Source organism: Ornithorhynchus anatinus, chromosome X2 (genome assembly GCF_004115215.2).
Source record: "Ornithorhynchus anatinus isolate Pmale09 chromosome X2, mOrnAna1.pri.v4, whole genome shotgun sequence".
Lineage (NCBI taxonomy): Eukaryota > Metazoa > Chordata > Mammalia > Monotremata > Ornithorhynchidae > Ornithorhynchus > Ornithorhynchus anatinus.
In genome coordinates this window covers 1067161-1126877 of record NC_041750.1, presented here as the reverse complement: position 1 = coordinate 1126877, position 59717 = coordinate 1067161, and the positions used below count along the sequence as shown (strand labels likewise).

At 51.8% G+C, this 59717-nt stretch overlaps 3 protein-coding genes and 3 long non-coding RNA genes across 7 annotated transcripts in view; 2 read left to right on the top strand and 4 right to left on the bottom strand.

Annotated features, from left to right (window-relative positions):
* Positions 1–266, top strand: part of LOC103168722 (defensin-A3) — a 5467-nt gene extending 5201 nt beyond the window's left edge. For both annotated transcript variants that reach the window (XM_029053113.1, XM_007663378.3), the window contains one exon: positions 42–266. In XM_029053113.1, the coding sequence (XP_028908946.1) occupies positions 42–48 (7 nt within the window). In that variant the 3' untranslated portion in view covers positions 49–266. The remainder of the gene's footprint in view (positions 1–41) is intronic.
* A 15444-nt stretch (positions 267–15710) lies between these two features.
* LOC103168723 lies at positions 15711–18260 on the top strand. Its single transcript, XR_485512.3, has 2 exons — positions 15711–15853; positions 18007–18260. It is a non-coding gene; the product is annotated as an uncharacterized LOC103168723 (long non-coding RNA).
* An 8434-nt stretch (positions 18261–26694) lies between these two features.
* LOC103168724 lies at positions 26695–27997 on the bottom strand. Its single transcript, XR_485513.3, has 2 exons — positions 27860–27997; positions 26695–26928 (listed from the first exon to the last, which is right to left on the bottom strand). It is a non-coding gene; the product is annotated as an uncharacterized LOC103168724 (long non-coding RNA).
* A 2249-nt stretch (positions 27998–30246) lies between these two features.
* On the bottom strand, positions 30247–31554 carry LOC103168725. The gene is made up of 2 exons (XR_485514.3): positions 31344–31554; positions 30247–30508 (listed from the first exon to the last, which is right to left on the bottom strand). It is a non-coding gene; the product is annotated as an uncharacterized LOC103168725 (long non-coding RNA).
* Positions 31555–40851: 9297 nt separating this feature from the next.
* LOC114807414 (beta-defensin 103A-like) lies at positions 40852–43388 on the bottom strand. Its single transcript, XM_029053244.2, has 2 exons — positions 43249–43388; positions 40852–41307 (listed from the first exon to the last, which is right to left on the bottom strand). The coding sequence occupies exons 1-2, from the start codon at positions 43304–43306 to the stop codon at positions 41162–41164; spliced, it is 204 nt and encodes a 67-aa protein (XP_028909077.1). The 5' UTR covers positions 43307–43388; the 3' UTR covers positions 40852–41161.
* Positions 43389–49313: 5925 nt separating this feature from the next.
* On the bottom strand, positions 49314–51662 carry LOC103166461 (defensin-B4). The gene is made up of 2 exons (XM_007659098.3): positions 51584–51662; positions 49314–49799 (listed from the first exon to the last, which is right to left on the bottom strand). The coding sequence occupies exons 1-2, from the start codon at positions 51639–51641 to the stop codon at positions 49555–49557; spliced, it is 303 nt and encodes a 100-aa protein (XP_007657288.1). The 5' UTR covers positions 51642–51662; the 3' UTR covers positions 49314–49554.
* Between the last annotated feature and the right edge of the window lie 8055 nt (positions 51663–59717).

Genomic DNA, 59717 nt, shown 5'->3' with positions numbered 1-59717 from the left:
GCAAACTTGAGAATCAGAACATCTGTCTCTTCTTTCCACAGACCCTGAACAGCAAAGGATCATCACTTGCTCCTGCAGGACATTTTGCTTCCTTGGGGAGCGAATCTCTGGGAGATGCTATCAATCAGTCTTCATCTACAGGCTTTGCTGCAGAGGCTAATGAGACGTCTCTCTCACAGTTCCCATCCCGCGGGGATGCTTGTTACTGCTTTCTGTCCTCAACCTCCTCAACTGTGTCTCTGACCCAAATATAGTCCTGCATCAGATTTGTGTGTGCGTGTGTCTCCATCCTGGGCCCCTCCTGACCCCAGGAGTTTCCCGTGGGACCTGGGGGGGAAAATGGGGTGGATTGAGGTCAGGTGGTCCAAACCCTACTGTGACTCGCCCTGCATTTCCAAAGTTGGAGTTTGACACCGGTGATGACCTAGCCAGACAGGGTCCATTCCGGGACTCCACTAGGCACTCTGAACTGGCAGTGGTGTGTTTCCATGTTTACAACCCCTCCGAACCACCACCAGTTCATACCCAAAGGATGCACCAGCCAGACATGGTGACAGTGCCGAGCATGGCAGAGCTGGGTTCCCATTGTAACCTCTCAATACCAGCAGAGCTGTGTTTCCACAATAATTGCTCTGAACTGGTGAACCTATGTCTCTATAGTGACATCTCTAATCGCACAGTGCCATGTTTCCGTGGTAACCGCTCCGAGTGGGCATTGTCACGACCCCCAGCCCCTATATCCCTTCCCCAAGCTACACCGTATTTTCCCCATGCGGGGCATCAACAGCTCAGCAGAAAGATTGGTCTGATCAGATGTCTAGAGGTCATAAGTCCACAAGATCATAGGATCCCAGAGGTGGGAGGAAAGGTGGGGGACAATCAGGACACTCATTCCAGACCCCCAACAGGGCTCCAGACAAATCCCTAGACCCTCCCTGGGCTTTCCCCCACTGCACAAGCTGCCTCCCCGTTCTGCTCGAAGCTGTATCGTCTCCTGCCCCAGGTTCCTGCAGGGGACAGGAAGAAAGTTTTCAGCTCTGTCCATCATTTTGGCAGCCTTCCCGGTACCCTGCACAGGTGGAAATTTGCAGGGGGCCTCAGAAAGCTCCTGTTTTCTTTCCCATCCAGAAAGTTGGGCTGGCCCCAGGGTACCGTTCAGACTAGTGTAGTAGACACCACAATATTTACTGAATGGGAGATTGTATTAAGCTCTAAGGAAGTGCAAAAGAATTTTTTATCACAGTGGCATCTGTTAAACGCTCACTATGGGCCAAGTACTGTACTAAGCACTGGGGAAGATTCATGATAACCAAGTAAGATACAGTCCCTGTCATATTTGGGGTTCACAGGCTAAGGGGAAGGCAAGCAAAGAAGCCTAGCAGCATAACCCTGTGGAAGGAGCACAAGCTTGGGAGCCAGAGGATCCGGGTTCTAATCCCAGTTCTGTCACTTGCCTGCTGTGTGGTCTTGGGCGTGTCAGTTAGTTTCTCTGGGACTCAGTTTCCTTAACAGTAAAAGAGGAATTCTTTACCCATTCTCCCTCCTACTTAGGCTGTGAGTCCCCGGTGGGACAGGGACTGTGTCCAACTTTATTAAGCTGTATCCATCCCGATGCTTAGAACGGTCCTTGACACATAGTAAACACTTAACCAATACCTCAGTTAGGAAGGCTAGAAAAGAAGAACGGAAGCCCAAGGTGCATCCCCTGCTCTCAAGGGGTAGAAAATGAACCAGAGAGGTTATTCAGAGCCAGTTCTGCTATCAGTCCATTAGTCCAAGTGGAAAGTTTTATTAAATTCTCAGAAACCCCTTTCCAGATTGTAATTAAGATCTGGATCACCTTTCTCCCAGAGGGTTTAGTGAAATGCTGGATGAGGCCCTGCTATCTCGGAATTGTAAGTGGCAGCAGATGGAGAATAGTAATGCCATCTTCATTTCCTGCACAGGTCGCGGGGAGACGGACCAACACATTAACACTGGACAAGGACGGGAGCTGGTCACAGGCTCTGGATTGGGAAAGCAGTGGCGGTGACAGGAACCAGTGGAGTTGGGACATAACTCCCCAGGGGACATACCTGGGGATGGGAAATAACCGTCCCGGGCCCGGCACCAAACCCAGGACGACGGCAGAATTGGGACATAACTGTAGCTAGCTTGCTTCTGGAGAAAGAACTGGAAATCTGGGTTTCAAGGGTTTGGGGCTCCTTGAAACTACATTTCCCCAAAGCCCCTGGAGTCACAACCAGTGTCACCTTCTCATTCTGTGAGGGGAAAGTTGGGAGAATTATCTGTCTCCTTGCTGGGCCTTCCCAGAAAGACCAGACTGTATGCGTGAGAATCTGTGTGGGAAGCTGCCTGAGTCACTGTCAGTCTGAGCAAGATGGCCAGTCCTTCCATCAGTCAATCCATTAGTAATCCTCTGATGGTATTTACTGAGCACCTACTCGGGGCAGAGCGGGGGAGGGTGCAATTTAGGAGAAGGCAGGATAAGTTCCCTGCCCTCTTAGGGCTTACCCTTGAGCTGGCAGCTACAAGTCATTCACAAACATTATGGCTGATAGGAGCAGACATGGGGAAGGATCAATGGATGAACAACGTCATGTAAGTTAATGGAGGTCAGCTGGGTAACACGGGCAGAAGTGGATGGATGGGTGTGATGTGGAAAGGGGGAGTTGGACACCCCCCAAATTGAGATAGATAAAGAGGACAGCAGCACCTTCGGTGCTACAGTACAAGATAACCAAGAGCAAAGTGGGAAAACCGCTACTGGTGGGGGCTAGCTCTATCCCCCCCATTCCCAGAGCACCCAGCTTCCCCGTGCCTCCACCAGGACCCCAAGATCCCCGCCCACCAGCCACTACTCAGACCCCCTCTTCACTCTCCTCTTCCCGGCCACCCACCCCCAGGCCCAGCCCTTGGAGGACAGGGAGAAGGGACCTCAGGAGGTATCTGTGGCAACAGTCAAGGACCCAGAAACCTCTGTGGCGGACGCCGAATCCACAGTTGGCAATGCCGTAGGTAGGGGGCGGGAGGACCACGAGGTCTGAGAGCCGGCACCCACGGTCTGGAGATGAGCCGTCTCTGACCGCTGGGGCTGAAGGCCGGACAGAGAGCAAGGGAACCAGTCTGCCTGGGGTCAGGGACTGAGAGCAGATTCACGGGGTGAAGTCCTAAGAGATTACTGGGCCCAGAGTGATTTTCCTTTTCAGTTTTCCGCATGACTGGAACATTTGACCTCCTTGAACTGCCCCACCCCCAACCGTGACATCCCCTCTCCATCCATCGCCTTGAGTCACAACCCCCATAGCTTCCCCCGGGAATCTGACCCCTACAAAAGGGATGTGGTCATGGCATACTCTGTGGGACAGGGACTGTCCAACCTGCTTAATTTGTATCTACCCCAGCACTCAGAGCAGTGCTTGACACATTGTAAGCACATAACAAATACCATTTTTTAAAAACGGCATAGACAGCCACTCTCTTGGCCAGTGTGAACACCAGAATTTATGGTCTTCTCTTTCCACAGGCCTTGAATCTTGATCCAAGATATTCTTCCATCGTATCCTTCTGTGCCAACCCAGCGAATCTGTCCTGACCTTCTGCTGAGGATATGCTGCTGCCGTCGCCAGCCCCATCATCAACGGTATTTATTGAGCACTTGGGAAAGTACAGTACAACACGGTTGGTAGACATGTTCCCTGTACACAATAAGCTTACACTCGAGAGAAATGTGGAATGTTCCAACCCTAGTAGATGGAACTTGGAAGGAAGGTTTGAGAATCAGGGGAAAAAACATGGGCCTGGGAATCAGAGGACCTAGGTTCTAATCCTGACTCTGCTGTGTGATCTTGGGCAAGTCACTTCACTTCTCTGGGCTTCAGTTACTTTAGCTGTAAAATGGTGATTAAGACAGTGAGCCCTTTGTGGGACAGGGACTGTGTCCAAACTGATTATCTTTTATCTTACGTCTACCCCAGGGCTTAATATAGTTCCTTGAACATAGTAAGCGCTTAAGAAATACCATTGAAAAAAAAAAACTGATGAAGCCGATGCCGAACATGGAAAGATGGTCTATTCTGCTTCCTGTCTTTGATATCACCCAAATGTGTCTCTGCCCTAAATAAAATCCTGCATCAGATGTGTGTGTGTGTGTGTTTGTGCGTGTGACTGTGGTTTTGTTCCATCCTAGGGCACTCCCAACACCAGGGGTTTCCCATGGGGCCAAGATGTAAAGTGAGACAATGAGGTCCAGGAGCCCTAACCATATAACAATAATAATAATAATAGTATTTGTTAAGTGCTTACTATTTGCCAGGCACTACCAAGTGCTGGATCTGGCTCGACTGTCATCTAGAAGGTCAAAGTTTGACCCAGATGATGCCCCAGCCAGCTGCAGTCCAACCCTTGTCTTCTAGGTAACACTCTGACCTGGCTGTACCATGTCTCCTTGGTAACCTCCTGGAACTGACAGTTTACTCTCTGGAGATGCCCCAGCAAGAATTGGTCCATTCCTTGCCTCCATGGTAACGCTTTGAACCAGGTGTGTCCCCACACCAACCTCTCCAGACTGGCAGCAGATCCCAGCTCCACCAATTGTCTGCCGTGTGACCCTAGGCAAGTCTGTGCCTCTGTTACCTCATCTATAAAATGGAAATTATTACAGTGAGCCTCATGTGGGACACAGACTATGTCCAACCTGATTAGTTTATATCTTCCCCAGAATTTAGTGCCTGGCACATAGTAAGACCTTAACAAATATAAAAAAACAAGCCTACAACAAACTACTCGGGCCGAGTACTACAAACATAAAAAAGCCCCCCAAATTAAAATAAAACCTGTTCTTTGTGTAATCTCAGGGTGTTGCCGGCCTATTATAATGGGGGGTTGGAATGGCGGGGGAGGTTCTATGCCCAGCAGTTTGTCAAATCAGAAGAGGAGAAGAGGGATGTCTGATGGACTCCAGTTCTTGGCCAGGCTGCTTCTTGGACCTCACTGGGCTTCCGCAGTGTCCCAAGGAACTCTTCTGCAACTTCCAGTGTTTGGGATTTGGGGTCTTCACAGGAGGTCAGCAGTTCAATTTCTCCTAATTTGGCAATGCACAGGGCCTGTTTCCGGCCCCCCTCTCCTCAGAGGAGGTCAGCAGTCCATCTTCTCCTCTTCTGGCACTGCAGAGGACCAACTCCAGCCCCCCACCCTCTTCACAGGAGGTCAGCAGTCCATCTTCTCCTCTTCTAGCATTGCAGAGAGCCAGCTCCAGGCAGCGCTCTCCTCATATGACCCACTGTCTGACTGGTGGGGCCCAGAAAAATGGAGGAGGAAAACTTCCCCCAGGAGTGTGGTAGATGGGGAAGCCTCAGAATTGTGGTTTTTTGGGGGGTGGGCAGAGAAGAGGGGGCCGGTGTCCGGCCAGTGCAGCAGTCAGGAGCCTTGGGGCCTGGACAAGGGATGAGGAAACCATTAGCGGATGCAGGGACGAAAGATGTTGCCCCACGGGAAACATCTGGGGGGGGCGGAAAGGATAACCGTCTAGGCTGGATACCTGCCTGGTTCCACAGCAGCGTTAGGACATAACCGCTGAATTTTTTTTTTTTTAATGAGCTGTTACTATGTGCCAGGCATTGTTCCGAGCAGTCGGGCAGATATAAATTAATAAGGTTGGACACATTCCCATTCCTTCAAAGGGATCTCATTCCCCATTTTACAGGTGAGGAAACTGAGGCACAGAGAATTGAAGGGCCTTACCCAAGGTCACATGGCAGGCAAGTGGTGGAGCTGGTATTAGAACCCAGGTCCTCTGACCCCCAGTCCAAATCAGAATCAGGAAAAGCCCGGGGAATTCCAAACTTAAAATTGGCCCCAATTATTTGATTAACGATGATACTTACTAAGCACTTACTATGTGCCCAAGTACTGTACCCAGCACTGGGGCGGCCCCAGGAAAATTGGATTGGACACAATCCCTCACCCAGAGGGGATTCAGAGCCTTAAAAGGGAGGGAAAGCAGGTATTTAATCCTCATTTCACAAATGAGGAAACTGAGGTCCATAGAGGCTAAGTGACTTAACCAAGGTCACAAAGCAGGCCAGTAGCAAATTCAGGACTGACTTCCAGTCCTAATGAGCCAGTGTCCAGGAAGATGGGGGAACAGAGGGCCAGGAGTAGAGGAGAGCCGTTCAGGAAGTTTGAAGCCTTTACCAAGAATGAGATTAATCAATTGTGCTTCTTTTAAACAGTAATTATTAAATGCTAGAGTCGCTGTAATGATAATAGTAATAATGATATTTGTTAAGCACTTATTATGTGCTAGGCACTGTTCTAAGTGCTGGGATAGATGCAAGATGATTAGATTGGACACAGTCTCAAATAAGGCTCAGAGTCTTAATCTCCATTTTACAGAAGAAGGAACTGAGGCACAGAGGAGTTAAGTAACTTGCCCAGGGTCACACAGCAGAAATGTGGAGGAGCAAAATTAAAACTCAGGTCCCCCAACTCCCAGGCCTGTTTTTTCCCTGTAGGCCATGCTTTTTCATTTGAGAGCCAGCAGCTGGGTAAAGGGGGGAAAGGTTTCAGCCCTGCATAAGATTAGAGGAGGTTTAAGGCTGCTTCACTGGTTGCCTAGCAACACCTCCATCACCTGAAGATCCAGTTGGATCCCAGCGGTTTAGCTCCTCTGTCTCAGAATCCTTTGCTGCCTGCGAACCTTGTCTGCACTGAGCCTTGAGCGCAGAACTCTGCTTCCCTTTGCCCTCCCACGACATGGCGAAGGTCACGCACCCACCAATCAGAGAGAATAAAGCCGGGCCTTCACCCGGAGCCTGCTCGGGCTTAATAATACCAATAGTTGTGATATTTTTTAAGTGCTTACTATGTACCAAGCACTGTTCTAAGCACTGGAGTAGATACAGGGTAATCAGGTTGTCCCATGTGGGGCTCACAGTCTTAATCTCCATTTTACAGATGAGATAACTGAGGCCCAGAGAAGTTGTGACTTGCCCAAAGTCACACAGCTGACAAGTGGTGGAGGCGGAATTAGAACCCACGACCTCTGACTCCCAAGCCCGCGCTCTTGCCGCTAAGCCACACTCCTTCTCTAGCTTGCCAGAACCAGTCTTTCTAGTCTGTCTGCACCTTCTCCAGTTTTTGTCAGATGGTTGGGGCAGGGCCGGGTGGGAGTCACGTGCTGTCCCTGCCCCAGCCGGAAGCCAGGGCACGTGGCAAGTGACCCCAGGGCTAGGGGAGGAGGAGAGGCATGTCGCTGACCCGAGCAATCAATCTGTGAAATTTATTGAGTGCTTACTGTGTGCAGGACAATGTATTAAGCATTTGGGAGAGTACAATATGACAGAGTTGGTAGACATTGCTGTGCCCGCAAGGAATTTATAATCTAGGGGGGAGGCAGACATTAAGTTATATTATGGATATGGACAGAAGGGTCCAATATGGATATGGAAGTAAGTCACTTGACTTCTCTGTGCCTCACTTCCCTCATCGGCAAAATGGGGATTATGACTGTGAGCCCCATCTGGGACAGATGGCTAGTATGTATCTACCCTAGCACTTTAATGCAGCGGCGCCTGGCATATAGAGCACTTAGCAAATACCATAAAAAAATCCAAATGCATAGGCAAAGATCAGGGGGTAAAGGGGAAATGAGGGCTTAGTTGGAGAAGGCCTCTTGGAGGAGGTGTGACTTTAACAAGGCTTTGAAGGAGGGGAGAGATCGGCTGTGGGATATGAAGGGGAGGGAGTTCCAAGCCAGTGTCAGTCCTTGGGAGAGGAGTAGGGAACAGGATAGATGAGATCGAGGTACAATGAGGTACATCGATCAGTGGTATTTATTGAGCACTTAACGCTTCCAGAGCACTGTACTTAAGCCTCAGGAGAGTACAGTATAACAGATTTGGTAGACACATTTCCCGCTCACAGGGAGCAGAGAGGTCAGTGGAGTTCATTCATTCCTTCTTTCAGTCATATTTATTGACCGCTTACTATGTGTAGAGCACTGTACTAAACACCTGGGAGAGTATACTATAACAATAAACAGATACATTCCCTTCCCAGAAAGAGTTCACAGTCTAGAGGTAAGGAGTGAGGAAGCGGCACAGCCTGAGGCAGAATTTATTCAATCTGTGGAGGTAAAAGTCAATCAACCGAACAACCCCTGGTATTTTTGTGACTGGAGCCCTGGTCTTCCCGCTCTGAAGGCACGGTGCCCTGACGGCCAGGCCCTGGGCCACTCCACCGTGTGCAGCCCTGGCACCTGCAATCGTACAGCTGGACTGGAGAAGAACTGCCCATTGTCTCACCATTTCTGGAGACAAAAGCTCATTGTCTTGGCCCCTACGAAGGTAGGAGAGGATGGTCAGTGAGATGCAAACTGAAGGGGCATTCTACAAGATGAGCGAGTCCTGGTTGGAGCCCCCACCCAACCTTAATTGAAGAGGGGGCAGTTCCACCCTCCAAAGCCCCAAAGCCCTCCAGGTTCCGCTAGGGCTGGACACCAGTTTGGACGGGTGGCTTTCGGTTTGGGATGTGAGCTTAGCCCCAAGCACAATCCCTGTGTCCCCAGGCCAGAGAAGGAATCTCCCCCGGCCATGGCTCCCCTGCCCAGGGGAGTGGGCTTTACCAGGCCGACCATCCCCGGGGCCCAGTGGAATAGACTCTCCCGGGCCCTGGAGACTGCACTGGATGACCCAGAGTGAGAAGTAGATGGATAGGCAGCCCGTCCCCTCTGCCACTGACTGGATGGGTGACCTCATCTGGCCCTGTGGCGAGGTCAGTGCAACCAGAACACGGCTGCCCGACCCCCGGGTGGACGAGACTGACTATAAAGCCAAGGCCTCCACACATCCAGCCAACACCGAGCCTCCCCTGTCTCCACGGGGTCCCGGAACTCTGGCCCGCCCAGCCTGCCTAATGAAGCCTGCCAACCTTCTCCTCCTTGCTGCCTCCTGACTTACCTGGAGGGCTCCGGGTAATGGGCCGGAGGTTCAAAGCCCCCAGGGGCATCAGAGCCTGGGAGTGTTGGAAGAAGGTATAGATATAGATAGTACCAGTCTTAGTACAGTGCTTTGCACACAGTAAGCCCTCAATCAATAGCACTGATTGTTTGACTGATTGATTCTGGAAGTGGCATGGCACAGAGGGTAGAGCATGGGCCTGGGAGTCTGCAGGCCATGAGTTCTAATCTAGGCTCCACCACTTGTCTGCGGTGTGGCCGTGGGCCAGTCACTTCACTTCTCTGGGCCTCAGTTACCCTATCTGTAAAATGGGGATTGAGACTATGCACCTCAAGAGGGACAGGGACTGTGTCCAACCCGATTTGCTTGTATCCACCCCAACGTTTAGTACAGTGCTTGGCACATAGTAAGCGCTTAACAAATACCACAATTATTATTATTATCAATAATAATAATAATAATAAATTAGATTCGGGGCTCAGACCTGTTCTCCTTGGGCTTGCCCTATCTCTCTCAGCCACTGGGTGGAAGTCGGGGACTTTCCAAGCCTTTCCTGCTGCCCTGATGGGCTGGAAACCCCCAATGAAACCCACGTACTGCTACTACTGCTACTAATAATGATAATGATATTTGTTAAGACCTCAGCTGCCCTAAGCACTTGTTTACTCACCCCCACCACTTATGGATATTTGCATATTCAATTGCACATTCCACAATTTATTCTGTTTGTCTTGGTGATTTGGCGATGTTGTGATGAGGACTCGGAAGCTGGGAGATACTAAACAGACTCTGGCAGGGTGGGTTAGTTAACGAGGCACTGTGGCCTAAGGGAAAGAACACAGGATTCCGGGAGATGGGAAGCCTGGGTTCTAGTCCTGGCTCTGCCACTTGCCAGCTGGGTGATTTTGGACAAGTCACTTGACTTCTCTGAATTTTAGTTACCCCAGACTGCAAAACTTAGTTTTCTTATACTGGGAATGGCATGTAGACAGGGACTAGGTTTCAGGTGATTAATAATTGGATTTGCTAAGTGTTTGCTATACGCCAAGCACTATACTAAGCACTGGGACAGACTCAAGATAATCAAGTTGCACACAGTCCCTGTCCCAAATCGAACCCACAGTCTAAGAGGGAGGGAGAAGAGCATTTAATCTCCAATTTGCAGCTGAGGAAACAAAAATTCAGAGAAGTCAAGTGACTTGTCTGACATTCATTCATTCATTCATTCAGTTATAGTTACTGAGCACTTACTGTGTGCAAAACACTGTACTAAGCACTTAGAAGAGTACAATATAACAACAGACACATTCCCTGCTCACAATTTCACAGTCTAGAGGGGGAGACAGAAATTAATATAAATAAATGATTAAATTATGCAGCAAGGAAGCAGGGAAGCTGGATTCGAACGCTCTTGTCAAGAGGCCTCTGCCATGCATGATGCCCTGCCCACCCCCTGCACCTCCAACAAGAGCACGTTAGGCAGGGATGAGAGGGCATGATGGGCACCAAGCCAGGTACTGGCACTACAGCTGGTCACAGGAAGCATCTGGAGGTCGAGCAACGACGTTCCATTGGGAAATAACCGTCTCGGCCGAGTGTCAAGCTGCAGGCCACAGTAATATTGGGAGAGAGTTGAACTCAAGGGCCCCTTCGGCATCCCTAGGGACTGAGGTCCTTCCAGACCAATATTCTTCTCTGAGTCACCACAGGCAATAGAGCAGAATATTTCAGTATTCCCCCTACCCAAAATCCCTAGGTTGGCTTCCGGTACTCAGCCATTTCAGTCCATTATTCTCAACTCCATTATGAACATTCAGTAAACAGAGCTCCCACAGAGATAATATTAGTGTGGTGCCTCAAAAAGAGGACAGCCTGTGGCATTCCTCGAGATAGGGTCACCGTTGGCCCCGCACAGAAATGGGGGTAGTGTATTCTCCTGCTAAGATGACATCAGTGTGACCTCTCGCAAAGATGGCAGTGGTGTGGACCTCCCGAAGATAGCATCGGTGCAACTCCCTCACAGAGATGGCAACAGCGTGGTCTTCCAACAAAGATGGCGGCAGTGTGGGCCCTCACAAAGATGAGCCTCTGTCTCCAACTCTATACTCCTTATGCTCATCTCTCCCTCAGCCAGCTCCAATTTACTGCCACAGCCTCAGAATTTCACCCTTTCATTGTTGGATCCAGGGTCACAAAAGGCTCCACTCAAGATGGTAATGGTGGCGATGGTCAGTGTGTTGGTGATGGTGATGGTGATGATGGTGGTGGGATGATGGTGGTGGTGGTGGTCATATAATGATGTTGATGGCGCTGGCAGTGGTGGTGATGGTGGTGGTGGAAGGAGCAGAAAATGGAGTTGGTTCAGGGTTAGAGGTGTACAGTAAGCAGGATCTTGGGGAGACTGTAAGCTCATTGTGGCAGGGAATGTGTCTGTTATAATGTTATATTGTATTTGCCTAAGCATTTAGTACAGTGCTCTGTACTCAGAAAGTGCTCAATAAATATAATTGATTGACTAACTAGGGACCGGAAATGCCATGAAGTTAAAGAAACCTCAGCCAAGGGCTAGAAAGAGGGAAACCTGAGGGACAGAGAAGCCACAGTTACAGGGAGGACCCTTGGAGGAAAACCTATGGCAAGCAGTGGTTCTGGGAACAAGAAAGCCTTATACCCGTGGATCACCAGCCCATCTGCCCCATGTGGACTGCGGCTGTGCCCAATCTGATTATCTTGTATCTACCCCAGCTCTTGGTACAGTGCTTGGCTCACAGTAAGCAGTTAAGAAATAGTATTATTTTTATAGTTATTGTTATTATTATCTTTATCCCCCAGAGCGACCCAAGGCAGGCCATCCAACACCCCTGACTCTCCCCTCTCCATCCCTGACTTTCCTCTGTGACCCAGCATGGACCCTCATCTGTGGATCAATCCCAATCCCTCTGGGACCAGCTGATATTTCTGGGTGCAGCTTCCTGAACACTTAACCCTCCTTGAATAAAGAAGAGTTGGAGCCTCCTCCCCCTCCCATCCTTTAACTGTTGGAGTTCCTCAAGGGTCAGTTCTTGGCCCTCTTCTGTTCTCCATTTACACTCACTCCCTCGGTGAACTCATCCGCTCTCACGGCTTTGACTACCATCTCTACGCAGATGACACGCAGATCTACATCTCCGCCCCTGTCCTCTCCCCCTCCCTTCGGGCTCGCATCTCCTCCCGCCTCCGGGACGTCTCCACCTGGATGTCGGCCCGCCACCTAAAACTCAACATGAGCAAGACTGAGCTCCTCATCTTCCCTCCCAAGCCCGGTCCGCTCCCGGACTTCTCCGTCACCGTGGATGGCACGACCATCCTTCCCGTCCCGCAGGCCCGCAATCTCGGTGTCATCCTTGACTCGTCCCTCTCGTTCACCCCACACATCCTATCCGTTACCGAGACCTGCCGGTTTCACCTCTACAATATCGCCAAGATCCGCCCTTTCCTCTCCACCCAGACGGCTACCTTACTATTACGGGCTCTCGTTATATCCCAGCTAGACTACTGTGTCAGCCTTCTCTCTGACCTCCCTTCCTCCTCTCTCGCCCCGCTCCGGTCTATTCTTCACTCCGCTGCCCGGCTCATCTTCCTGCAGAAACGATCTGGGCCTGTCACTCCCCTTCTTAAACAACTCCAGTGGTTGCCTATCGACCTCCGCTCCAAACAAAAACTCCTCACTCTAGGCTTCGAGGCTCTCCATCACCTTGCCCCTTCCTACCTCTCCTCCCTTCTCTCTTTCTACCGCCCACCCCGCACGCTCCGCTCCTCCGCCGCCCACCTCCTCGCCGTCCCTCGGTCTCGCCTATCCCGCCGTCGACCCCTGGGTCACGTCCTCCCGCGGTCCCGGAACGCCCTCCCTCCTCACCTCCGCCAAACTGATTCTCTTTCCCTCTTCAAAACCTTACTTAAAAATCACCTCCTCCAAGAGGCGTTCCCAGACTGAGCTCCTCTTCCCCCTCTACTCCCTCTGCCATCCCCCCTTTACCTCTCCGCAGCTAAAGCCTCATTTTCCCCTTTTCCCTCTGCTCCTCCACCTCTCCCTTCCCATCCCCACAGCACTGTACCCGTCCGCTCAACTGTATATATTTTCGTTACCCTATTTATTTTGTTAATGAATTGTACATCGCCTTGATTCTATTTAGTTGCCATTGTTTTTACGAGATGTTCTTCCCCTTGACGCTGTTTAGTGCCATTGTTCTTGTCTGTCCGTCTCCCCCGATTAGACTGTAAGCCCGTCAAACGGCAGGGACTGTCTCTATCTGTTGCCGACTTGTTCATCCCAAGCGCTTAGTACAGTGCTCTGCACATAGTAAGCGCTCAATAAATACTATTGAATGAATGAATGAAGAGTTTCCTTTAGTCTGTTTGAAGCCTACCTGACTAAACAGTAGTCATTGTCCCTACCTTCTCTCTGCCAGTTTGCTCTGAAGCTCTCTCTTCTTTCAGAAAGGCATGGAACTGCCATGTACAGCAAAAAGCCGTGGATTTAGAGAAGCCGTAATGGCCCCAAAGGAACAATTAGACTCTGAGATAGTCACGTTATTGGCACTTATAAATTAGAAGTTAATGGTTCTCTCCCCAGTGGTCAATCAATCAGTGATGCAGATTGAGCACATTTTGTGTACAAAGCACTGGACTAAGCACTTGGGAGAGCTCAATAGAGTTAGAAGATAAGATCTGGGTCTTCAAGGAGTAGACACCGTACTGTGTGCAGAGCACTGTACTATGGCCTTGGGAGAATTTTTTAATGATATTTGTCAAGTGCTTACTGTGTGTCAAACACTCTTCTAAGCACAGGGAGAGATACAGCGCAATCAGGTCGGACATAGTCCTGCCCCACATGGGGTTCACAGTCTAAATAGAAGGTATTTCATCCTCATTTAACAGTTGAGGAAACTGAGGCCAGAGAAGTTAAGTGATTTGCCCAAGGTCACCCAGCAGACAAGTAGTGGAGTGGAGATCAGAACCCAGATCCGCTGGCTCCTAGGCCCATGGTCTTTCCACTAGGCCACGCTGAAGCTTACAGTTTACTGGGTGCCAGGCACTATACTGAGCGTTTGGGCAAGTACAGTAGAGTTAGTAGAAATGATCCCGGCCCTCCAGGTACTGAAAGTCTAGCCAGTTAGTGCTTAAATGGTGGCATGGATAAATAGATGCATACAGAGCTACTACAAGTGTTTGGGAGTACGTAAGTGTATAATGGAGAAGCAGCATGGCCTAGGGGAGAGAGCTTGGGCCTGGGAGTTATAGGACCGTGCCTCAGTTTCCTCATCTGGAAAATGAAGATTCAGTACCTGTTCTCCCTCCTGCTTAGACTGCGAGCTCCATATTCAGGGCCTGATTAGCTTGTATCTACCCCAGCGTTTAGTACGGGGTTTGGCACACAGTAAGTGCTTAGCGATACCACAGTTATTATTATTATTGGTTGGTGCAGACATACCGAAGGGGTAGATGAGTGGGTTATAACTGAGGAAGGAGAGATTTTAATCTGGAATTACTTCCTGGAAGAAATGTGGTAAATACAGAATGGCTAGATACATGGAATTCATCCAGCAAGAAGCTTAGCAGGCCAAAACGATCAGTCAAAGAAGGGTTTATATACCATTATCAAGTTAAGCCTCCTGAAACCCCCTGCCTCTCCAGGAGATCTTCCCAGCCTAATCTTCTCCTTTCTCAACTCTGATCTTTAGTCTTTAATAATCCCTTGATTTAGGTTAATGTACCATTTATTTTTGTGTCATTCTACAATTATCCCATCTCTTGCTTCCGCAGTTCGTAAATCATTTGGGTCTTTCCATATCCCCCGATAGAATGTAAATCACTTGAGGGATCATATCTACTAACGCTATTGTCCTCTCCCAAGGGCTCAGTGCAGTGTTATGCACATTCTGTTCTGTGTTCTGTTTTGCAGGCAGGGATCACGTCTACCTAGCTCTTTGGTGCTCTCCCAAGTTCCTAGTATAAGGACTCTGTGTAAAGTCAGGGTTCAATACACTGTTTGCACCCAGGAAGTGCACAATAAATATGGTTGAATGAAATACAGCTGATTGATTGATCGAATGATGAGAGATCCATAACCCATAACCATTCTTAACGGTGAAGTTAGGGATGGTGAAGGGATCAAGAAGGGTTTAATAGAATCATAAACAATAGATCCACAATGGGTAAAGAGAGAGCAGAGTCGGTGGTGTCGGTTAGCCCGTGCTGGGGAGAGTAAGGGATGGAGAAGGGAGAGTAAGGGGTGTTGGATGGTCTGTGCTGGGTCCCTGGGGGAGAGCCAGGGATGGAGAAGGGACAGTCAGAGGTGGGGGATGGTCCATGAGGGCAGATATCCAGGAAAGCAGCCAGGGCACGGTTCCTATCAGCGTCCAATCCTGCTGTCAGGCTCAAAGTCCAGGCTGAATAGGCCACGGGGCTGACCAGTGTGGGGCAGAGGGACATAGCTGAGGGTCAGGTGTTCTAGCCTTTGTTGCTATTCATTCCCTGGGGCAGTGACCCCTGGCCCTGAACCTGGGCTTTGCTCCCAGGACACTGGAATGCAGGTGTGTCCAGGGTGGAACAGCAGGGGGCAATGTCCGGTTCTGCCCCAGCTATGTCCCAATGTGACCACTGGGGCCGTTAATCGGTGTCGGTATGTGGTAACGTTACCCGCCTGCTATTTACCAATGCCCTTTGGGGTCAGTGGCATTTCCTCCCATCCGCTTTATAACCAGTGGTTCCCGGGCCCCTTGAGGACAGTGTCTCTGCTGCCCTCCGGCCTGCTATCTCCAGCCCTGTGCACCGGTGAGCTCTGCCCAACATAACCATGAGGCTTCTCATCCTCTTCCTGGCTGTGGTCACCCTCCTGTCCCTGGCAGGACCTGGTAAGGGGAACCCAGTAGTTGTGGAGCCAGAGGGCATGAGAGCTGGTGGCCTGGGGGTGGGGCCCCTTTCTCTAGGCCGGGGCCCAGGGGGTCTTAGGCTTGGGGCAGCAGAAATGGGCAGGGAGGGCCAAGGGCAGGAAGGAAGGGGGAAGACAGGGGAGGGGGCAGGACCAAAATCCTAATCGACCTCTTTCAGGCTCCCCCGTCTCTCTGCTTCTGTCTCTTTGTTCCCCTCACATTCTCTGAGCTTCACACCTTCCTTCTCTTCCTGCCCCTTAGTGCTTTCTGTCTCTGTCCACCTGTCCATCTGATTGTCTCTGTCACCTATCTGTCTGTCGGGGGATCTGCCTGTCTGTTGCTCCCTCTCTTCATCTCTGTCACTGTCTGTCTCTATTAATGTCTTCCTACCCGTCTCTCTGTCTCTCTATTCATCTAACCAACTCTTTCACTCTCTGTCTCTCTCTTTTTAATGGCATTTGTTAAACGCTTACTGTGTGCCAGGCACTCTACTAAGTGCTGGGGTAGGCACAAGGTTGAACACGTGCCATGTCCTACATGGGGCTCCCAGTCTTAAACCCCATTTTACAGATGAGGTAATTGAGGCACAGAGAAGTTAAGTGGAGCCAGGATTAGAACCCAAATCCTCTGACTCCCAGGCCCGTGCTCTTCCCGCTAGACCACACTGCTTCTCTGCTTCTTTTCATCTGTCTATCTGCTGCCTGACTGGTTGACTGTCTGCCTGTCTCTGGGTATGTCTCTCTTTTTATCCTTCTGTCTGTCTGCCTGTCTCTGTGCTTGTCTGACTGGCTGACTATTTCTGTCTCTATCCCTTTTCAACTGCTTGCCTAGCCAGCCATCACTGTATTGTCCCCTATCCTCTCTAGACTGAAAGCTCCTTATGGGCAGGGAACATGTCTACCTCCTCTGTTGCATTGTGCTCTCCCCAGTGCTTAGTACAGTGCTCTGCACAAAGTAAGTGTTCAATAAATACCATTGATTGATCAATCATCTAAATCTAGGATTTATCATTTCAAATTTTTTGCCTGCCCAGTGTTTCTCGTCCTTCCTGGACATTTATACCGGCACATTAATCATTCCTCTCTCTTTCCACTTTTCTAGAATTTATTTCTACCCCTACTTGAATCGATTCCCCGAGATCTGTGTATCCATCATCTATTTATTCCATTTTTTGTGTGTCTCTTTCGGTTGTAGACTTCACTATGAATTGATCTCTTTTTTGGCCTCCCCTTGAATTGTTTCTTTCTTTCTGTTTTGCTCTTCTCAAAATTGTCTCTTTATGCTGGAGCTGTTGCTAAAGGATCTGTTCATCATCATTATTCATCAGTGGAATTTTTAGAGTCCTTACTGTGTGCAGAGCACTCTACTAAGTGCTTGGGAGAGTTCAACACAACGGAGTTGTTAGATGTTCCCAGCCCACAATGAGCTGGCAGTTTAGAGGGGAAGACAGACATTAATATAAATAAATAATTTATAATACATCATTTATAGATATATACCTAGGGGCTGTGGGTGTGGTGAATATCAAATGCCCAAAGGTTACCCATCCTGCTCATCAGCTGTGCCTGCAGTCCGCTCTCCCCATCTTGATGCCTCTTCCTCTCCCTGAGCCCTTCCTCTTCCCCTCTCCCGTTCTTCCCTTTTCCAGCTGTCTCACTCCCTCTCTCATCCCTCTCCTCATTCCCACCTTCTGAAGTACCTCCATCAGTCAGCCATTTGCAGGGATTCATTACCTGGGTTTCCTCTGAGCTCTTCCCCACAGCCGTAGGAAAGAGCCCTAGATTGGAAGTCAAGAGATCTGGGCTAATCCCAGCTCTGCCACCGGCCTGCTTTGTGTTCTAGAACAGGTCACTAAACCTCTCTGGGCCTCAGCTTCCTCCTCTATATAATGGGGAGATTCATGGCTATCCCTCAGGAATACTGTGAGGATAAAGTGGGGTTGGCAATGTTTTTAAAAGGCCAAACATGGATGGAATTCAGCATCTGGCCACGGTGATCAACCGTGACCCCCAGATATGCCGTCCAGCCTGTGATTGAACATTTCCGTGGGCTCCCACCCCCAACCGGGTTGCCTGCCCCGCCAACGTCCAGATCACAAGACCGCCCTCCACCCCCCATCCTCTCTTTCACCCCAGGGTCTGCGGAGGTGAGGAGGAGACGCCGACGCCCACCCTGCGAGGATGTCAATGGGCAGTGCCAGCCCCGGGGGAACCCGTGCCTGCGGTTGCGGGGAGCCTGTCCTCGAGGCAGCAGATGCTGCATGCCCACCGTGGCTGCCCACTGAGGGCCAGTTGGCCGGGAGAGGGCATTCGCCAGTGGAGGATGCCTGGTACATCCTGGTGCCCCCTCTTCCCCATCATTTTCCGAAATAAAGAGCTTCCAGCCCATCTTCCACTCTCCTCTCTCACCTCCTCCTCAGCTCAGAAGCGGCACTGGCCCTTATGGGCAGGGACTATGGGCCGGGGGCCGGGGGCGAGACTTGGGTGCAGGGGCCCGGCACAGGGGAGCCATAGGAATGTAGTCTGTGCCTGTAATCTTTCCCTGTAGCAGGTCCAGAGATTTGTAACCTCTGGTCTTAATCATTAGAGTGTAAACTCTTCTAGGCTAGGGATTTTTACTTCATGTGTATCCTCTCAAGCATCTAGTACGGTGTTCTGCCGACATAAGGCACTCAGTACAGCTCTCTGCATGCAGTTTTCATCCAGCGTACTATCCTGCACACAGCGGGTGCTCTGTACAGCATTCTGCACACAGTAGGCAGCCAGTACAGTGCTCTGCACACAGTAGGCAACCAGTACAACACTCTGCACACAGTTGGCACCCAGTCCAGTGTTCTTCACACAGCAGGTGTCCAGTACAGTGGTCTGCATGCAGGAAACAGTCAATAATGGCAAAATGACCATGATGAGGTATGAGGGGAGGACAATGGAACACATGAGAGAGACTGAATCTCTGAGGCAGGGAGTAAAGTAAAAACGAAAGTGAAGCTGAGGACTATGGAAGGAGGCCAAACCCCTGACATGACCCTCTTCACTTCTTACTCTCTCCCAGTGACTCAGTGTGGACCATCCAACTCCCCTGACTCTCCACACTCCACCCTGACTCTCCCCAGTGACCCCGCATGGACCATCCAAATATTTTGACTTTCCCCTTCCCACCCTTGACCCAACTTGAACAGCTTGGTGTTTGACCCTCTGTCTAGGGGATGGACCTGGCCCTAGAAGCAGCTGGACAAGGCGGCTGGACAGCAATCCCAATTTTACAGGTCACTGGAGCAATCCCTTCTGCCACTGCACCAAGTCCACTCTCTGGGTCTGTGGAAGTCTGTACTCGGGTCCCAGCACCCTCTGCCACGCTCCTTGGCCTGTGACTGCAGACTCCAACCTCCTCACTGTACCTCAATCTCATCTATCTCGCCGCCAAGCTCTCACCCACAACCTGACTCTGGTTTGGAAAACTGTCCCTCCTTATATCTGATAGACACTTTGGAAGCATTAATGAAGGCACATCTCCTCTGAGACGCCCTCCCTAAGCCCTCCTTTCCTCTTCTCCCGCTCCTTTCTACATCACCCTGACTTGTCCCTTTATTCACCTCCCCTCCCAGCTGCACAGCACTTATATACATAGGTGTAATTTATTTATATTAATGTCTGTCTCCCGAAATGTCTCGGTATCCCCCCCTCCTCCCAAGCTCCCCCTTCTGAGGAGCAGCCCAGATCTCAGGGCTCACCACCCCCAGCCTGGAACAACAAAGCCACAAGCAGTAGGAGAAGGGTAGTGAGTCTCGTGGCGAAGGCACAACAGCTGTCGCCCAGAGCTGAGAGGCCACAAAGGAGGGAGCTGAAGACTGGGACACATTGGCCAGGTCAGCCGGCGGCCCCGGATTTATAGAGCTCTGGGAGGGGCAGGAGGAAGCCCCAGGATGGGGGTGGAGGCAGAAGCTCGGTCCTTGCTGGGCACCAGGTCAAACCATGCCCCAGGAGGCCGGGCCGGCTACGCTGAAGAGAGGGAAGACAGGGAGGGAGGGGCCAGCTCAGGGAAAGTCCTCAGTGTTTGGGCCGGTCCCACCTATACACTGATAATGCCCAGAAGCCACTGAGTCAGCCAGGGATGACATCGGCTACCTGTGCTGAACCCTGTGCTGAGCTCCGGGACAGTCACACAGTCATAGTCATGGTGGTATCTATTGGGCCCTCACAGTGCGCTAACATTTGGGTCCAGGAGTGGGGTCGGTATACTGCGATAATAATGATGGTGTCTACTTGGAGTTATTTTGTTGTTGTTTTGTACTCTCCCGAGCACTTAGAACAGTACTCCACACACAGTAACTGCTCAATAAATGCAACTGAAAGAATGAATGGATGGCAGTCCCCGAGCACTGTGCCGAGTGCTGGGGTCGGTGCTCCGGGATAATTAGGAGAATATCAATTTGATGTTCACTGTGTGTGTTAAGAACTGGGCCGAGGACTGGGGTCTGTATGCTGAGATATTATTCATTCAATAGTATTTATTGAGCGCTTACTATGTGCAGAGCACTGTACTAAGCGCTTGGAATGAACAAGTCAATATTATTAATGATGTTATTTATTCAGCACACACAGTGTGCTCCTCAATCAATCAATCAGTGGTATTTATTGAGTACTTACTATGTGCAGAGCACTGTACTAAGCACTTGGGAGAGTACAATACAAGAGAATTAATCATGTTCCCTGTCCGTAACGAGCTAAGCAATGTGAGGAGCGCTGGGGTCGGTGCACTGAGATAGTAATGATTGTATCTCTTCAGCACTAACCGTATGCTAAACATCGTGCTGGGTGCTGGGGTCAGTGCACTGGGATAATAATGATGGAATCTAGTGCTCACTGAGCACTCACCACTGTGCCAAGCACTGGGATTTGTGTAAGGCAACCAGAACAAGCACAGTCCCTTGTACTCCACAGGACTCACAAGCTAAGAGTGAGGAAGAGCTGGAAATCTAACCCCATGTTACAGGTGAGGAAACCGAGGCCCAGAGAGGATGAGTAGCTTGTCCAAGGTCACACAGCAGGTCAGGGCTAGGACCCCCATTCTTCTCTTCTGATGGGCTCTCGCTCACACCCTGCCCCCTGGCCCCAGCTCTTGGACAGAGTTGGGGTCACTGCAGGGAGGGAACAGGGCAATCCATGTGCCTGGACTGTTTCTGCTTTGCCCAGGTACAACTGGTTAACTGGGTCTTTTTGTCAACCCACTGGAGGGTAAGCTCCTCAACCGCAGGACTTTTGCTTTGTTTTCCTTTGGTTATAAGTTTCCAAATGCCCAAAACAGGGCCACGAGCAATGTGATGAGAAGCAATACGGTCTAAATAAATAATAAATAGGACTCTCTGTCTGCAGACTCTCCTCCCATGTCCAGCGGTCACCCTGGAACCCTCTGTTCCCAGGATCATCCCACTAAACACCCTGACCAAGGGTCTTCACGGGTGTCTCTGCTCTCGTGTAGGAGGAGCAGATGACATGGGGAGGCTGGGACGGTTCTCTTGGCCACTTTAAGCACGGCTTGTAACCCCCTCAATCTCTGCTCCCAGAGCTTATCTCCCTTACCTAAGGTATACCCAGCCTCAGGTGCTTCATTCCCCCTTCTCAGCACAGCACTCTGCACACAGCAGGCATAATAATGTTGGTATTTGTTAAGCGCTTACTATGTGCCGGGCACTGTTCTAAGCGCTGGGGTAGACATAGGGGAATCAGGTCGTCCCACGTGGGGCTCACAGTCTTAATCCCCATTTTACAGATGAGGGAACTGAGGCACAGAGAAGTTAAGTGACTTGCCCACAGTCACACAGCCGACAAGTGGCAGAGCTGGGATTCGAACTCATGAGCCCTGACTCCAAAGCCCGTGCTCTTTCCACTGAGCCACGCTGCTTCTCAGGCATCCTTTTCAGTGCCCAGTGCAGAGTAGGAATATGTCAACCAACTCAGTTATACTCTTTTGTTGGGACACCAAGATCTCAGTACAGTGTTCTGAACATTGTAATAGCTCAATAAATACAACTGATTGATTTTATCCTCAGTTTCAGCCTCAGCCTCGACCTCAGCTTCAGTTTCTTTCATCTCAGTTTCAGCCTCAGCTTCCTTTCAGCCTCAGTGTCCCACTAGATTGTAGGCTCTGTAATAATAATAATAATAATGTTGGTATTTAAGCGCTTACTATGTGCAGAACACTGTTCTAAGCGCTGGGGTAGATATGGGGTAATCAGGTTGCCCCACGTGAGGCTCACAGTCTTAATCCCCATTTTACAGATGAGGTAACTGATGCACAGAGAGGTTAAGTGACTGGCCCACCGTCACACAGCTGAAAGGGGGCAGAGCTGGGATTCAAACCCGTGACCTCTGACTCCCAAGCCCTTGCTCTTTCCACTGAGCCACGCTGTTTCTCTATGTGGTCAGGGGATACACCTTCCAACTCTGTTACGTTGTAGTCTCCTTAGAGCTGAGTACAGTGCTCTGCACACAGAAAGCACTCAAATAAGATTGCTTAATTGGTTTTAGCCTCAGCATTTTCTGCCTCAGCTGCACGTCGTGCTGGCCGCTCATCACCCACAGTGCACTGGGGTCCTTCAGCGTGTCCATCCCCCTGCAGCTCCCATTTGCCCCGGCCCCTCTTCTCCCGACCGCCACCACCTCTCCAAAAACTCCCAAGCTTCTTCCTCATCCCTCCCAGGAGAGTCCCCAAGGAAGAGTCTGGAGGTGCGTTTTGATTGCTTTTATTTAGCAGGGTACGGGGAGGGGGGTGGAGGATCTCGGGGTTGGGGGCGGCGGTGGCCCCATGGTGCTCCCCAGGTGACCCCCCGGCAGTCGTGGTGAGCACAGCTAGTAGTAGCAGCATCTCTGGTTCGGGTTTTCACAGTAGGTGAACGCGATATATTTGCAATTCACATCGCTTTTGTCTCGGCAGACCCCGTCGTAGTACGAGCAGGGTTGGCGTCCATAGAAGAATATGGGTTCGGCTGATCCTGCAGAGATACAGAAACAGAGAGACACAGTCACACAGATGGTGATCCAAGAAGAGACACACATAGATGGACAGGAAAAGAGAAAGACACCCAGAGACAGACTGAGAAGGAGACCGGAGAGACAGAACGTGACAATCAGAAATACAAAGAGAGGGAAGGAGACAGGCAGACACAAAATCAGTGAGAGATGCAGACACAGACAATCTGAGAAAGAAAAGGGTTGCAGCGCTTTTGAGAACTGATTACTCGAGGTTTCTAAGCACTGTGCTAAGCAGTGGGGCAGGTACATGATAAAAGGTTCAGAAACAATCCCTCATAGTGTAAGAGGGAAGAACAGGTATTGAATCCCTACTTGAAAGAGGAGGAAACTGAGGCACAGAAGAGTGAAGTGACTTGGCCAAGGTCACGCAGCAAGCCAGGATATGAGCTCAGAACCCAGGCGTCCAACTCACAGAGCTCCCCCACCCTCCCTGCCCCCTGAATGATGCCAGATGTAGTGACTCCTGGGGTGTAGGTGACAGCCCCACTGGAGAGACCCTGAAATCACCTCACCCAGTTCCCTCTCCCATGGCTACCCAGCCTCCTGGCCCCCAGTTCTCATCCCTCCCACCAGTCTCCTGGTTCCCTGGCCGCTGGCCACTCCTGGTCCTCTCAGCCGCCCATCCCCTGGCCCCTGGGCTCATGACCCCAGTTATCAGTAAGCGCTCAGTAAATATGATTGAATGAATGCATGAACCCCCCCCAACCGGTTACCAGGCCCCAGACCCCTTAAGCTCCCAGACCCTCAGCCCCTTGGTCCCCACAGTCTTATGGCACCCAGTTCCTCAGTCCCGTCCCCGTCTTCCACCCTCCTGTCCTCTGAGCCCCCTAAACCGGAGTGTCCCAGCTCTCCCTCCCCTCCTCCCAAGCCCCCATAATAATAATAATAATAATAATGTTGGTATTTGTTAAGCGCTTACTATGTGCCGAGCACTGTTCTAAGCGCTGGGGTAGACATAGGGGAATCAGGTTGTCCCACGTGGGGCTCACAGTCTTAATCCCCATTTGACAGATGAGGGAACTGAGGCACAGAGAAGTTAAGTAACTTGCCCACAGTCACACAGCCGACAAGTGGCAGAGCTGGGATTCGAACTCATGAGCCCTGACTCCAAAGCCCATGCTCTTTCCACTGAGCCACGCTGCTTCTCTATCCCCCATCCCGAGGAGCGGCCCAGATCTCAGGGCTCACCACTCCCAGCCTGGAACAACACGGCCACAAGCAGTAGGAGAAGGTAAGCGAGCCTCATGACGATGACACGACAGCTGTGGCCGGAGCTGAGAGGCCACAAGGGAGGGAGCCGAAGACTGGGACACGTTGATCTGGTCAGCCGGCGGCCCCGGATTTATAGAAGTCTGGGAGGGCCGTGGGAAGTCTCAGCATGGGGGTGGAGGCGGAGGCTCGGCCCTTGCTGGGCACCAGGTCAAACCATGCCCCAGGAGGCCCGGCCGGCTACGCTGAAGAGAGGGAAGACAGGGAGGGAGGGAGGGGCCAGCTCAGGGGAAGTCCTCAGTGTTCGGGCCGGTCCCACCTATACACTGACAATGCCTGGAAGCCACAGAGTCAACCAGGGATGGCATCGCCTGCCTGTGCTGAGCCCTGTGCTGAGTCTGGATCATTCGTCCAGTCATAGTCATGGTGGTGTCTATTGGGCGCTCACAGTGCGCCAGCATCTGGGTCAGTGAGTGGGGTCGGAGTACTGCGATAATAATGATGGTGTCTTTTAGTTGTTTTGTTGTTGTTTTGCACCCTCCTGAGCGCTTAGTATACAGTGCTCTGCACACAGTTACTCCTCAATAAATGCAATTGAAAGAATGGATGGATGGTGGTCCCCAAGCACCGTGCCGAGTGCTGGGGTCGGTGCTCCGGGATAATGAGGATGATATCAATTTGATGCTCACTGTGTGTGTGAAGCACTGGGTTGAGGACTGGGGTCTGGGTGCTGAGATATTAATGATGCTATCTTTTCAGCACACACAGTGTGCTCCTCAATCAATCAGTGGTATTTATTGAGCACCTATGTGCAGAGCACTGTACTAAGCACTTGGGAGAGTACAAGAGAATTAATCATGTTCCTGTCCATAACGAGCTAAGCACGGTTCAGAGCTCTGGGGTCGGTGCATTGAGATAATAATGACTGTATCTCTTCAGCACTCTCACCATATGCTAAACATCCGGCTGAGTGCTGGGGTCAGTGCACTGGGGTAATAATGATGGAATCTATTTAGTGCTCACTGAGCACTCAGCACTGTGCCAAGCACTGGGATTTGTGTAAGGCAGCCAGATGAGGCACAGTCCCTTGTACTCCACAGGACTCACAAGCTAAGAGTGAGGAAGAGCAGGAAACCTAACCCCTTGTTACAGGTGAGGAAACCGAGGCCCAGAGAGGATGAGTAGCTTGTCCAAGGTCACACAGCAGCCCAGGGTCAGGGCTAGGACACCCATTCTTCTCTTCTGACGGGCTCTCGCTCACACCGTTGCCCCTTGACCCCAGCTCTTGGACAGAGATGGGGTCACTGCAGGGAGGGAACAGAGCAATCCATGTGCCTGGACTGTTTCTGCTTTGCCCAGGTACGACTGGTTAACTGGACCTTTTAGTCAACCCACTGAAGGATAAGCTCCTCGATCGCAGGATTTTTGCCTTGTTTTCCTTCGGTTATAAGTTTCCAAATGCCCAGAACAGGCCAAAGACCATAGTGATGAGAAGCTGTTCGGTCTAAATAAATAATAAATACGACTGACGATGCGGACTCTTCTCCCAGGCCCGGCAGACACCCTGGAACATTCTGTTCCCAGGCTCATTCCACTAAATAGCGAGAAGCAGAGAGAAGCAGCATGGCTCAGGGGAAAGAGTCCGGGCTAGGGATTCAGAGGTCATGGTTTTGAATCCCCGCTCTGCCATTTGTCAGCTGGGTGACTGTGGGCAAGTCACTTAACTTCTCTGTGCCTCAGTTACCTCATTGGTAAAATGGGGATTAACTGTGAGCCTCACTTGGGACAACCTGATTACCCTGTATCTACCCCAACGCTTAGAACAGTGCTCTGCACATCGTAAGTGCTTAACAAATACCAATATTATCATTATTATAGGTGTCTCTGCTCTCCTGCAGGAGAAGCAGATGACGGGGGAAGGCTGGGACGGTTCTCTTGGCCACTCCAATCATGGCTGTAACCGATGGAAGCTTTTAACCCCCTCGAGCCCTGGTCCCAGTACTTATCTCCCCTGCTCAGAAGCCCAGCCACAGGTGCCTCACTCCCCCTTCTCAGCACAGCGCTTTGCACATAGCAGGCATCCAGTTCAGTGCTCAGTGCAGAGGAGGACTATGTCAACCAACTCTGGTATACTGCTCTTAGTACAGTGTTCTGAACACTGTAAGAGCTCAAGAAATACAACTGATTGATTTTATCCTCAGTTTCATCTTCAATTTCTTTAACCTCAGTTTCAGACTCAGCGTACTTTCAGCCTCAGTTTTCCTCTAGACTGTAAGTTCTATGGTGGTCAGGGGATGCACCTTCCATCTCTGTTACACTGTACTCTCCCAAGAGCTGAGTATAGTGTTCTGTTCACAGAAAGCACTCAATAAATAGGATTGCTTAACTGGCTTCAGCCTCAGCTGCACGTTGTACTGGCCTCTCATCACCCACAGTACACCGGGGTCCTTCAGCGTGTCCATCCCCCTGCAGCCCACATTTGCCCCGGCCCCTCTTCTCCACCACCTCTCCAAAAACTCCCAGCCTCTTCCTCCCTCAGTCTCTCCCAGGAGAGTCCCTACGGAAGAGTCTGGAGTCCGGGGGTGCGTTTGATTGCCTTTATTTAGCAGGGTATAGGGAGGGGGTGGCCCCACCGCACTCCCCGTGCGACCCCTGGCAACTGCGGTCGACATGGCTAGTACTCGCAGCATTTCTGGTTCCGGTTTTCACAGTAGGTCCACGCCATCGGCTTGCAATTCCTTTCACTCTTGTCTCTGCAGACGCCGCTGTGGGACCAGCAGGCTTGCATTTCGAAGAACATTATGGGTTTGGCTGATCCTGCAGAGATACAGAAACAGAGAGACACAGTCACCCAGATGGAGATCCAAGCAGAGACACACACAGAGGGACAGGAAAAGAGAAAGATACCCAGAGAGAGACTGAGAAGGAGACCAAAGAGACAGAACGTGACAATCAGAAACACAAAGAGAGGGAAGGAGACAGATAGGCAGACACAAAATCAGTGAGAGATGCAGACACAGGCAATCTGAGAAAGAAAAGGGTTGCAGCGCTTTTGAGAACTGATTACTCGAGGTTCCTAAGCACTATGCTAAGCAGTGGGGCAGGTACATGATAAAAGGTTCAGAAACAATCCCTCATAGTTTAAGAGGGAAGAACAGGTATTGAATCCCTACTTGAAAGAGCAGGAAACTGAGGCACAGAGCAGTGAAGTGACTTGGCCAAGGTCACGCAGCAAGCCAGGATATGAGCTCAGAACCCAGGCGTCCAACTCACAGAGCTCCCCCACCCTCCCTGCCCCCTGAATGATGCCAGATGTAGTGACTCCTGGGGTGTAGGTGACAGCCCCACTGGAGAGACCCTGAAATCACCTCACCCAGTTCCCTCTCCCATGGCTACCCAGCCTCCTGGCTCCCAGTTCTCATCCCTCCCACCAGTCTCCTGGTTCCCTGGCCGCTGGCCACTCCTGGTCCTCTCAGCCGCCCATCCCCTGGCCCCTGGGCTCATGACCCCAGTTATCAGTAAGCGCTCAGTAAATATGATTGAAGGAATGCATGACCCTCTCCCTCTGGCTCCCAGACCCTCAGCCCCCTGGCCCCCACAGTAATATGGCTCCCAGTTCCACAGTTCCCCTGCCTCCCTGTGCTCCACCCTCCAGTCCTCCCAGCCCCCTAAACCACAGTGTCCCAGCCCCCCTGCCCCCGCTCCCAAGCCCCTCATCCCGATGAGCAGCCGAGATCTCAGAGCTCACCGCCCCCAGCTTGGAACAACACGGCCACAAGCAGTAGGAGAAGGTAAGCGAGCCTCATGACGATGACACGACAGCTGTGGCCCGGAGCTGAGAGGCCACAAGGGAGGGAGCCGAAGACTGGGACACGTTGACCTGGTCAGCCGGCGGCCCCGGATTTATAGAGCTCTGGGAGGGCCGGGGGAAGTCTCAGCATGGGGGTGGAGGCGGAGGCTCGGCCCTTGCCGGGCACCAGGTCAAACCATGCCCCAGGAGGCTGGGCCGACCATCCTGAAGAGAGGGAAGACAGGGAAGGAGGGGTCGGCGCGGAAGAAGTCCTCGGTGTTCGGACCGGTCCCACCTGTACACTGATAAGGCCCGAAAGCCACTGAGTCAGCCAGGGATGGCATCGCCTGCCTGTGCTGAGCTCCGGGACAATCACACAGTCATAGCCATGGTGGTGTCTATTGGGCGCTCACAGTGCGCTAACAAGTGGGTCAGTGAGTGGGGTCGGAGTACTGCGAAAATAATGATGGTGTCTATTTGGAGTTGTTTCGTTGTTGTTTTGTACCCTCCTGAGCACTTAGTACAGTGCTCTGCACACAGTAACTGCTCCATAAATGCAATTGAAAGAATGAATGGATGGTGGTCCCCAAGCACTGTGCTGAGTGCTGGGGTCGGTGCACCGGGATAATGAGCATGATATCAATTTGATGCTCACTGTGTGTGTTAAGCACTGGGTTGAGGACTTGGGTCTGGGTGCTGAGATATTAATGTTGCTATCTAATCAGCACACACAGCGTGCTCCTCAATCAATCAGTTGTATTTATTGAGCATCTATGTGCAGAGCACTATACTAAGCACTTGGGAGAGTACAATACAAGAGAATTAATCATGTTCCTGTCCATAACGAGCTAAGCACGGTTCAGAGCTCTGGGGTCGGTGCATTGAGATAATAATGATTGTATCTCTTCAGCACTCTCACCATATGCTAAACATCCGGCTGAGTGCTGGGGTCAGTGCACTGGGGTAATAATGATGGAATCTATTTAGTGCTCACTGAGCACTCAGCACTGTGCCAAGCACTGGGATTTGTGTAAGGCAGCCAGATGAGGCACAGTCCCTTGTACTCCACAGGACTCACAAGCTAAGAGTGAGAAAGAGCAGGAAACCTAACCCCTTGTTACAGGTGAGGAAACCGAGGCCCAGAGAGGATGAGTGGCTTGTCCAAGGTCACACAGCAGCCCATGGTCAGGGCTAGGACACCCATTCTTCTCTTCTGATGGGCTCTCACTCACACTGTGTTCCTTGGCCCCAGTTCTTGGACAGAGTTGGGGTCACTGCAGGGAGGGAACAGGGCAATCCATGTGCCTGGACTGTTTCTGCTTTGCCCAGGTACAGCTGGTTAACTGGGTCTTTTTGTCAACCCACTGGAGGGTAAGCTCCTCGACTGCAGGACTTTTGCCTTGTTTTCCTTTGGTTATAAGTTTCCAAATGCCCAAAACAGGGCTCAGTACATAGTGACAAGAAGCAATACTGTCTAAATAAATAATAAATAGGACTCTCTGTCTGCAGACTCTCCTCCCATGTCGAGCGGTCACCCTGGAACCCTCTGTTCCCAGGATCATCCCACTAAACACCCTGACCAAGGGTCTTCACGGGTGTCTCTGCTCTCGTGTAGGAGGAGCAGATGACATGGGGAGGCTGGGACGGTTCTCTTGGCCACTTTAAGCATGGCTGTATCTCATGGAAGCTTGTAACCCCCTCTAGCCCTGCTCTCAGGGCTTATCTCCCCTACCTAAGGGGTACCCAGCCTCAGGTGCTTCACTCCCCCTTCTCAGCACAGCGCTTTGCACACAGCAGGCATCCTGTTCAGTGCTCAGTGCACAGTAGGAATATGTCAACCAACTCTGTTATACTGCTCTTAGTACAGTGTTCTGAACCCTGTAAGAGCTCAATAAATACAACTGATTGATTTTATCCTCAGTTTCAGTCTCAGTCTCACCCTCGCTTCCGTTTCTTTAACCTCAGTTTCAGGCTCACTGTACTTTCAGCCTCAGTTTCCCTCTACACTGTAAGCTCTATGTGGTCAGGGGATGCTCCTTCCAACTCTCTTACATTGTACTCTCCCAAGAGCTGAGTATAGTGCTCTGCACACAGAAACCACTTAATAAATAGAATCGCTTAACTAGTTTCAGCTTCAGCATCTTCTGCCTCAGCTGCACGTTTTACCGGACGCTCATCACCTACAGTACAGTGGGGTCCTTCAGAGTGTCCATCCCCCTGCAGCTCACATTTGCCCCGGCCCCTCTTCTCCCGACCGCCACCACCTCTCCAAAAACTCCCGGCTTCTTCCTTGTCCCCCAGGCCCTCCCAGGAGAGTCCCCACAGAAGAGTCTGGAGTCTGGGGGTGCGTTTTGATTGCTTTTATTTAGCAGGATACGGGGGCCGAGGGAGGGTCTCGGGGTCGAGGGCTACCGTGGCCCCTACCGCACTCCCGGGGCGTCCTCTGGCAGCTACGGCGGCACGGCTACTTCCTGCAGCATTTCTGCTCATCACTGTAACAGTCCGCCAAGAAGATCTCTCGGCAATTCACTGTGTCTTTGTGTCTGCAGACCCCGTTGATGGACTCGCAGTCCCGGGGTCTATGCTGTACAAAGGCTTCGACTGATCCTGCAGAGATACAGAAACAGAGATGCAGTCACACAGATAGAGATCCAAGCAGAGCGCACGCAGATAGAGGGACACGAAAAGAGACAAAGAGATTGGAGAGACAGAAAGAGGCGATCAGAGATACAAAGAGAGGGAAAGAGACAAAAAGACCAGACACAGAATCGGTGAGAGATCTAGACACAGAGATACAATCGAGGGAGAGAGAAGGGTTGCAGCGCTTTTCACAACCGATTAGGTGCCAAGCACTGGCGTAGGTACAAGATAAAAGGATCAGACATAACCCCTCATGGTGTACGGGGGAAGGAGAGCAGGTATTGTATCCCTACTTGAAAGAGGAGGAAACTGAGGCACAGAGCAGTGAAGTGACTTGGCCAAGGTCACGCAGCAAGCCAGGAGATGAGCTCAGAACCCAGGCGTCCAATTCCCAGAGCTCCCCCCCTTCACCCCGTGAATGCGGCCAGACGTAGTGACTCCTGGGGTGTAGGTGACAGCCCCACTGGAGAGACCCTGAAATCACCTCACCCAGTTCCCTCTCTCCTGGCCCCCAGTTTCCACCCCTCCTAGCAGTCTCCTGGTTCCCGGGCCGCCGGCCACTCCTGGTTCCCTAGCCCCCCAGCCCCTGACCCCTGTTACCCAGTTATCAGTAAGAGTTCAGTAAACATGATTGAATGAAAGATGACCCCCCCGACCGGCTCCCAGGCCCGCAGACCCCCTAGACTCCCTGACCCTCAACCCCCCGGCACCCCCAGTTCCTCAGTTCCCTGCCCCCTTGTCTTCCACCCTCCTGTCCTCCCAGCCCCCGATCCCGAGTTGCGGCCCAGATCTCAGAGCTCACCGCCCCCAGCCTGGAACAGCACGGCCACAAGCAGTAGGAGAAGGTAAGCGAGCCTCATGGCGATGGTACGACAGCTGGGGCCCGGAGCTGAGAGGCCACAAGGGAGGGAGCCGAAGACCGGGACACGTTGATCTGGTCAGCCGGCGGCCCCGGATTTATAGAGCTCTGGGAGGGGCGGTGGAAAGCCCCAGGATGGAGTGGAGGCAGAGGCTCGGCCCTTGCTGGGCACCAGGTCAGACCATGCCCCAGGAGGCTGGGCCGGCTACCCTGATGAGAGGGAAGACAGGGAGGGAGGAGCCAGCTCGGAGGAAGTCCTCAGTGGTCGGGCCGTCCCACCAATACACTGACAATGCCCGGAAGCCACTGAGGCAGCCAGGGTTGGCATCGGCTGCCTGTGCTGAGCTCCGGGACATTCACACAGTCATAGTCATGGTGGTATCTAGTCGGTGCTCACAGTGCGCTAACAACTGGGTCAAGGAGTGGGGTCGGTATACTGTGATAATAATGATGGTGTCTATTTGGTGTCATTTTGTTGTTGTTTTGTACCCCCCGAGCGCTTATTACAGTGCTCTGCACACAGTGACTGCTCAATAAATCCAATGGAAAGAATGAATGAATGAATGGTGTTCCCCAATCACTGTGCCGAGTGCTGGGGTCGGTGCTCCGGGGTAATGAGGATGATATCAATTTGATGCTCACTGTGTGTGTTCAGCACTGGGTCGAGGACTGGGGTCTGTGTGCTGAGGTATTAATGACGCTATCTATTCAGCACACACAGTGTGCTCCTCAATCAATCAGTGGTATTTATTGAGCACTTACTATGTACAGAGCACTATACTAAGCACTTGGTAGAGCATAATACAACAGAATTAGACATGTTCCCTGTCTATAACGAGCTAAGCACTGTGTGGAGCACTGGGGTCGGTGCACTGAGATGATAATGATGGAATTTATTTAGTGCTCACTGAGCACTCAGCACTGTGCCAAGCACTGGGATTTGTGTAAGGCAGCTAGATCAGGCACAGTCCCTTGTACTCCACAGGACTCACAAGCTAAGAGTGAGGAAAGAGCAGGAAACCTAACCCCGTGTTACAGGTGAGGAAACCGAGGCCCAGAGAGGACGAGTGGCTTGTCCAAAGTCACACAGCAGGCCAGGGTCAGGGCTAGGACACCCCTTCTTCTCTTCTGATGGACTCTTGCTCACACCGTGCCCCCTGGCCCCAGCACTTGGACAGAGTTGGTGTCACTGCAGGGAGGGAACAGGGCAATCCATGTGCCTGGACTGTTTCTGCTTTGCCCAGGTACGACTGGTTAACTTGCTCTTTGAGTCAACCCACTGGAAGGTAAGCTCCTCGACCGCAGGACTTTTGCTTCGTTTTCCTTTGGTTATAAGTTTCCAAATGCCCAGAACTTAGTGATGAGAAGCAGCACAGTCTAGTAGATAGAGCACGAGCCTGGGAGTCAGGAGGACCTGGGCTCTAATCCTGGCTCTGTTACTTGTCTGCTGTGTGACCTTGGGCTAGTCACTTCACTTCTCTGTCCCTCAATTACCTCATCTGCAAAATGGGGATTAAGAGTGTGAGCCCCTTGTGGGACATGGACTGAGTCCAATCTGATTAGCTTGTATCTGCCCCAGAGTTTAGTGCAGTGCCTGTCACATAGTAAGTATTTAACAAATACTATTAAAAAAAATTGGCACCCACTACAGACCTCTGCAACCAGTAGAAGCTAAGTACAGTGTTCTGCACACAATAGATGCCCAGTACAGCACTTTGCACACAGTAGCTGCTCAGAACTACTGATGAGAAGGTCGATGAAAAAAATGATAAAGAGTCGGTTAGAATGTGAAATTAATCTCAATCCCTAAAAGTAGAACTTTGTGGATTAAGGGTGTCCTACCAGGACAGGTCCCCTATCAGGGCCATCTGTGGACTGAGCATAATAATAATTTTGGTATTTTTTAAGTGCTTACGATGGGCCAGGCACTGTACTAAGTGCTGGAGCGGATACAGCCAAATAAGGTTGGACACAGTCCCTGTCCCATATGGGGCTCACAGTGTCAAATCCCATTTTTCAGATGGGGCAACTGATGCACGGAGAAGTGAAGTCACTTGCCCAAGGTCACACAGCAGACATGTGGCAGATCCAGGATTGGAACGCGTGATCTTCTGACTCCCAGGCCCGTGCTCTATCCTGCTGCAGATAATGACTGTTACAATGAATCTTGAGTAGCCCCAAACTCCACTCTTGTTGTCAAAATATTCTACAATTTATGTCTCATTTTGATTTTTGTATATGTATTTTTGCACTTATGTATTTGCAGTCATATTACAAAAATATAGACATTTTGATATTTATCTCTGGTTTTTGTGTTGTTTTCATCACTCAATCAACGGTATTTTTTGAGTGCTTACTGTTGCAGAGCAAGATACTGGGTACTTGGGAGAATACAACAGAGTTGCTAGATACATTTTCTGTCCACAACTAGCTTACAGTCTACAATCTAGTCTTGCGTTCTGGTTTTTTTTTTCCCTTATGTGTCTGCTGCCTGTCTCCCATCCCCACTTTATTTTTAGATTGTACGCCCCTTTGAGGGCCAGAGGCCCTGTCTAATTCTTACCCCTGTATTCTTTCTTAATCACTCAGTCAACCAATGTCTGTAGAGCACTGTACTAAGCACTTAGGAAAGTACAGTGGAATTAATAAACACAATTCCTGCCCTCAAGAAGCCTGCCCTCTACTGTGTGCAGAACACTGTACTAAGCTCTTGGGAGAGTATGATATTGTTAGTAGATGGAATATGTGCTCTAAAGAAGCTACTTTGTGCAGAGCTTTGTACTGAGCACTTGGGAGAGGACAGTAGAGTTAGTAGACACACATGGTCCTTGCCCTAGTGGAAAGAGAAGAGGCCTGGGAGTCAGGAGACCTGGGTTCTAATCCCAGTTCCAAAATCGGCTGCTGTGTGATCTTGGAAAAATCAATCAGTGGTATTTATTGAGTGCTAACTGTATGCAGAACACTGTACTAAGCACTTGGGAAAGTACAATAGAACAAACTGGTATCACAACTTCTCTGTGCCTCAATACAGTGGGAATGAAATACTATATTCTTCCTATGCACTGGATAAAATCCCATCATCACTATTAATATTAATTCATTTGTATTTATTGAGCACTTACTGTGTGTAGAGCACTGTATTAAGTGCTTGGGGGAGTACAATACAACAATAAGCAGACACATTCCCTGCCCACAATGAGCTTACAGTTTAGAGGCAGAGAAGGCAGATTTTAATATAAATAGATAATTAAGTGACAGATATGTATGTAAGTGCTGTGGGGCTGGATGGGGGAAGAATAAAAGAAACAAATCAGGGAGATGCAGAAGGGAGTGGAAGAAGAGGAAAGGGGAGCTTAGGGAAGGCCTCTTGCAGGAGATGGGCCTTCAGTAAGGTTTTGAAGGGAGGAGAGTAATTGTCAGATATGAGGGGGGAGGGCATTCCAAGACAGAGGCAGGTTGTGGACTAAGGATCAGAGATGAGATAGATGAGATCGAGGCACAGTGAGAAGGTTGGCATTAGAGTAGTGAAGTGCGTAAGGTGGATTGTAGTAGAAGAGCAGCAAGGTGAAGAAGAAGGGGGCAAGGTGATTGAGTGCTTTAAAGCCAATTGCGAGGAGTTTTAGTTTGATGGGGAGGAGGATGGGCAACCACTGGAGTTTTCTGAGGAATGGGGAAACATGTCCTAAATGCTTTTGTAGGAAAACGATCCTGTCAGCAGAGTGAAATATGGACTGGGGTGAAGTAATATTATTCCAGGATTCTGTACTGAGTGCCTGGTAAGTGCCAAGGAAGGAAGGGCTTCATCCCCTGCCCGCACAGAGCGTTGGCATTGGTGGGACAGCTGCTATGTTAGCCTGCTAGCCCATCCCATCCTTGCAGAGAGCACACGGAGATGGAAAGGGGCGTCATAGGTGGGCGGGAGACCATGGGAAGTGGGGTAGACTGGGTGGCACAGCGACCTGCCTCCCCACTGAACGTCCCTCCCCGCTGATGCCAGGGTGGTGACACCGGGGAAGGCAAAGCTGCATGGTAGAGGACCAGGAAACCTGAATCAGATAAGGAAGTGGGACAACCCACCGAAAACGCAAATGATGTAGATTGCACAATGGCAAGGGTTTCATCAGCCACGAAATTGTCCCAAGCATGCCTGCTGTTTGCAGACTGCTGGATGGGAAGCTATGTGGCCTAGTGGATAGAACACCGGCCTGGGAATCAGAAGAACTTGCTTCTAATCCCAGCTCTGCCCCTCGTCTACTCGTGTGACCTTGGAGAAGTTGCTTCCCTTTTCTGTGCCTCAGTTACCTCATCTGTAAAACGGAGATTAAGACTGTGAGCCTCAGGAGGGACAGGGACTGTGCCCAACCTAATTATCTTGAATCTACGGTGCTAAGAACAGTACTTGATATATAGTAAGTGCTTTAACATCATCATTATTACTGGGTACCTACTGTGGGTAAGAACCCTGTGCTGGGTGCCTCTGGGTGAGTGATGTATTGGGTGCCTGCTGAGTGTAGACCACTGTACTAAGTGCTTGGGAGAGGACTGTACAACAGTAAACAGACACATTCTCTGTCCACAATGAATTTACAATGTAGGATGGGGGAGCCAGACATTAATACAAATAAGTATATTTTTACATACTTATATACTTCATGTACTTATTCATTGTAAGCTCTCAATAAATAGAAGTGACTGACTGGCTGAGTGCTGAAATGGCTGAATGGAAACCTGCCCAGGAAAGCTAAAACTGAGCTCCTTATCTTCTCTCCCAAACCCTGTTCTCTCCCTGACTTCCCTGTCACTGTGGACGGCACTTCCATCCTTCCCGTCTCACAGGCCCCCAACCTTGGTGTCGTACTTGACTCAGCTCTCTCATTCACCCCACACTTGCGATCCGTCACCAACACCTGCCCGTCTCACCTTCACAATATCGCCAAGACCCGCGCTTTCCTCTCCATCCAAACTGCTATCGTGCTAGTACAAGCTCTCATAAAATCCCGACAGGATTATTATGTCAGTTTCCTCTCTGATCTCCCTTCCTCCTGTCTCTCCCCACTCCAGTCTATTCTTCATTCCGCTGCTCGGATCATCTTCCTACAGAAATGCTCTGGGCATGTTACTCCCCTCCTCAAAGACCTCCGGGGGTTGCCTATCGACCTTTGCACGTAACAAAAACTCCTCACTCTTGGCTTCAAAGCTCTCCATCACCTTGCCCCCTCCTACCTCATCTCCCTTCTCTCTTTCTACTGCCCACCCCGCACACTCCGCTCCTCTGCCGCTCCCCTCCTCACTGTTCCCCGGTCACGCTTATCCCGCTGTCGACCCCGCCCCACATCCTACCACTGTCCTGGAATGCCCTCTCTCCTCACATCCGCCAAACTGACTCTCTTCCCCTCTTCCCCTACTGAGAGCTCACCTCCCCCAGGAGGCCTTCCCAGACTGAGCCCCCCCATCCCTCTGCTCCCCCTTCCCTCAGAACTGTGCTCATTTGTATATATTATTTATTACCCTATTTATTTTGTAAATAAGGAGTATATCGCTTTGATTCTATTGATCTTGATGATGTTGTCTTGTTTTTGTTTTGTTCAGTTTTGCTTTGCTGTCTGTCTCCCTGTTTAGACTGTGAGGCCTTCAGTGGGCAGGGATGGTCTCTATCTGTTGCCAAAGTGTACACTCCAAGCGCTTAGTACAGTGCTCTGCACATAGTAAGTGCTCAATAAATACTATTGAATGAATGAATGAAAGGGGGCGACTAAATCAGGAAAGACCTCTTGGAGGAGGTGACTTTCTAGGGGGACTTTGAAAGTATGAGGGAGCTGCACAAGAGGGCCATTAAACCCAAAAAGAAGAGGCAAACACATTCTGGAAAGAGCAAATTGGAAAACATTGGTAAACTCCCCCTAGGCTGTAAGCTTATTGTGAACAGGGCTCATGTCTACCAACTCTACTGTATTCTACTCTCCAACTGCTTGTTACAGTGCTCTGCACATAGCAAGGGCTTAATCAATACCATTGATTGATTGATCAGAGAGGGAAACACCCCAGGATAATGTACCTTTCAGAGAGGAAAGAGAACAAAATCGAGAGTCAAGAGACTCAGGTTCTAATCCCAGCTTTGCCAGTTGCCTGCTGTGTGATCTCGGGCAAGTTGCTCAACTTCTCTGGTCCTCAGTTCCCTCATCTGTAAAATGGGACTTCAATATCTGTTCTTCTCCCCTTTAGACTCTGTGCCCCGTGTGGGACAAGGACGCTATATGATTCTCCTGAATCTACCACAGTGCTTAGCACTACTTGGCACCAGCAAGGGCTTAATAAATGCTACACTTCTTATTTTTGATTATTATTAAGGATGTTCTAGGGGAAGCAGGAAGCTTGGGGTAGATTAGAAGTTGGATGCACTAGACACAGCTTAGTCCATAACTAGTTTAACCCTGTTCATGAACAAGTGATCTGTTTTATGAAACTTCGGGAAGATATACAGGATCTAGATGCTTTTCAGTCCCTTCCTGAACAGTCTGTCACCCTGAGCCTCTCTCCCTCGCATCCACAAATCTGTCTGAAATAAAGGGACCCGGGCTCTAATTCCCACTCTGCCACTTGCCTGATGGTTGACTTTGGACAAGTCATTTCGCTTCTCGGAGTCTGTTTCCTCATCTGTAAAATGAGGCTTCAATACCTGTACTCCCTCCCCCTTAGACAGCGAGCTCCATGTGGAGCAGGACTGTGTATGATTCGATTATCATTTGTCTACCTCAGGGCTTAGCACCCAGCAAGCACAAATATTATTATTATTTTTATTATTATGCTATGGTGACCAGGCCCCCTCCGTCCCCGTAGACTGTGAGTTTGTAGTTGGCAGGGACTGTCATGTCACTGTTTGTTGTTGTACTGTATTTTCCCAAGAGCTTAGTACAGTGCTCTGCACTCAGGGCTTAATAAATATGATTGATTGAATGAATGAATGATAGGGGGTGAGGTGAGAGGAGGGGGGGAGAGGGCAAGGAATGGGGGCCAGGGGGAGAAGAAGAGAACGGGGCCGTACGGGGGGGTGGTCCCGTAAATCAGTCGTCTCCATGCGCCTTGTGCTGTGCGCGGCCTCTTGCCCCATGCCCGCTTGCTGCATCCTGGCAGGCAAAGACGAGAGGGCACGAGCGGTGCCGGGCCAGCCATCAACTCTAGAATCAACTCCTCCCTTTGGGCCACCGCCCACTGCCCTGGCCGGGAAGGTCCACCACCTCCCGGGAGCTTTCTTGGCTGGGCCGGCGGACCCTGCCCCAATCCTCTAGGCCCGGTCATCCCCGTTGCCGCCCCGCTGGGAGGTGCTTCTACTACTAATAATGATGACTGTGCTATTTTTTCAGCACTTACTGTGTGCCAGTCACTGTACTAAACACTGGAGCGGATACGGGCTAATCAGGCTGGACACAGTCCACGACTCAGTCTAAATCGATTGGCGGTAATTGAGGCACAGAGAAGTGAAGGGACTTGCCTAAGGCCACACAGAAGATGAGGGCAGAGATGGGATTAGAACCCAGGGCCTTCTGACTCCCAGGCCCTGGCTCTAGCCAGCAAGCCAGGCTGCTGCAGCGACGGAGGGCCAGTCTTTCCCTCTCTGCTTCCTGCCCCTCCCAGGGATTAACTAATCCAGCCAGCCAAAGACCATCCCCAGCGTGTGGCCTGCTCAGACGCTCGGAATCTCAGAAACGGAAACTTCAGCGTTGGGCGGGGTGTCCAGAGGTCATTCTGGCCATCCCCCAGCCTCCGGGAGGACTTCCCCAGACAGGCAGGCATCTGGATTTGCAGGAAGGTGACGGCCCTCGGTACCCTGGCCCTGTGGCAGTCCAGGAGTCCTGCCAAACCAGGGGCGGTGCACCGCCCCCCTACCCCCCCGAGGCTGTAATAATAATAATGATATTTGTTAAGCTCTTACTATGTGCCAAGCACTGTTATAAGCACTGAGGGAGATACAAACTAATCGGATTGGTTACAGTCCATGTCCCACATGGGAATCACAGCATTAGACCCCATTTGACAGACTAGGTAACTGAAGCACAGAGAGGTGAAGTGATTTGCCCAAGATCACACAGCTGACACGTGGCGTGGCTGGGATTAGAATCCAGGTCCTTCTGACTCCTGGTCCTGTGCTCTATCCATTAGACCAAGTTGCTTGTGGACAGGGTATGTGTCTGTTTATTGTTATACTGTACCCTCCAAGTGCTTAGTTCAGTGCTCTGCACACTGTAAGTACTCAATAAATACGATTGAATTGATGAATGAATGGAGTTGGCACCTACCTCCCCCTGCACCACTGGTCTGTCAGTCAGGCTAATGGTGGCAAGGCAGGGCAGCATCGGGGTGAGCTCTGAGCCCAGGGGAGATAGATTTGCAAGGACTCAGGGTGGGGGTCCAACACACGTCCACGGATTCCTGGGAAGGAACACGTCTGACTTCCAGGGCCATCACGTTAGGCACAGGTGGCCAATAATTCATTCACTCCTTGGCCAGAACACCAACACCATGTCATCCCTCAGTGGTCGGGCACCTGCTGTGTGCCGGGCACTGTCTGTACTGGGCATCCACTGTGTGGAGAGGTCTGTACTGGCTGCCCGCTGGTTGCAGAGTACCGAATGCAGAGCTCTGTGCTTGGCACCTATTGCGTGCAGCAGTAGATGCCTAGTGGAGACAGAGCACTGTATTGGATGCCTGCTGTGTGCAGCATGCTGCCCTGGTTGCCTGCTTTGAAGAGGGCACTGTACTAAGTGCCTGATGTGTTCAGAGTGCTGTACTGGCTGCTTGATGTGAATAGACCCCTGTACCAAACAGTTGCTAGGTGCAGAGTGCTGTTCTGGATGCCCACTATGTTCTGAGCACTTTCATAGTGCTGAACACTGGACCCGTGAGACAGACATGTAGAACACCCTCTCCGGCCCAAAGGCCAGGTGACCGAGAAGCAATATTTGGCTTGCATCCCTTCATCATTTAGAGGCCGATTCTCCACTGGGGTGTGGGTAATTACTCTACTTCTGAACCCACTGCTGGGGTGGGAACGAAATCAATATAAACAACGTGTGTGGACTATCTGTGAATTTTGATTACCTGTGCTATCTCCATTTCCCTCCGCCCCCACCTAGTAGCCCAGACAACTGAGAGCTGGCGTCGTGGAGAAATCAAGAGGGAACTGGAATCACTGGGGTGAAGAATTGCTGTAGGTTATTTGAGGATTTCAGTTAACCATGCTATCTCCATTCCCCTCCCCAATTAGTCCAGATAACAGAGAGCGGAGAAGCCAAGAAGGAACTGGGACCACAAATGTGAGTGAACTCTGTGTGGGTTATCTGTGGATTTCGATTATCCGTGCTGTGCCCGTTCCCTCCCTGTTCCCAGATAACTGAGAGGGAAGACACCAAGAAGGAACTACAACCACAAATATGAGCAATGAGTGGATTATCTGTGAGATTCACTTATCCGTGTTGTGTCCATTCCCACCCCCACTAATCCAGATAACCAAGAACAGAGACGCCAAGAAGGAACTGGGACCACGAATATGAGTGATATATGTGGATTATCTGTGGATTTCGATTATCCACGCTATGTCCATTTCCCCCAACAACTACCCCAGGTAACCGGGAGCTGGGTGGAGTGGAGAAACCGGAACCATGTAGAAGGAAGTGGAATTGCCCCAGAGTGGGGAAAGGGGAGGGGATCCCAGGAGAACTGGCCACGGGTCATCTCGCCGCCCTCTCTCCACCCCCACCGGGGCCTCAGGTCCTCTTTCGGCAGCACTTCCGCCGGCCCAGGGAGCAGGTGCCCACCTGCTCCTCCTTGGAGAAGCAGCCAAGCAACCGGCACCGGCCCCTCCGCACCCGGCAGTATAAGTTGTTGATGCGCTCCAAAATCCGGCCGTCCCCTGCAAGGAATCAATCGAAAAGTCAAGCGAATTTACTGAGTGATTACTGTGTGCAAAACACTAGTAATAATAATAATAATGGTTCTCATTAAGCACTTATTATGTGCCAAGCACTGTTCTAAGAGCTGGGGTAGATACAAGTTGATCAGGTTGGACACAGTTCCTGTCCCATATGGGGCTCACAGTCTTATCCCCATTTTACAGATAAGGTAAATGAGACACAGAGAAGCGAGGTGACTTGTCCAAGGTCACACAGCAGACAAGTGGCAGAGCCGGAATTAGAACCTAGATCCTTGTGTCTCCCAGGCCTGTGCTCTATCCACTAAACCATGCCCTTGGGAGAGGACAATATACCAATATTATAGACACATTCCTTGCCCTCAATGAGCTTACAGTCTAGAGGGGAAGACAGGCATTACTATAAATCAATAAATGTTGGATACATAAATTCTGTGGGACTGATGAAGTAAGTCAAAGGAAGAGGAAGTTTGTTGAGCCCAACGGATGAGCCCTCTTAGCCTTCGACGGATTTATCTGTTCCCTCAGTTCCAGAAGCAGCATGACCTAGCAGAAAGAGCCCAGGCCTGGGAGTCTGAAGACTTGTGTTCTAATCCTGGCTCCATCCGCTTGTGTGTTGAGTGACCTTGGGCAAATCATTTTACTTCTCTTTCACAGACGAGGAAGTAAAGTGATTTGTCCAATATCACACAGCAGGCAAGTGGCAAAACTGGGACCAGAACCCAGGGCTTTACCCACTAGGCCACATTGCTCTTTCTCCTGCTCCCTCGACCTCCTACTCCTTGTAGGAAGAAGGCTTCTGCTGTACTCTGTGTCCTCTCCAGAGACCACAAGGCTCGGAGTTAATCTATCATTCCATTAATTGAAGGTATGTACTGAGCACTTAGTGGGTGCACAACACTATACCAAGGTCTATAATCCACCCAAATTGTATCTTCTCCTTCTCCCTCATTCTGCTGAAATTGTGGCATTTGGGCCCATCCAAACCAGGGAGCAGACACATGGTTTAGATAATCTTCCCCGTTCAGTGGTTTCTTTCCATGGAAGGTTAGTCCCAAACGTGAGAAAGAGTTTGTCTTCCGGTGGATGGCCCCCTCACCACCCCCATTTCTGGAGTCTCTGGGGTAAGCCCCCCAATGAAGACCTGAGATGCAATTTGTGGGCATTAGGGGTGTTAGATGAGTTGGGAATTAAGGGGGAGATGGAGGATGTTGAGATTCACGGGGTTGGAGGGTGTTGGGGGGTTTGAAGCATTTAGGGGATTCAGGGGCCAGGAAGGTGATGATGAGGTTAGAGGATTTGGGGGAGATTCAGGGGGTTGGAGATTTGGAGGTTGGAAGGAGTTGAGGAAATTAGGGGTTTAAGGGACTGGGGAGTTTGGGGTAATTGAAGTTTGGGGAGCATTGGGAAGACTGGAGGGTTGGGAGTAGGAAGCTTTGGGGGATTGGGGAATTTGGGGTAGGGGATATTTAAGAGGGAAGTTGGACATAAGCAGTATTTTGGGGTCAGGGATTAGGGGATGTTGGGGGCTTGGGAGGTCGAAATAGGGAGTGTTGTGGGGGTTGGGGCAGGCATTAGAAGGGGATACTTGCTCAGCAGCAGGACCTGGTCAATTAGGAGACTGATAGACTATAAACATCTGAGGGCAGGAAACGTGCCTTTTGCTACATGCGTGCTCTCCCAAGGGCTCAGTACAGCGCTCTTCCGGCACAGGCACACAATAAACACCATCGACGACTTGCTGACTGAGTCCAGAAAACCCTCCCACCGCAGCTCCCAAACGGTCCCTCAGCTCATTTCCAGGCAGCCCGAGCTGGTGGCCCCCACCAGCCCAGACCCCCCGGACCCCAGAGCCTTACAGGGAGCTGCCGCTTCCCTCCTTGGGGTGTCCTCCAGCCCTCCCCAGCCCACCACCCCACTTACCTGGAGCGGGGATGAGGAACAAGAAAAAGATGGCAAAGAGGAGGTAGTGGAGCCTCATGGTAGCTGGGAGGTGGGGGCTGGGGGCGGGGCTGGTGGTCGGTGGGTGATGGTGGTGGTGTTGTCTGGGCGGTGGTGGTAGGAAGGTGTCGGCCTGATGCCCAAGAGCGGAAGGGCTCTGGGATTTTATAGGGTGCCTTGGAGCAAGAACCTCACCCTGGTGAGCCCATCCTCTTGCCCCTAATTAAACTTGAGGTGTTGATTGTCTCATCCCTTTTCCTCCCACACCCCAACCTCTGGACGCCGCCCATGGAAGCAGGGGTGACACATCTGTGTCTGCAGAAAGGATCAGGTGATTGGCAGCCAGACCCCAGCCTCCCGGCTTGACCACTAGTCTGCTGGGCGACCTTGGACAAGTCACTTCACTTCTCTAGGCCTCAGGTGCCTCATTCGTAAAATGGGGATTGAGACTGTGAGCCCACGTGGCACAGGGACTACGTCCAACCCAATTTGCTTGTATTCACCCCAGCGCTTAGTATGGTGCTTGGCACAGGGTTAATGCTATTTAAATATCAAAATCATCATCATCGGCTCCATTCCATCTTGGGCTCTCAGAGAGCTGGGTCCCTTCTGGTCCAATGGGAGTGGGACTCGGGGGGGGCCGGGGACAAGAAGAAGGTTCAGCCTGGATTCCTCAATCAATCAATCAATTGCATTAAATGAGTGCTTACTGTGTGCAGAGCACTTCACTTTCCTTTTCGTTAATGGAATTTGTTAAGAGGTTAACTACGTGCTGGGCAATGTACTAAGCACTGGGGCAGAGTCAAGGTAATTAGGTTGGATACTGTCCATGTTTCAGTCGTAATCCCCATTTTACAGATGAGGTAACTGAGGCACAGTGAAGTGACTTGTTCATCGTCACACAGTAGAGAAGTAACAGAACCCAGGTCCACTAACTCTCAAACCAGGCTCTATGCACTAGACCACACTGTATTAAGCTGTATTAAGCATTTCCTCCTGTTCAAAAAAGTTACCAAGGAAATGAATGTGTCCCTCGTCCCTCTCCCACATTTCAATCAATTGTAATTTATTGAGTGTCTACTCTGTGCGGAGCACTGTACTAAACACCCTCGTCATTGCTAGTTCAGCCCTTCCACATCACCTCTGCCTTTGAGCCCTCTCCCCATAAGCACTTGGATGCTCACCCCTCCCCTAGTAAAATTTATTCCCTCACCTTTAAACCCTGTTCCTTCCCTATCTCTTATTTATTTTAGCATCTCTCTCCCCCATTAGATTGTAAGATCTCTGAAGGCAGGGATCGTGTCTAGCATCTAGTTTATTGTATTTTCCCAAGTGCTCAGGACTGAGCTCTGCCCATGATGAATGCCAAATCAATATTATTGATTGCTATTGATTGATTTGGGATAGGGAGGAGGGGCTGATTCTGCAGTAGCTGTGGGAATTCCCACGCCCCCACTGGGCTGTGCCCGCCCCTCCCTCCGGGGCTGGGCCAGACCTGCCTGTAATTGGGGGGGCGGTACCATGGTGATGGGCTGGCCCAGGGCAAGGAGGGTCACTTGACTGGTACGTGGAGAACCTGTCCCAGCTTCCCCTGCCCCTCACACCATGGGCAGAGGGGTGGCCCTGTCCACACGCCCCAGGGGTGAGTCAGGGCTGACTCCAATTGCCATCCTCCTGTGCCTCACAGGGCGGGAATGATGGGAGGGGTGGGAACATTCCAGAGGGGCAGGAAGGATGGATGGATGGACAGAGCCCTGCCCTCGATGGGGTCACTCCAAATGAGACGAGCTTGGGGAAGTGTGTCCCCTCCGTTGAGGCACAGAGCGGTATGGGGGTCCCTCCCACCCACAGGGGCTTACTTCCCTCTGGTGAGGAGCACTGGGAAGAAAAGAGTGGAGAGAAGTGACCATACTTGTATGGGTAAGGCTTGAGTCTGCCTTGAATCCCCCTCCCTATTAATGGAAGCTCCTCCATGGAGCAGGCTGATTTGCATGTTTATTGTGTGCTCCCAAATGGGAGGACAGTGCTCTGCACAGGTAGGCTCCCAGATCAGGGCTCTGTCCTCAGTCGATGCCCAGTACAGTGCCCTGCATGGTAGGCACCCGGGAGCTCTGCACACAGAAAGGAGGCTGAATGGAAAAGGGAGGCTGAGTGGCAGAAGGAGGCTGAAAGGCAGAGGAGGTTGAGGCAAACAGAAGCTGAGGGACAGGGAGGTTAAGGGAGAGGAGGCTGAGAGGAAGAAGGAGGCTGAGGCAGAGGAGGCTGAGAGACTGCGGGGGGCTGAGAAACCAAGGGAGGCTGAGACACCGAAGGAAGCTGAGGCAGAGAAGCCCGAAAGGCAAAGGGTAACTGAGAGGCAGTGGGAGGCTGAGGCAGAGGAGACTGAGATGCTGAGGGAAGCTGAGGCTGAGGTAGAGGAGGCTGAGAAGCAGAAAAGGGGACGGGGTGGACAGCAGGAATGGGGCCTTGGACTTGTCCCACCCTCTCCAGCAGACTGCAGGAAAATGAACACTGTGCAGAACGCTGCACGAGACCTTTAGAAGTCACAGAGTTATTAAAGACTTTATTCCTGCCCTTGAAGTGCTTATGCTCTAGTCGGCTGGAGGCCAACCTGGCTATTTCCAGGAGAGGCAGTGCCCCCGCCCCATTTCCGCGTTACCCTAGAGAGGGAGAACAAGCCCCGGGGGGTGACCCACCCAGTTCCCGGCTCCCGCTCTCCACCCAGGACCCGGAAAGTCCCTGTGTTCCCGAAAGGACCTCAGCACTGGCTCACGCTGGCCGGTCCAGCCAAGCAGCTTGAGGCCTCACTGACCCTGCTGGCCGTACGGTGGAGGGGGCGATGCAGGGGGATGATGATGGGGGGAATGTCTTTGGGTTCCCCCATCCCCCAAGACCCCTGACCCTTCCCCCAAGGATGGGATTGGGATGAGGGGGTCTGCCTGGCTGCAAACCCCCTCCCCGCCCATTGGGAACTGGGGTGGAGTTCCAGAGAGAAACTGCCACAGGTGAGAGGAGGGTGGGGGGGCTGAACTGGACCCCTTAACTTCCTCCAACAAGAGGGGTCAGAGGAGACCCTCCCCCTCCTGCAGCCACTGTTGGGCCATCCTGCCCTAAAGCAAGCAGTATGGAATGCCTCATGCCTACAGAGCGTTATACTGGTTGCCCAATGTGTGCAGAACTATGGGACGGGGCCAGGGTCCGACCGGGTTATTTTATATCTCTCTCAGTCCTTAACACAGCGCTTGGCACCTAGAGAGCACTTAATAGATAGCACAATAATAATAGTAGAAACAGCGGGGCCTAGTGGATAAAGCACGGGCCGGGGAGTCCGAAGGACCTGGATTCTAATAACGACTCCACTGCTTGTTTGCTGTGTGACCTGGGGCAAATTCACTTAACTTCTCTGAGCCTCAGTTCCCTCATCTGTAAAATGGGGAATAAGCCCCATGTAGGACAGGGACTCTGTCCAGCCTGTCACCCTGATGAAGTAGCGTGGCTTTAGTGGAGAGAGCATGGGCTTGGGAGTCAGCAGTCGTGGGTTCTAATCCCATTCTGCCACTTGTCAGCTGGGTGACTTTGGGCAAGTCACTTAACTTCTCTGTGCTTCAGTGACCTCATCTGTTAAATGGGGATTAAGACCGTGAGCTCCACGTGGGACAACCTGATTACCTTGTATCTACCCCAGCGCTCAGAACCGTGCTTGGCAATAGTAAGGGCTTAACAAATACCATCATTAATATTGTTATATCTATCCCAGTGTTTAATACGGTACCTAGTACATAGTAAGCGCTAAACAAATACTTTAAAGAGGAGACGGGAGTCGGGGGTCAGGGATTGGGGGTGGGGGGCTGGGAGGAGATGAGGGGCCTTTCAACAGGGCACCCTCCTCCTCGCCGCCGCTCCCAGTGGGGAAGGGTCCTCCAGGCCACCCGTCCTCCGCCTAATGTGGGCACCAAGCGCTTAGTACATTGTCGTGCACACAGTAAGTGCTCAACAAATACGAATGAATGATTGACGAAGGCTCCTGTTGGAGCCCAATTGAGCTCGTTGCGAGCCCAGGGCACGGCGTCTGGCGCCCCCTGATGGCGATTTGGTGCAGTGCCCGCGGCCTGGGTCCCCGCGGCGTCTAGGACAGCGCCCCGTCACTGGAGGACGCGGGGGACTTTGGGGGACGCTCCTCCCTGATTGCAGGACGGCTGGGGCCTTCTCTCCTCCCTCAATCGATCAGTCGCAATTACTGAGCCCTTAATGCTGCACTAAGCTCCCTTCTAAACTCTAAACTCCTTGTAGGCAGGGAACTTGTGAGATGCCCAAGTGGGAGAAGCAGCTTGGCTCAGTGGGAAAAGCACGGACTTGAGAGTCAGAGGACGTGGGTTCTAATCCCACTTGTCTGCTATGTGACCTTGGGCAAGCCACTTAGCTTCTCTGCGCCTTGGTTACCTCATTTGTAAAATTGGCATTTTACCCACGTAGGACAACCTGATTACCTCGTATCTACCCCGGGGCTTAGAAAAGTGCTTGGCACATAGTAAGTGCTTTACAGATACCCTAATTATTATCACTGGCCCATCGCTGGACTGGCCCCCTGAGAGCAGGGATCGTGTCTACTAATGTTATTGTACACTTCCAAGTATTCAAAACAGTGTTCTTCACACAGTAGACTGTGAGCTCCTTGAGAACAGGAATAGTTTTCTATTAACTCTAGGAAACTCTCCCAAGCGCTCAGTACGGTGTTCTGCCCACAATAGCTTGTAAAGCTCCTTGAAGATAAGATCCCTGCTGTACAGCCTTCTCAGACTGAGAGTCACATGGGAGCTAGGGATTGTTTCCAATCTGATTATCTTGTATGTACACCAGCATGGACTCTCCAACACCCCTGACTCTCCCCAGTGACCCAACAGGGACCCTATCACATCCCTGACTCTGCCCTCTCCATTCCTGACTCTGCCTTCTCCGTCCATGTCCCTCCTCCGCTAACCCATCACCCGGGGAAAGGGAATGTAGATTAGATTTTTGCTAAATTTATCTTGGTTTCTGTGCTCAGCAATGCTCTGGCAGGGAAGAACTGGCCTATCCTCCCCTTCCTCCTTTTCCTCCTCCTCCTTCTCCCCACTGCACCAGATAGAAACTGCCCTGCGCTGTCCTACCCCTATCTGAAGTATCCAGAAAATTTTCTCCTGGCTGTTCACCACCACTTGGGGTGGGGGGAGGGGGGTGTGAACTCTTCCAGGTGCTGAGGAGCAGGAAACAGCTTTGTCTAATGGGAAGATTCTAATCCAGGCTCTGCCACTTGCCTGCTATGTGACCTTGGTGAAGTCACTCAAATTGTCTGTGTCCTCATCTGTAAAATGAGGATTTATTACCTGCTTTCTCTCTTACCTAGACTGGGAGCTCTAGGTGGGACGTGACTTGTGTCCAAATCGATTCTCTTGTAACTCGTGCACTGTGGTTGGCATGTATTATTGGGAAGAAAGTCAAAAACGTTGGTGTTTTTATCCGAGTACTTCCCCACTCAGAATTTAAAGAATGAAAAGTTGTGAGGGCGGGCGACAATTTGAAAACGAAACCTCCAGATGGAGACCCAAGTCACCGAGAGTAGGGGTGCCAGGCTGGAGTGCTGGGGAACTCTAATTTTGCAGGGCACACGGTGATGGTGGGATTTGAAGGTGAGATTGGGCCCGCCCAGGCCTGGGAGCCAATGGCTTCCAATTCCCAAACAAGCCTGGCGGCAGGAGTCAGAGGAGACTGGCGGCAGAGCCCCCTGTGTCTTGGGACCACCAGACTCCTTGCTATTGCTGCAACAATATGGCGGACCTGAGGGAGGGTTGTGTGGTGGAGCAGCAGCAGCCCCCTGCCTCACTGTATCCGGGCTCCCCTTTCTCCTGCTACCCTGGGGCCGGGGCTGAACTCGGGCCTCCCGGTGACTCCTGCTGGCCACCCCACAGTTACCCCGGCAAGCTGAAGGGGAGGGAGGTGAGCATTCAATAAATACCACTGATTTATTGACTGATGGATGGAGGGGTGGGAGGAGCAGAAAGACCCATGGCTGTGTGTGCCCTGTCAAGGGGGTGGGGACGGGGGCGGTGGAAAGGGGTAGGGGTCAGGAGAGGTCGACTGATGGCAAGGGCATGGAGAGGGACCCGCGGACAGGACCCCAAACCTCCAGGGATGCTCCAGCGGGCCAGCGCGGCCCAGTAGTTATCTGCAAGGCTGCACTGGTCTGAGGGAAAACACAAGCTGGAGGCCAGCGTGGAGGAGGCGGGAGGTTTATTGCAGGATGGGACCCCATCACTCAGAGACCATGGTGGCTTCCTCCTCCTGGGTGTCCTGGGGCTCGGGCTTGGACTCCAGGGCCGGCTCAGAATTGATGACAGGGACCTCGTGGGACCCCTGTGAGGAGCTCGTGCCGGTGGAGATGCCACAGCAGATCGCTTTGGTGGAGCACTTGCCCAGCTCGACCTGCTTGGACTGACACTTGCTACGGCAGTAGCCCAACTTGCCTTTGCAGCGCCTGGGTCCAAACACACCTTGCGCTGAAAAATAGAGGCCGGAGGTCGCGGGGGCCGCTCATGGTGGGGTTCAGTCGCTTACCCCCAGAAATCCCAGGGGGATCTGTGAGGGAGAGTAGTGAGATATGTCCTCCCCAGGCTGGCTGGCAGCTCTCTGTTAGGCTGCATTCAATGGTCCCCCAACCCATCCTATGGATGAGAGAGCTCCCTGGGGGTCACAGAAGGTACAGGGAGGTTCTGACCATCAGAGAAGGATATAGGGAACTTCCTCCCACTTTGCATTGAGTTGGGCCAATCATCTAGAAATGGCTAGAGACCTTCCCCACCCCCCAGGCCCAGCTCTGAACCGGGACCTCAGAGTGGAGGGGATCCTCCCCTCATTCCCCACCAAACCGGACCCCAGTTCTCCCAATACTTAGGCTGAATCCAGGCCCCTCCCCTCGGGGGATTTCAGGCCAGTGAGAGGGTTCCCCAAGGTCGGGCCCAGAGCCAGTGTGAATCCCTGCCCCTTGGAGCTACCCAGGTTAGAGGCATGGGATTGGCGAGCAAGAGGGAGGTAGGGAAGGGGGTGAGAGGAGGAGGGAGAAGGAAGAGGGTAGGGTGGAGAGATGGGACCAGTTTAAAAACAGGTGTTACAGAGCAAAAGGAGTGGGATTTAGGGTGGCGGTTGGGCCGAAGGGGCTTCCTCAAAGCTGTGGGCATGGAGATACTGGTTTACAAGAGAAAATTGTGGGAGAACAGGCTAAAATGCTTCCCTGTTTGTTGGGACTGGGGGACCCCCGCAAGCCAGTGGAAACACATACACACTCTATCTCTCTCCCTGCCTTTCTCTGTCTGTATCCTTCTCTGCTGTCCCTCTTGCTCTTTTTCTCCGCTCCACCTCTATCTCCACCCATCTCACCTTGTCTCTCTCCTTCTGATTTCCTCTGCCTCTGGATCTCTGCCTCACCCTCCCTCCCCTTCTTGGGGAGCCAGGATTGGGGATCCCAGTTCCAGGAAAAAACTCAGCAACAGAGAGAGCAGAGTGGGGCCCCGGGGGGCAGTGGGAGTCCAGACTCAGGGTGTGACCAGGTCCGGGGGACACTATTGGGGGGGCCGGGGGAGAAGAGAAGGGGGCTGAGGCACGGAAAAAGTAATATGGGGAGGAAGATGGTTAAAACAGCCCTTTAGAGTAGAGAGGGAGCTGGACGTGGGTGTGGAGTCCAGACCCTGTGGGCACTCAGGAGTAGAAATGCCTGGTGGGGCAGAGTGAAAGCCAAAGTCGGTGAGTTGCCTGTCACCTTCAACCCAGGCTATGGAGGCCAGAGGGGCAGAGGCCCAAGCAGAGAGACCGGCAATATCACCTCCGGCCGACCAGAGCGAGCTATGTCCCTCCCTGGGAAACCCAGGCCTGCTTGACCCTCCCCCAGTCATTCCCTACCATCCGATGCTTTCGCCCTCTGACCCCAAAGCCCTGACCTCCTGGGTCAGAAGGGCATGGGCTCATACCCAGGTCCAAGACAGTCCCCTAGAGCCAGTGTGTGTGGGGGGGTGTTACGACTGACCACCTCCACCCCAACCAGACAGGAAGCTCCTGAGACAAGAGAAGTAGGCCCGAAGTTGCAGGACCATGGTCTTGGCAGGCTGCTGGGATTTGAAGTCCCAGCAGGAGCACACCCTTCCACTCAGGGTGCTTGATGCAGATAGCAGAGGGCCTCCTCTTACAGCTGGGGTCCCTGGGGGAGTCTCCATCCCACCCCCCAACCAGTCCCGGGGTAGGTCTGGCTCCAGAGACCAGGCCCCCATCCCCCCTAGGGCCCTGGCACTACCTTGGGGGGCGTGGGCCAGGTAGACCAGCAGGATGAAGAGAAGCAGCGATGCCCTCATGGCGTGTGGCAGGAGGGGCAGAGTTGGACAATGGGCAAGGAACGGCCGGGTGGTTCCTCCTTTATAGAGCACTCCCACCAGAGCCCGGAAACGCCTCTACTCAATAGAGCGAAACTGAATAGAACAGGACTGTCTCAACGCTCCGCCAGACCCAGGGCTGGAGAGGTCGGGGGCAGCTTGGCCCAGTGGACCGAGCCAGGGGCTGAGAGTCAGCACCCCGGGGGCTCTAGCCCCGACTCTGCCCCCAGGCCGTTGTGTGACCTGGAGCAGCTCACTGAGCCTCTCTGGGCTGCAGCTAACTTCTTAGTCAATCACAGGTATTTACTGAGCACTGACTGTGTGCAGAGCTCTGTACTGAGTGCTTGGAAGAGTACAATAAACGGACACAAATAATACTAACTGCAATGTCTGCTAAGCACTTACTATATGCCAAGCACTGTGCCAAATGCTGGGGTAGACAAGATACTCCTACCAGAAACAGTCCCTGACCCCAGTGGGGCTCACAGCCTACGGGAGCCGGAGATCCCCATTGTACAAGTGAGGAAACTGAGGCCCAGAAGAATCGAATGACTTGCCCAAGTTCACACAGCAGGAAAGGAGCAGAGCCAGGACTAGAATCCAGGTGTCCTGGCTCCCAGCCCCACACCTCTTTCCACAAGGGTCCTCTTCTGTGTCTCTCTCTTAGGCTGGGAGCCTCATGAGGGGCTTGGACTATGCCCCATCTGATTGCCAGAGTGAGCACTCACTCACTGCTCTTCTGGAGCAGGCTGAGTCTGGGCCCAAGACCTAGTCCCCCAACTCACCCATGGAGACAGATAAGGTCTCAGCGATTATCCTTAAACTAATCAGGAAAGATTCCCTAACACTGAGCTTCCCGGGCCACTCCGCAAGGTGGGTGCCAGGGCCGGCCCGGAGCAGAGGCGGAGAGCTCGGGCACTCTGAGGAGGGTTGGAGGTGTCAGCACACAGGTTGGGCACCTCGGGAAAGAATTGGCTTCGCTCTGCTCTGGCCAGGTTGGATTAGCAAGAGCAGAGTTGGGCAGCTAGGGCACAAAAGAACTGATTTATCTTGTATCTAGCAGGACCTACATGGGGCTCACAGTCTAGGTACAGGGGAGAACAGGTATTCCAGATTTTTCAGATCAGGATACATCCACAAGTTTTTTGTATCTATCTCCCCTGACAGCTGCCAGTTCCTACACCTGCAGGGGCAGACAGGGCCAGGGACGGGCAGAGCAGGGACAGGTTCAGGGAGGAGCTTGGGAAGCCAGCGTCCCACTTGGGGAGGGGAAGGCAGCATCCAGGAGGGGGTCCTGCCAGCGCTGCCCTCGGCCCTGCCAAATGTGGGGGCGGACACCAGATCTCTCCGTCCAGGCCCACTGTTAATGGGAACTTTCCGCTCTGAGCTCGTGGACACAAAGGCAGCTGTCCGCAGGGACTCTAGGAGCACTGAAAGGCTCACCAGCCAGGTCTCGAGGGCACGAGGGGGCATTAAGGCTAGGGTTAGGGCTAGGGCTAAGGTTGGGCTAGTAGGAATAGTATTTATTAAGCACCTTCTATGTGCAGAACACTGTATTAAGCACTTGGGAGAGATGATAAAGTCCTTGTGGTCAGGGATTGTGTTTACTGACTCTATTGAAGGAGCAAGGCCTTGTGGAAAGAACACGGGTCAGGGAGTCAAGGACCTGGGTTCTAATCCCCACTCTGCCACTTGCCTCTGGATCACCTTGGGCAAGTCATTAACTTCTCTGTGCCTCAGTTTCCTCATCTGTAAAATGGGGATTAAATCCTACTCCCTCCTACCTAGACTGTGAACCCCAGGTGAGGCGGGGATTGTAATCTGACCTGATTACATTACATCTATCCCACTGAGTACTGTGCTTGGCACTTTGCAAACACTTTGCGTATATCGAAATTAATGCGATTATTACTCTCCCAAAGGCTTAGTGCAGTGCTCTGGACATGGTAAGGGCTCATTAAAAACCACTGATTGATTGACTGATAGAGCAATAGAGTAGGTAGATGGGAGAGAGTAGTGGCAGTTAAGGGGAGACAGGGTGGGGAGATGAGAGGTCAGTCAGGGAAGGTTTTCTGGAGGAGATATGATTTCAGGAGAGTTTTGAGGTTGGGACGAACAGCAGTCTGCCAGACATGAAGGGGAAGGGAATACCAGGCAGGAGAGAGGGTGGGAGGAAGGGGTCTTTGGGGAGAGGCAAGAATGAGGTCCCGGGAGTAGTTTGTGACCTGTGTGACAAAGACCACTGGGACAAGAACAGTGTCCAACTTGATGATCTCGTATCTTTCACGGCACTTAGTAGGCTGCTTGGCACATAGTAAATGCTTAACAAGTACCAGAATTATTACGATTGTTATGAACGTGACGATGAGGAGTTTCCTGGGAATTCCAGACTGAGAGCCCACATGGTGGAGTTGATTCTAGAGCCGGTGGCTGGCCCAGAGCTGCTCAAGCTCTTTCTCCCCTGCCCATCGTGCTCCCAAGGGTGCCCAGGGTGCAGTGGGTGAGAAGGTGGGAGGGGGTGGTGGATGGCAGAGGGCAGGAGAGGGAGTTTAATGGGCAGGACCCACCAACTGCCACAGTGATCACAGAGTGGGGCTGGTGCCCGGCAGTGGTCTTTTGACCCAGCAGGTGGTGGTCTCAGGGCCCACCAGGGTCTTCCTTGCCTGCATCGCCCAGCTGTCAGTCTGGAGCCCACCGGGGCTGTCTTCAGGAGCTGTACTGAGCCTCTGTACCCACACCCCACACCCAACCATTGTGGCATTCCAAGGGAGGCGTCAGCAGCTACTGCCTTATTCATCCAACACAGCAGCTGCAAACCTACTCCACCCCAGCCTGGACCCCTTCCACTAGCCCAAGCCACCCCAGTCTGGACCCACCCCAGGCCGATGTCCCCATCCTGGTAACCCTCCAGCCTTGACTCTGTTGTAGCCCAAGACCATGCCCAAGCCCAGACCAGACTCCTGCCTGTTTCCCTCCACCAACTCTTACCCACTCCAGCCCAAACCCTCCCCAGTTTGGACCCTCCCCAGTCCACACCCCCACCCAGGCTGAAAACTGTCCAGTCTGGACCTCCAACAAAGACCAGGACCAACCCTAAACCCAGACCACCCCCCGCCTGCCCCCCTCCACAGCCCTGACCCTCCCCACCCCAGACCCACCTCCCAAGATCAGTTGTTCAGCTTTCTGCAGCCAATCTCTATAGATTGGATGGGTTGAATCTTGGGGGGTTTCTGTGTGATTGTCTCCCCCTCCCCAGTGTTGGGCAGGGGTCTGAGACACCTGCTCCAACCACAAACCTTGGGGCACCCTTCCTCTTCCTCTCCCCCCATCACATCATTCCAGGAGCAGGGAAGAAGGACGGTCTCCATCTTCCCACCTGTGGAGGCTTCTTCCTCATGCTGCTGAGCCTGTGGGTTTGCGATTCCTGTCTCTTTCAGTCTCAGGGATATAGAGCAGGGAATGGGTCAGAAACCCTGGGACCAAGGATACCATGATGTGTTGGCTGGTGGGCTAGAAGGTGGACTCGGTCACCTGTCTGATGTGTCACCTTAGGCAAGTCACATCACTTCTCTGACCCTCAGTTCACTCTTCTGTAAAATGGGCGTTAAGACTGTGATCTCCATGTGGGACAGGGACTGTGTCCAATATGACTAGCTTGTAACTACCTCAGCACTTAGTACAGGGCCCGACATATAGTAAGCACTTAAAAAATACCATGAAAAAAAAGTTAGAGACCACAGAAGGCTCAGTGAGCACTGAGAGAAATTCACCACTAATGGCCCTTATAGACTGTAAATTCACTGTGGGAAGGGAACGTGTTTGCTAACTCTATTGTGTAGTACTCTCCCAAGCACTCAGTACAGTGATCTGCACATAGTTAGTGCTCAATCAATACCACTGACTACTCCTGGAGAATGTGACCATGGCCTCCACCGAGCTAGCTGTAATATTCCTGGCCCTTGGTGAGCACCTACCTTGTGCAGAGCACTGTGCTGATCATGGCTTATACTGAACACCACAGAGACCCAGAGACTCAATGAATGAATCAATCAGAGAGTATTTATTGAGAGTCGACCGCAGCTGAGAACCAGAAAAAAGACCTGGTGTGCTGCTAGTTTGAGTGACAAGTTTCACCCTGGACTATTTGAGCAGCTTTCTGACCTCCAGCAGGGGAAGGGGCCGGATAAAAATAGATCCGCTCAGGCACCTGACCTGTTTCCTTCAACCGGGGAAGATGTGGAGGAGGAGCCAGAGGTGGGCTGGGGCTGGGGGTGACCCTAGTCCAGAGAGGGGGTGGGAGAGAGGTCCTGGACCAGGAGGTTGGGAAGTCAGGAGGAAAAGCAAAAGTGGGGGAAGCTGGGAAGTACTTGAGTCGTCCTCTCGCAGGTCTCTATCCATCCTTCTTGTTCAGATCCAGGAAAGCACCTGAACTCTTGGAGGGGAGAGACAACCAAAAGCACGAGGTGCAGGGGCCAGAGGATGGGGTCTCACACAGTTCAGGCCCTGGCTAATCAAGGCAGCATTCCCTGAGGGTGTGGGAACAGTTACCGGTGTCTATCTGCGTGGCCTCACAGTACTCCTGGCACTGCCCTCCTTTGAGTTCACAGTCACTCTTCTTGGGGCTGATGGAGAGAGGGAAACACCGCTCGTCAACCCCTTCCCCCCGGTCCACCCAGGGCCAGAGGGTGGTGGGGGCTTCAGGGTCAGGGAGGCAGGGAAAAACAGGGATCCCAGGGGCCACGAAGGAACTCACTGCCCCCCTACATCCCGGAGTGGGGGCTCCCCTGGCCGGGGCAGGAAGGGACCACTTCCCTGCTGGTAAACACACACACACACACACACAACCCCCCACCCCAGCCCACCCCAAGCAGTCGCACTTTGGCAGCTACACGATCAAAGAGAACCAGCACAACAAATCCACTGGCAAACCCACAGGCTCACAAACACACAAACACATCCAAGGAACAACCCAGATCAGGCAAGGGCATTCAGAGGCAGCACGGAACCTGGAGGTCCACAAGCCCATGTGCAAGAGCACCAGCACGCCCAGTAATGCACGCAAACACAGATACAGGGAAGTTGTATACGCACATTCTGTTTCTGCAACATTTCCAGAAGCCGAAAATACAGTAGCCCATCCTTGTCTGATTCTCCTTGCACTCCATCACACATCGGCCTCCCTTCCCTTGACACGACAGGCTGTGTAACTCTCCGCATCCTGTTGCAGGAGGGGGAACGGTGACCTTGAGTCAGTCAACCCCCCATAACTGCCCACAGGCCTTCAATTCCCACTCCCCACCCTGACTCCTCTCCCAACCATTTCTTCAGGATAAGCAGCTTCTGCTGAGAAGTTTGGTTCCGGTCTCTAAGTCCATCCACCTTATCTTAGACTTTACAGAGATGAGGGAAAACCATAGAGAAACAGTGTGGCCTAGTGGGAAAAAAACTCAGGCTTGGGAGTCAGGGGACTTGGATTTGATTCCTTGCTCTGTCCTTTGGGCAAGTCACTTCTCAGGGCTTCAGTTTCTTCATCTGCAAAATGGGGATTTAAAGAGGGATTCTCCCTCCCTCTTAGCCACCGCCTGCCTATAAAGGACGTAGCTCCCAGCTGCCTTCTCCTCCTCCTCCTGCTCCTCCTCCTCATCTTTTCCCTCCTCTTCCTCCCCCTCTGACCCTTATTTCCCCATCTTCCTGAGGTTCAGAGGAAGACCCTGGGATCCTCCGGGACCCACACGTTCTTCCCTATTCTGGGGACCAGGAGCTTCAGGAGAGCCTGGCCTCTCCCCTGGGGCTGACCAGATGGACGGCAGGATGGACAGAAGGCCCCAGGCCTTTTTCCCCTTTACCTGGGTACAGTGGGGCCAGGAGGCAAAGCAGGGCGAAGAGGGGGATGGCAGCCCCCATGATGGGTGGACCCCACCGAGAGCAGCGGGAGAGAGAGGAAGGGGAGGACAAGAAGGAGGGGGAGTAGGAAGAGGAGGGAAAAGATGAGGAGGAGGAGCAGGAGGAGGAGGAGAAGGCAGCTGGGAGCTACGTCCTTTATAGGCAGGCGGTGGTGGGGCTGAGGGGAAGGGGCTGAGCATCCCTGGCCAGTGGTCAGTGGTCAGTGAGTACCACCTCTCAGCTGGCTTGGCTAGGTTTGAAGGTTCAGCGGGGCCATTATCAGGAAGATCAGAACAGAGTGTCCAGGTTGATGGGCAGCAAAGGGCAACCGCACCCATCCTACTCCTCTGCCCCTCGGGGCCCTGCTGCTCCAGGAAGATTGGGGTGGGGAGGGAACCAGAGCCCCAGAGACAGAAGCAATAGAGTGCGGGCCTGGGAATCAGATTCTAACCCCTGCTCTCCCACTTGTCTGCAATTGACTCTCTGACTGACTGTGGAACCTTGGGCAAGTCACTTAACTTGTCTGAGACTCAGTTACTTCATCTGTAAAATAGGGAAAGACTGTGAGATCCATGTGGGACATGGAGTACATTCCACCTGACTAGATTGTATCTACCCCACTGTTTTGTAAAGTGCCTAGCACCTAGTAAGCACTTAACAAATACCACTAAAAAAAACAACCCTAACCTTGTTTCCCTTTACCCTGGGCCCCCAAAGTCTGGGGCCAGACAGGGAAGCAGGGAAAGAGAGATGGGGATTTTTGGGGTGGCCTTGAGGCTGAAAATGCCTTCATAAAAATGGTCAAAGGTTTCCCTGGGAAAGGGAGAGGGGAGGGGAAGAAGGATGGGCTTAGAGAGACTGGGAGGGGAGGAGAAGAGAGATAGGGGAAGGGATGGGATTAGAGGAATGGGGAAGAAGAGGAGGGAGGGGGGAGGAATTTGGGAGGGAGGGGTAGAGGGACAGAAAGGAGGAATGAGGGAAGGGAGAGAGAGTGGGATGAGGAAAAGAATGGGGGAGAGATGCAGTTCGAGAAGCAGCATGGCCTAGTGGCAAGAGCACGGGTTTGGGAGTCAGAGGATGTGGGTTCTAATCCCAGCTCTGCCACTTGTCTGCTGTGACCTTGGGCAAGTCACTTAACTTCTCTGGGCCTAAAATACCTCATCTGTAAGATGGGGATTAAGACTGTGAGCCCCAGGTGGGACAATCTGATTACCTTGTTTTTACCTCAGCACTTAGAACAGTGCTCGGCACATAGTAAGCCCTTAACAAATACCATAATTATTATTATTATTATTATGGATGGGGAGGAGGAATGAGGGAGGGAGGTGGGACTTGCGGGGGAGAAGGGAAAGAGGTTGGAATGATGGGGTTTGAGAGATTGGAAAGAGGGATGGGAAGAGGGGAATGGAGAGGGGGCGTGGAGGAAGGCAAGGGGAGGAGGAATGGGGAGAGGAATGATGATCAAGCAATGGGGAGGAGGAATGGGTGGAGGGAAGGGAGGAGGACTGCTGCTGCTATACTCTGTGTCCCCCCGCAGAGGTGACAAAGCTTGGGACTAATCAATCAATCCACCAATTGATAGTATTTATTGAGTACTTAGTACAAAGCCCTGCACTAAGCACTGGGAGAGGATGATAGAGTTAGTTGACATGATCCCTGTCCTTGAGGAACTTCCAGTGTAGAGTGGATGAGACAGACTTTACAACACATTTCAATAGAAAGAAACAGTAAAGTATGAAGAAGTGAGAATCCAATTAAATGATACAGAAATGTTGAAGTGGCAGTTGGGGTGGGGGATATCAATCAATTAATCAATGGTATTTATTGAGTGCTTACTGTGTGCAGAGCACTGTACTAAGCACTTGGAAGAGCACAATGCAGTGGAACTCGCAGACACATTCCCTGCCTATAATGAGCTTACAGTCTAGAAGGGGAGATGGAGTGGATATGGAGGAGAGGTCAGTCAGAGAAAGCTTCCCAGAGGAGGTGTGAATTGAAGATGGTGAGAGCAGGGGCACTGTGCCTGGGTAGGCAGGGCCAGGGGACTCAGGGCTGAGCCAGGAAGGCCCTGCATGGATTAAACACTCCACGTGATGGGATTTTACTGCAAGCGATTCTAACCCTTCAGAAAGTGGGAAGACCATGGGTCTTTGGAGGGATGACGCCTGTGCCTCT

Coding starts and splice junctions, on each gene's coding strand:
- LOC114807414 (XM_029053244.2), bottom strand. CDS start 43,306: ATGAGGCTCCACTACCTCCTCTTTGCCATCTTTTTCTTGTTCCTCATC. Junction 41,308..43,248: donor GTTCCTCATCCCCGCTCCAG/GTAAGTGGGGTG, acceptor GATTCCTTGCAG/GGGACGGCCGGATTTTGGAG.
- LOC103166461 (XM_007659098.3), bottom strand. CDS start 51,641: ATGAGGGCATCGCTGCTTCTCTTCATCCTGCTGGTCTACCTGGCCCAC. Junction 49,800..51,583: donor CCTGGCCCACGCCCCCCAAG/GTAGTGCCAGGG, acceptor TCTATTTTTCAG/CGCAAGGTGTGTTTGGACCC.